Source organism: Mixophyes fleayi, chromosome 4, assembly GCF_038048845.1.
Source record: "Mixophyes fleayi isolate aMixFle1 chromosome 4, aMixFle1.hap1, whole genome shotgun sequence".
Classification (NCBI taxonomy): Eukaryota; Metazoa; Chordata; class Amphibia; order Anura; family Limnodynastidae; genus Mixophyes; species Mixophyes fleayi.
Genome location: NC_134405.1, coordinates 55,115,697 through 55,176,644, shown reverse-complemented (window position 1 = coordinate 55,176,644; position 60,948 = coordinate 55,115,697). Strand labels below are relative to the sequence as shown.

General features: G+C 42.4%; 4 protein-coding genes across 6 annotated transcripts; 2 read left to right on the top strand and 2 right to left on the bottom strand.

Moving 5' to 3' along the window:
* The first annotated feature begins 9,827 nt into the window (after positions 1–9,827).
* VDAC3 (voltage dependent anion channel 3) lies at positions 9,828–23,191 on the top strand. 3 transcript variants are annotated; one of them, XM_075207062.1, is made up of 9 exons: positions 9,828–9,923; positions 14,704–14,774; positions 16,047–16,096; positions 17,214–17,366; positions 17,457–17,509; positions 17,637–17,864; positions 18,846–18,996; positions 19,294–19,351; positions 22,387–23,191. In XM_075207062.1, the coding sequence occupies exons 2-9, from the start codon at positions 14,708–14,710 to the stop codon at positions 22,476–22,478; spliced, it is 852 nt and encodes a 283-aa protein (XP_075063163.1). In that variant the 5' UTR covers positions 9,828–9,923; positions 14,704–14,707; the 3' UTR covers positions 22,479–23,191. The 3 variants fall into 3 exon arrangements, with proteins under 3 accessions (XP_075063163.1, XP_075063162.1, XP_075063164.1); XM_075207061.1 differs by having other exon boundaries at positions 9,830–9,963; XM_075207063.1 differs by having other exon boundaries at positions 9,919–9,941.
* Positions 23,192–24,018: 827 nt separating this feature from the next.
* POLB (DNA polymerase beta) lies at positions 24,019–47,168 on the bottom strand. The gene is made up of 14 exons (XM_075207060.1): positions 46,997–47,168; positions 45,210–45,267; positions 42,454–42,520; positions 40,771–40,845; positions 37,545–37,603; positions 34,470–34,519; positions 33,600–33,651; positions 32,423–32,477; positions 31,025–31,097; positions 30,217–30,287; positions 27,261–27,347; positions 26,858–26,919; positions 25,923–26,062; positions 24,019–25,844 (listed from the first exon to the last, which is right to left on the bottom strand). The coding sequence occupies exons 1-14, from the start codon at positions 47,055–47,057 to the stop codon at positions 25,750–25,752; spliced, it is 1,005 nt and encodes a 334-aa protein (XP_075063161.1). The 5' UTR covers positions 47,058–47,168; the 3' UTR covers positions 24,019–25,749.
* An 11,751-nt stretch (positions 47,169–58,919) lies between these two features.
* Positions 58,920–59,330, top strand: LOC142150682 (histone H3). The gene has a single exon (XM_075205878.1). The coding sequence runs from the start codon at positions 58,920–58,922 to the stop codon at positions 59,328–59,330; it is 411 nt and encodes a 136-aa protein (XP_075061979.1).
* LOC142149857 (histone H2A type 2-B-like) lies at positions 59,329–60,571 on the bottom strand. The gene has a single exon (XM_075205158.1). It carries the CDS (start codon positions 60,569–60,571, stop codon positions 60,206–60,208), a length of 366 nt encoding a protein of 121 aa, XP_075061259.1. The 3' UTR covers positions 59,329–60,205.
* Positions 60,572–60,948: the final 377 nt, after the last annotated feature.

The following is a 60,948-nucleotide window of genomic DNA, read 5'->3' as shown; positions in this document are numbered from 1 at the left end:
TTATATTTTAGAATACGAGTAATCACTACATGCTTCAATAATGATGTAATGATACCAGATTTCAGATTTTAGTTAAGGCTGGGTAACAGGGATCAACTGATTTGTGAGGATATAGGATCAAGAGGACAGGTATCAGAGTAGGAGGATCAGAAGAGTGTAGGTACTTCATCTTCATTCGTGGGATCAAATGAAGAGAAGGTGCCAGAGTGTGCAGAGAAGGAATTGAGCAGGTTGATGTTTGAGGAAGAGGATTCCATTTAATGTCAGATCTTATCAACTTTGTCCTTGAAGTAGGAAGAAAGATTTTGTGAATAGTTGGAGTGTAATGAAGTGGTATAAAATGGATTCCAATAACACAAGATGGATGCTTGAAATGGCTTCAAATAATGTGTTTTAAAAGTTGCTTGTTAGAAGATGAATTTAGCTTAGTAATTCAGTTTTGGACTCACTCCCAGAATGGCAGGGTGTGAGCTTAAGAAGAGCAAGCTTATCTATATGTACCAACATATATAGAAGTAACCCAAGTACTGTATGCTCAGACACGGGTGTAAAGGGGTAGTTTTGATTATAACTTGTAAACCTGTTTAAAGTCTCTAAGTGTAATGTTATATTTTTTTGTGTGGCATCTTTGATTCTTGCATAGGCTCGGAGATTCACGCTGCGTGTCTTAATAAAGATCCATTATTTCATCACCTTAGCGTAGTCTTTATTTTTACCTTATCAGAGTGGTTGGTGTGGGAGGGTAAAGAAGAGATTTAAATGTGTTAACTAGTTTGGGGTCAGTAGCCTGAGTGGAGATAAGAGATTGGAAGTATATTTGTTTGGCAATGTGAGAGGCTAAAGCTGGGTACACACTACTGAAATTTCGACCAACTTTTTATGCCGAGCGATTTTACATGCGATCGATGTTCCGATCGCTCGGTCCATGGACTGCATACACACTAGCCTTGTTTAGGACGATAAAGGGAAGAGCGGACCTCCCTTTAGCGACTTTTTACAACCATGTTGTCGTGAGCAATGACTGTAATTTCGTACTCACTGTTGTGGATCGGTCGGAAGTTTATACACACTTCACAACGGAAACAAGATTGGAACGAAAATATTAAACGGTACGACCAACCAAATGAGGCGATAATCGTCCATTTGGGCAGACTTTCGACCATCGTGTCACTGCACACACTGACCCGAATTTTGAACAAGCGGTCGTATGTCGGCTGTTTGAGCCGTTTTCTGGACGAAAACAGTGTAGTGTGTACCCAGCTTTAGATAGGAGTTTATAGTAGTTTGAAGGCACAATGAAAATGGGGATAGTTAATGGGGATGTTGAAATCACCCAAGCTGATGGTGGGTATGTTAAAATATAAAGGGAGGATCCATGCATGAAAATGTTAAAGAAATAATTGGGGAAGTCCAGGGGACAGTAGATCACAGCAACATGCAGACAGAATGGATTAACAAAAATTGGATAGTGTGTACTTCAAAAGATGGGAGTGCAAGTGATAGGACAACGTAGAGACAGGAATAGTCAAAATCCACCTGCTTGTCTGCTTCCAGGCCTGGGGGTGTAGGCTATGTGGAGACCACCAGTGTGCATTCAATAGGGCCCATTTAAAGATTTTGAGAGTAAGGAAAGACAGGAGATGTGTTTATGTGAGATTTGCTGGATTTCTGTAGTGTACAGAATTAGATTTATGTGTATGGGAGATGTTGGGGGCCTGGATATGGTGATATATCACCAGCCGAAGAGGCAGTAGGAGATAAAAATTAAAAGATGATTGCAAGATGTATGAAATTTTATTTTAGAGGGTAGTGGAGTAGTGATGGGGCAATATGGATAATGGGATGTGATACAAGGAGAGTGAAGGATGTTATAGTTCTAAGAATAATGTCATGGAAGAATAGCAGTGAAAATTATTTGTCAAACATTGTAGGATATAAGAATAAGTGACATGAGACTATGGCAAATAAATAGGAAATCGAGAGAAACTGAAAATAAAATGCCCAAGTTTAGAGATGTGACATCACCGGATGGACCTTGGCTAATTAGACCATGCCGAGTGAAGAGTGTGCCCGGAGACTACCTGGTATGACTCCATATACAACACTTATTGATCTGCACTACTTTCTTATCCCCGTGGGCTCAAGTAATGTTATATGGATAAGTATTCACACCTAGGCAGTGTGTCTGGTACCCACTTCTACATTACAAGAGAGAGACAAAAATGGCAATTATTGTGGTGTTAGTTCTTTCAAGTCTTACTATACTGTGAACATTGCCTTGTGCTGTAGAATGTTAGTGCACTTGTTTTTCTGGTTCTAGTTTTGGATATCAATTGTAAAACTGAAACACTCACTGACACACTATCAATCACCCCATACAGCTTGTCCATAACCTGAACTATCAGTCTCCTGCAGATGGTGGCTGTCACATGAGAATGACATTGTCCTGATTGTATTAAACTCCTGGTAGGTATAGGGAATAACTAAGAGTTGGGGTTCAGTCATTTGTGAACTTTCAAGAAACTCTAATTATGTTCAAATGAGTAAGCCTTTGCCAGTCACTCTGTAAATGGTATTAGCATTGATCTTATTTTTATTTTACCTGTACTCGGGTACTATTATTATTGGGGCATCACGGTGGCTAAGTGGTTAACACTTATCTTACAGCACTGGGGTCATGAGTTCAATTCCCGACCATGGCCTTATCTGTGAGGAGTTTGTATGTTCTCCCCATGTTTGCGTGGGTTTCCTCCCACACTCCAAAAACATACTGGTAGGTTAATTGGCTGCTAACAAATTGACCCTAGTCTGTGTGTCTGTCTATGTATGTGTGTGTGTGTGTTAGGGAATTTAGACTGTAAGCTCCAATGGGGCAGGGACCGATGTGATTGAGTTCTCTGTACAGCGCTGCGGAGTTGGTGGCACTATATAAATAAATGGTGATGATGATGATTATACACCATTATGTTATGTATCATTGTCTTTTTCACTGTCTTGCTCTGCTTGCCTTTTTTGTATCTGCATTTGGAAAAATCAGTCTGTCTGGTTTTGTGGGTTTGCAGACGGACCTGAATATACACACGTGTAAAGAGTGAAACATCACTTCAATGTCCAACCTACTGCAACCCCCTTTACTCATTTCATCCTGTCCATATTTTCAAAGGAATTTTTGTTGCCTTTTTTCAAAGTCTTAATTTAGTCATGTGAGAGGACATTGGAACTGTTTTTATTACGTGTGTCACTTTTATAGGTTGTAAAGTTTTTATTATGTTGCTTGAAGAGTTTTCTGTTAAAGGGAAATGCATCATATAAAACAGACAGGATGAGACCAGAACTTGGCCACCTCAAGGTGTGATGGAAAAAGCACAGAGGAAAACGCTGTTGGTTCTCATGCAAAGCAAGGAGCTCCTCCCCATAAACGTTCTGTCTCCACCCCTTTATCTCATTTCAATAATCTCGTTTGTATGTGGATGCAAAAGTAGACACAATCATCCTCCCAACTTATCTCATGGTCAGTGCAACCACTCCTGCATTTGCAATGTAGGTGCACACTTTTTGCAAACCTCCGAACATTTAGAATCCTGAAAGCGGGACAAAACACTGCAGCCCAAACTTCAACCACAAATGAATAAATTTGGATTAACCCAACCACTTTTATTTTAAGCCCCGAACACTTTTTTGGGTCACGAATCGGAATGTTCCACCAACATTGGGACAGTTGAGAGGTATGCTTTTTATTGTAAATGAGCCTTAGTGAGTTATCTCTCCTGCCGTACATGCAGAGACAGGCTTCAATCCCAGGCGCGCACTTAAGGGGTTTGTCCGGTAACCCCTGTCCGACCAGGACTCGTTGTCAGACTCGTCCCCCTTCCACAGGACCAGACACGGACATTGTGGATTAGAACTCTCTAACTTTCAGTACAGCAGCAGTCTTCAGAGTAGATCTAAAGAGGCCTGTTTGGCTATTACTCAAGTAGGAATGTAAGAGAAACACAATTGGGCTTTCTATTCTCTGCAATCTGTTGCTGATGTCACATATCACATCCTGAATTTCCACCATTTGGCTGGACGATTGTCCTTGCACTAGAATCTCAATACGAATTTAACACCCAACTTGGGGAAAAGAAGAGAAAGAAATGAAAACCAAAAGTTCTTTGTTACAAGACATAAAATGGAATGTTACTAAATTTCCATGGTATCTGGTGTATAGATTTGAGTGTATAGTAAGGCTGGGTACACACTACAGGGCTTTCGGTTGAATTATCGGGCTAATCAGATGATAAACGAACGGTTGGCCTGATACCACAGTAGTGTGTATCCTACAACAATGAACAATTATCATTCCAAAGCCCATTGTATTGTTGAACGAGATTTTTAAACTGAACTAAAAATCTTGTTAAATGATGGAACGGTGTCGTTCCAAGTCTGCAGTTTGTATGCACTCATAACTGTCTAAGTCCTTGCAGCTTTCACAGCTCCATGTCATCTATGTACTCCTTGGGAGGAGACTTGTGCTTCTCAGATAGGGATGTTAGAGGCTTTACTGCATGACGTCTTTCTTCACCTTTCTCTGGACTCCACTTACAGTGTCACCAGGACTGAAGATGTCCCTGATCGGGGCTTTATTTTTTCCCCTGTTGGTAAAATCGCTAAAACTATTGCCAACAGCTAATGTATTTCTCCATTATACTTACCTTTGTAGTACCTTCAGGTCAGCCACCCGGCTGTAGCTCTGTTCCTCAGACTCCTGTGTGTGAACAGCGAACAAGTGTTTAATGCAGCAATGTTTGTACAGTAAAGAAGCGGTGTATAATTACCAGTGTTGAAATGAATATGTTGCAGGTCATCTCATTTTGATTAAATGAGATAGTCTATTTACAATGAATTATTATATCTTACAGCTTTTTCCAGCAAGTCACTTAGTTGGCAGTAGTATCACTTGGCAAAGAACTAACACTCTTGTGTTGCGGTACTGTTACTCTTTCTTCCCTGCCACGACCCAGTTGTGGTTACACAAGCATTCTCACACTCCTCTAGGTTCGGGCTTCACCTCACTCCATCCTTGGCGACATTTGAGGTACTTGATGTGAAGGAGTACTTTTCAGTGCGAACGGTATTTGTATTCACTACAGTGGGTGTACATCAGGACTTTGCTGATCAATGTCCAGCTAGTATAGTGCATCAGATGGCTACCTGCTATTTAAATTATTGTTGCATATGAATACTGCGGATTTGAAAGACAACACTTCTATCCTAAAGGGGCTATGGTCACCCAGTTCTCTAGAGTGCTGTTCCAGATCCTTGGTTCAGCTGTGTCAGCCATCAAGTCATTCTGGTCAATTCTCTGCGACCTGAGCCTGGACCTAAGTCCTCCTGCTTTTCCAGGTACACAAGGTAACGAGGCACGCAGAGGCTTATAGATCTACTTACAGGCATAATCCAAAATTAATCCAACTGGAACTGCATCCCCTAGACAGTCTGTCCCACAGTAGCAACAACAGCAGATGGCTGAGTTTCCTCTTCTTAAACCTCAAATGGTTCCTACAGTGGTGTTCCCTCAGTGGGGCTGGTTTCAGATAAGTTCCCAGCTGGATTCAGTACCTGCTAAACGGAGGACGGCCACTGACCCTCCTCCGCAAATCATTGGATTGCAGCTTGCTTCCTAAGGAAAGTGGCTGGGTTACTTCTATGACCATGGTGTTCTGGCTAGCAAGCAGGAACTCTACGGAAGGAGTGCTATTGCTGAGTATTTGACCTTTACATTATTAAATTTTCACTAAGTGCTATGAGGTGGCAATTTCATTTATTTCTAGTTGGGCTTCTGGAAGTATCAGCTACCACTGATGTTCTAGTGAGTAATACTTGCCTACTTTTTTGCTTGGAGGTGAGGTCCAAAGGGCAAGCGCAGGGGGTGTGGAAACATGATTTGCACTTGGTCTTTGGCCCTCCCCTTAATGATGAAAATTGCATCAATGCCACACCCTCTCAAAAGGGAGAGATGGGATGTGGGAGGGTGTCATATGACTTATACTGTACTGTGCTCTACCATTGGCTATTTTGTACCTATTAGGTGGATCATTTTGTTGTTGTTGGATCCTGGAGGGAGCAGTGTACTTCTCTAAAAGAACAGTTCTTCTATATTATGTTTATGTGGATATTAATGGTGAAACTGATCGGTAGCATTATTATAATTTAGTATTTTTACATAACACTATGGGGATATTATAAATTCGTAATTTTTAATATTATTCACTGAGTAAAACTTAGTAAGCCCTCTTTTCTGATAAGGAATCCTCCATCATGTTGAAGACATTTCTGAAATGATGCTAAATTTGCATCCCACCACCTATGAACTAGGCTCAAAAAAAATTCTAATACAGGGGCAAATGCAGGATTTGAGGAGGGGGGTTTCCACGGCACACTAGAAGTGGGCGTGACCAGCATGCAAGGGGGCGTGGCTATAAATTTAGACAGTGCTACTTAGCTCTCCAACTCTTCCAATCCCCCTTTAAATACACGAGCAGTGCTGCGTGCACTACTATTAGGTGCATGCACCTCCCCTTTCATGAGCAGAGCAGTGTGAAGTGGGGCATACCTCCCAACGATCCCTGTAGTCTGGACAAAGTCCTGACTGAATGGGTCAGTCCACAAACTCAGGACTGCCCCACCAGAATCAGGACAGTTGGCAGACTATCCTTCTCTCTCCTACCTGTTCTTCCCGCTTTCAATACCAGTTGCTGCTGCTCGTGTCCTAAGCTCAGTTGTGCTTGTCTGGATCCTGGAATGTTGGGTCCCTGTTTGGAAATAGAATAGGCAGTGCTTTTTTTTGTAAGGAAAAAGGTGCCGGAACTCACATCACGTAGTCAATCACTGTACATACACCCACACACGTCAGTTGTGTAACGAAACATAACGTTCACCATCCGCAGTAAGCTCTCAGCGCACGACCAATCACAAGCTTAGCAGCGCCACCAGCCAAGCAGTGCCATCACAACCAGCGCAGACTAAATACACATGTATCGGACTCAACACACAAACAGCCCGCATGCACCGTTTTAATGATTTTGTGCCGACATGCTACGCTCGACAGGGTGATTCAAGTCCACGTGACCAAACATCAAATGTTCAAAAGTCAAAAACTTGGAAAATCCATTGAAAAAAGGTGCCAGAACTCAGTTCTGTGAGTTCTATGACAAAAAAAGCACTGAGAATAGGTACGAGATATAGAAATACCAGCAATGAGTGAACACAATAGGCCTCCATGTTTTATTATTAGTGCCCCTTTCTTGTAACCAGCCCGACTGTAAAATAATTTTATTCACCTTTAATAAAAAGACATATTTCCCCCAAACAACCCCAACATTAAATTAATAGTAATAATAATCACATTTATTAAATAAACCTATTTCCTACCATACATTAAATAACTTGCATTCACTTTTACGAAATAGCAATCCTTTTTCCAAAACTCTGCCACACACTTAATAGCGCCCAAACCACCCCAACATTAAATGAATCATCCCACCCTACATTAATAAGTCTGCACCAATCCCACTATTAAATTAAATTGACCCACCATTACCACACAAACAAAATAATTAGCCACTACCTACCTCACACACTATATTTCCACAAGCTCCCTGTCCCATCACACACACTACATTGCCACAAGCCCCTTGTTCCATCACACACTACATTGCCACAGCCCTTTGTGCCATCACACACATTACATTGCCACAAGCCCCCTGTGCCTGTGCCATCACACACTCACTATACTCCCACAAGCCCCCTGTGCATCACACACACACACTACATTGCCACATCCCCCCTGTGACATCACACACATTACAATGCCACAAGCCCCCTTGTCAACACACAGACACACAACATCGACATCAACCACCCCCCCCCCCCTGCTGCCCTCACACACAACACTGACATCAGCACCCCTCACTTATCTTTAGGTGCTCTTCTGCTGCATCGTTCCTCGCTGTTCAGAAAAGAAGTGAAGTGAGCACTTCCTGTCTGAGGCCAATCAGCAACAGGCAGCCTTACGATTGGCTGCCTGTTGCTGCCACTGACCACAGCCTGGATTACATTATACATGCTGTGGGTCCAGCCATTGCCGCTTTAAAACCGCAGTTTGTCTTAAGACCATTAGAAATGACGTCATTTGTTACCATCCATGTTTTGCAAGGTAATTTTTTTATAGCTGTAGGGAATTGAAGGTGCCGCAAATACCACTTGTCACTAACGTGGTTAGTCACAATTTTTCCATTACCAGAGTTGTACTCATCGCTATTTTTTCGTCGGTGTGTAGTGTGTCTGGGTTATTTGTGCCGGGAAAATTACTACCACCATGAGTTCGATTCCCGACCATGGCCTTATCTGTGTTAAGTTTGTATGTTCTCCCTGTGTTTGCGTGGGTTTCCTCTGGGTGCTTTGGTTTCCTCCCACACTCCAAAAACATAATGGTAGGTTAATTGGCTGCTATCAAAAAATTTACCCTATTCTCTCTCTCTGTGTGTGTGTATGTTAGGGAATTTAGATTGTAAGCTCCAATGGGGCAGGGACTGATGTGAATGAGTTCTCTGTACAGTGCTGCAGAATTAGTGGCGCTATATAAATAACTGATGATGATGATAGGATGTCAACATCAGATAACAATATTGCAGCTGGATCAACCAACTGGACTTAAGCTTGTGGGTTCGAAGTTGTATTTAATTTTGGCTTGACATTTAAGCATCAGGTTTCAGCTATTATCAAATTATTGTTCTTTCATCTGACAAATATAGCATTTGAATCCCTCAGAAGATCTTCCTACACTCATACATGTAATTGTGTCCTCACGCATCAACTACTGCAATGAACCCTGCTTGGGTCCCCCAGAAAACGAACTGTACCACTTGCAGCTGATAAAAATGCAGCAGCCAGGCTATCGCCAGCCCCGTTTGTCTCATAACACCTGTTCTCTACATTCCCTTCACTGTAAGATGACAAATCTGTGCCACGATTAGCTTATTGTCATTGAAAGCAATACAAATCCAGGGTCCTGCGTACTGAAACAGCTTCCCATTCCCTACACTCCCATGTGTAGATGAACTACTATCAATTCCTAGAATCTCCCATAATTCATTTGGGGCTCGATCTTTTAGCTTTGCGGCAGTGTGAGGACAGATATGGGCAGGATGTGCCATTTTGGCCCTGCTCCTGTGACGTGAAAACGTCATTTTGCGAGACCTAAATTATGCCATTCACTGCAAATCGCGTCATGGAGGCTTCCATCCTGCCCACTTGCGGGGGAATGACCTGCTCTCTTGGGAGTCCGGGAGACCTCCCCGGAATTCAAGTATTATTAATGAGCCTTAATTTTCTAAAAAAAACAAAAAAAACCCCTCAAATGCTTAAATCTCTCATCTGTTCTATGTTAATCTTTATATATTTATTTTGCATAGTTTTTTTTAATCTGCAAATGTAAAACACTGTGAGAACTATTGGGATAAAACCGTTACATAGGTAAAATGATTATTATATATGGCTGGGTATTGACATGTAATGAGGTAAACCACTTTATCAATACAACATCCTCTCTCAGCCAGGCACCAGCTGCCTGTGCCCCCTTCCCTGGGATAGGACACGTGACTGTAGCCATGTACACTGTCACATAAGGGTGACGGGATGTCACAGACAATCCAACAAAGGCTGTGGTGCCGCTCTACATAACTGGCGACTCTATGGTACTAACTGATCTTACGGTGGGCCGTCGTCCTCCAGTGGGCTTGTCAGCCAATGAGAACAGTGTGTCCATCGCCCCTAGCGCTGGGTGGGCGTGTTTGGGTGTGTCATGTGGTCTAAGAGTAGTGGTTGGCCATTCGCGCATGCGCTTGGAGCTGTGAGACGCAGAGACCTTCATTTGGGGACAGGTGACAGTGGCCGGGGTCGTACGTGTTGGGCTGGTGCTATGTATGTGTGGTGGGGGGTCAGGGGCGCTGGTAGATAGGGAGGGTGTAATGGGGTATGGGTGTGAAGGGACGGTTATTGCGAGTACTGTAAGTTATATACAGGGGGAGCAGTGTCATTAATGTGAGAGAGGAGGTCATCATCACATAGCATAGAGTGACATGTCCAGTGTGTGTAGGGTATATACACAGGGGGTATGTGGGGTGAGGGTTATCATCACATAGCATAGAGTGACATGTCCAGTGTGTGTAGGGTATATACACAGGGGGTATGTGGGGTGAGGGCTATCATCACATAGCATAGAGTGACATGTCCAGTGTGTGTACACAGGGGGTATGTGGGGTGAGGGTTATCATCACATAGCATAGAGTGACATGTCCAGTGTGTGTAGGGTATATACACAGGGGGTATGTGGGGTGAGGGCTGTCATCATATAGCATAGTGTGACATGTCCAGTGTGTGTAGTTTATATACACAGGGGGTATGTGGGGTGGAGGCTATAATCATATAGCATAGAGTAATATGTCCAGTGATAATGTAGGATATATACACATGGGTGTATATAGGGTGGAGGATATAATCTCATAGCATAGAGTGACATGTCCAGTGTGTGTAGGGTATATACACAGGGGGTATGTGGGGTGAGGGCTATCATCACATAGCATAGAGTGACATGTCCAGTGTGTGTACACAGGGGGTATGTGGGGTGAGGGTTATCATCACATAGCATAGAGTGACATGTCCAGTGTGTGTAGGGTATATACACAGGGGGTATGTGGGGTGAGGGCTGTCATCATATAGCATAGTGTGACATGTCCAGTGTGTGTAGTTTATATACACAGGGGGTATGTGGGGTGGAGGCTATAATCATATAGCATAGAGTAATATGTCCAGTGATAATGTAGGATATATACACATGGGTGTATATAGGGTGGAGGATATAATCTCATAGCATAGAGTGACATGTCCAGTGTGTGTAGGGTATATACACAGGGGGTATGTGGGGTGAGGGCTATCATCACATAGCATAGAGTGACATGTCCAGTGTGTGTACACAGGGGGTATGTGGGGTGAGGGTTATCATCACATAGCATAGAGTGACATGTCCAGTGTGTGTAGGGTATATACACAGGGGGTATGTGGGGTGAGGGCTGTCATCATATAGCATAGTGTGACATGTCCAGTGTGTGTAGTTTATATACACAGGGGGTATGTGGGGTGGAGGCTATAATCATATAGCATAGAGTAATATGTCCAGTGATAATGTAGGATATATACACATGGGTGTATATAGGGTGGAGGATATAATCTCATAGCATAGAGTTACATGTCCAGTGATATGTAGGGTATATACACAGAGCGTATGTGGTTTGGGGGCTCTAATCACATACCAGAGTGACATGTCCAGTATATGGGATATGTAGAGAGGGACAGTGTCATTAATGTGAGAGAGGAGGTCATCATCACATAGCATAGAGTAACACCCCCTGTGTATATACCCTACACACACTGGACATGTCACTCTATGCTATGTGATGACAGCCTCCACCCCACTTACCCCCTGTGTATATAAACTACACACACTGGACATGTCACTCTATGCTATGTGATGATAGCCCTCACCCCATATACCCCCTGTGTATATAGCCCTCACCCCACATATGTCCAGTGTGTGTAGGGTATATACACAGGGGGTATGTGGGGTGAGGGCTATCATCACATAGCATAGAGAGACATGTCCAGTGAGTGTACACAGGGGGTATGTGGGGTGAGGGCTGTCATCATATAGCATAGTGTGACATGTCCAGTGTGTGTAGTTTATATACACAGGGGATATGTGTAGTGGAGGCTATAATTATATAGCATAGAGTAATATGTCCAGTGATAATGTAGGATATATACACATGGGTGTATATAGGGTGGAGGATATAATCTCATAGCATAGAGTTACATGTCCAGTGATATGTAGGGTATATACACAGGGCGTATGTGGTTTGGGGGCTCTAATCACATACCAGAGTGACATGTCCAGTATATGGGATATGTAGAGAGGGACAGTGTCATTAATGTCAGAGGAGGTCATCATCATATAGTATAGAGTGACCTGTCCAGTGTATGTAGGGGAAACATAGGTGGAGTCTGTGGGGTGGGGACTATAGTCACATAGAGTGATATGTCCAGTGACATGTATGATATATACACCAGGGGGAAGGGGCATCATGGCAGAGTGACATGTAGGTCTCCTATTTGAGAAGGAGGCTATGTTTTTAATATGAGAGAAGGGCTTCCCTTTGCATAGCAAAATTACATATATATATATATATATATATATATATATTTTTTTTTTTCCCTACTGCCTTCGGTTTTATAGTTTATTTTCATGATGTAAAATGGTTTTCATACGCAGCTGTATATCAAGTGCGTGGACATAATTTGATACAAAATAATGTTTATTTAAGCTAAATAGAAGTGCAATTTATTTGTCAAAGTATTTGAGAATAGCACCAAAAACTATGTACAGCGTGTATCACAATAGCAATCAAGAGTGGAAGATACATTGGAATAGTCATTGGAGCAGAATTATATTTATATACATTATTACGAAGGTTATATATGCATTTGGGGAGGGGTGGTATATATTCTACGAGGGAGAAGTCTTCACAGAGGAATAAGGTATGTCTAGGGATTTGTAGAACATATATAGGTCTCTTGTGTAAGCAGAGGGCAATGTATTTAAAATAGCAGAGAGTCCGATGAGTGTAGGTCGTTCTATAATGTGTAGGGTATATACAGATTTCATATGTGTGGAAAGGACAGTGTGTGTAATATGAGAGGGGGTAATCCTCAGATTGGAATGTGACTTGTCCTATGATGTGTAGGGTATATACAGGTCAGGTATGGGGGGGAAGGGGCTGTATATTTAATATGAGAGCGGTATGTCCATTAAATTATATGGCATATTCCCTAATGGAGTGGTTTTCAACCTGTTTCATGTTATTATACACTTATACATATTTTTGTTACATACGTGTAAGTATGTTGATAGATCTGATTGTAAACAAACGTTAGGAATCATAGGAAATATTGGCCATGTACTGATAACTTTACATTGTTTTTATAATCTGCACAGACAGACATTTTCTTTTTAATACCCTGTAATACACCCTCCATACACCCTGTGTAGGTGCACGGGGTTTACTGCGTGCATATCTGATCGATAATCTGATTGGATTAGGTGAATAATGTTCATCCCAAAAGGTTGGAATAAAGCTGACTGAAGTGCTCTATTGTAAGCTAACAATTAATGTCTGATCCTACAGCTGTCCTATAATAGACATGCACAAAATTGCAATGTGTGTGTAAAGCAATTGCTTCTTTTTACTTACAATTTTATTTTGAAATCATCCTATTTAGAACGTTTGCAGTTGTTCTTTTGATAACAAAAGAAACTGCTGCATGTATGGATAGCTTTAGGAGTCTGTCCCTAGATCAAGGTGTCCATGGCAAACACCATCAACTAAATAGTAGTAATAGCCCAAACTAGTGTTCTGTATCATAGTGAAAGCGACAAGACTACATCTGTGATTGTTGGATACTTGTTACTGCAGCTGTGGACTAACCGTGTATTTCTAACCTGTTCTCATGTTCCGGTAATGGGCTACAAGTACAGGAGATTCTCGTGAAAAAACACTTTGGATTGGTCACCTCTAAAACATGATTTCCAAACAGGGGCTGAGGTCTCTCTTTATAGTCTATAGGCGACGACAAAGCCATGGGACATAAGTGACTTATTTTAAATTCTGTTAATTATCCTGAATCTATGGGCATAAACTAACTGCTGAGAATAGCACAAGGAACTTAGATCCTTATCTATTCAGGGAAATGGCATTATCTGCATATGCGCCAGTCCAAATCATCTGCATTTTGAAATTTCCTGGGGTTTATCAAAACCACTCATGTCTGAAGATGACTGGACATTTAGGGGGTCCACATACAATTCCTTCCCCATGCATAGAGAAGTTCTTGAATCCTAAAATAGTAAGATACCGTTAGATACACTCTATAGCAGTGTATCTAATGGTTCAAGTTTACTTTTTATTTGTATATGCAAAATAGACCCTTTAGGTTTATATATAATAAAAAAAAACGACTACAAAGGTAGTGTTCTTCAATGGTCAAAAAATGATTCATGATAGTCTGTCAATATAGACGCATGCATTATTAGATATTCTTTTAATATTTGGAATGGTAAAATGTGTCTTAGATGAAGAACAGTTGCATGGCACACCTGATCTTTTAAAAGTATTAGGCCATCAAAAAATAAGAAGCTAAAGGAGATTCGAGGAGGGTATAGGACCTTTTGGAGTGGTCATTTCTGTGCAATGTATTATGTATTTTGTCACTTACAGAACGTGATTAGCAAAGTAGTCATGTGATCATTCATAGCTGTCAGTACCTGCAATTTTCATGCACAGCTAAATTAGTCCCATGGGTACAGAACTGGTGAAGTCAGTATTCTACGTTTATGTTCCATCACTAAAAATTCTGTCTCCCTCTCATTTGTGCATTGTATTTTTAAATATAGCAAAAAGCCACCAAAGCTTGCTGTGTCTGCTTTAGTAATTAATTGGAAAACGTTCCTAGTTAACCACTGACATAGAGTGACGTGGCCATTCATCAGGAATATATCTGATACTGATGCTTTCAGATAAGATACTAAACTGATTTTTATTCTCCCTCTAGAAAAATGGCAGTACCACCGAACTACACAGACCTAGGCAAATCTGCCCGTGATGTGTTCAATAAAGGATATGGTAATTCAAATATGTGTATATACAGTATGATCTATAGTGTTATCAGTCTGAAATTATAACTCATCTGTCATTTCTACCATAGCCTAGGCGTAGTAGGGATTTGTTCCAACAATGAAATTGCATAGTAATACAGAAACTAACTTGATTTAATAGACCATTTTAGAGAATAAATTCTCAGTGATTTACATGCTAGAAATGTGTTAAAATGAGACTGGAACGTTTGTACAGAGCTTTTCATAGCTATAGTAACTTCTAGACTGAATGTTTAATTTCTTTGCCATAGAAAGGCACTGGTATTAGATAGGGTCTTTCAGCAAAGCAGTAGGAGATCTTAGACTGATCTTCCTCTCTCACCGCTCCACATCTGCTGCACCACTTTGCAAATCCCTATATTGGCTCCCTGTGTCCTCCAGAATCAAATTCAAATTACTCACCCTTACCTACAAAGCCCTCAACAACACTACCTCTGCGTTCATCTCAAATCTCATATCACAATACTCTCCCTCCCACCCTCTTAGATCTACCTCTGACATGCGCCTTGTCTCGTCTCTGATAACCACCTCTCACTCCCGTCTACAAGACTTCTCCTGTGCTTCTCCCCACTTATTGAATTCCCTACTTGCTCACTCAGACTTTCCCACAGCCTTCAAATCTTTTGATGCTCTTAAAAAAAAAAAATGATGTTTTTTTTTTTTAATTTATTTTTTTAGTGGTAACCTTATCCTCAGTAACAATATTCACACTAATGCACCCTCACAACTGTCCCAATCTCCACTCTGAACCACACTTGCTCCTCTTGTTTCAGCTGTGCCCTCTTCCCCTTAGAATGTAAGCTCTGTAATGAGCAGGGTCCTTCATACCCTTTTTCATGTCTCCATTCATTTTGTCGGCCTTGTCTGTTCTTGTTTCACTTATGTCCTGTTTTATGTATGTCCTTGTCTTCCCTACTGTACGGCGCGCTGCGGAGCACTGTGGCACCTTACAAATCTACGATAATAATAATAGGAGACAAATATAGTTGAGTGTAGCTATTTTCTTCACGCTGTGGAGACAACTATTTTGTTGGCTGAGCCAATATTCAGCCTATTGACGCACCAGAATCTAGTGACATTGCTGAGACAGAAGACACATTTTCGTGAGTTTTGGTTGAGCTCACACAGTGACATGTGTAGATGATATAGACAGCCAGATAAATTCTTCTGTACTATTGAATCTGAAAAACACAGCTTCATGGTGGCAGCTTCCCATAAGTATTTTCTGTTCTGGTTGTAGGTTTTGGACTAGTGAAGTTGGAGCTAAAGACAAAATCCTCCAGTGGGGTGGTAAGTAGCTATAGAGTATGCTGTGAAATATATTACATGGACATAACCCCCTTTGCAGGTTGCCTTAGCGGCCAGATAATATCTCCTTCTGCCTCCTGCCTGTAGAGACAACCCCATGACTATGACTATGTTACAGTACTCTCCATTTCAGGTCTGTTTTTAAAATATCAGGACTTAATTAACAATCATCTATTCCTCACCGAGTGCTAAAATTGGATAAATATAATCTGGCAAACACGATGTAAGACTGGTAAATTCATACAGAAAGCATTTACTTCAAGCTATTCCTGCTAATGGTAGTCTTACAAGCTACTCAGTCATGGGGTGTATAGAATTTTTCACATATGGCATCTTTGAAAACATGACCAGTTGAAATCTGGTAGATTTATCAAAGTTTAGGACTGGTTGAACAAGATTATAGTTAATTATGTCCTTGTATGTAACTACAAAGATTTCAAAGAGGCTGCATTTCTTTCAGATGACTGTATGTATGTATATGAATTTCTGAGTGTATATGTTTTTGGATGTATGTGTCTATACATAGCATATTGCTGCATTTGTTGCATTCATTGTAATATAATTTGGTTGTTTCTCCTCCTTTCTATGCAATTCGGAAAACTTAAGATGGTAAGAAAACACAAATCCTCCATTTACAACGTTGGCAGAATGAATTAGTCATAATTGGGGTCAAACTATATAATATGTGGTCTGTGGCAAAATGATGACTGTTGTCCAACTATAAACTTCATCTTCACCTCCATTCAATAGTGTCAACTCCATTTATTATCCCACCATCTATAATCATTTCTCATCCCCTGCTTATCCACACCTCGCCATTACTGATCCCTTGTAACCCTGAAATGTATAATTTTTAGAGATTTCCTAATTCTATTGCATTGTATTAGCCCTGAACTGAGACTATGATATTTGTGGTACTGTGGGCCCCCTGTCCTTGCATTATCCATTCTCTAGGCCTTAAATCTGAAGAATGATTAAAGTGAGCCGGACTAAGCCAGGGTGTTTGGTCATAGCGAGTAGACATAGCGAGTAGACAAGCTGTAGGAGATAACAGAGAGGGTGTCTAAGTAATATTTGGGCCCTCTGATTGTAATTGTAGGAGTTCACAAGCAGCGGTTCATCAAACACTGATACAGGGAAAGCATCCGGTAACCTAGAGACAAAGTACAAGCTGAAGGAAGCAGGACTGACTTTCACACAGAAGTGGAACACTGACAACACCTTGGGGACTGAGGTGGCCATAGAAGATCAGGTATGTTGGTGTGACCGACTTTATGTACGTCCTAGATGTTACTTGAGGACACTGAGGATTAATATGCCTGCCTTCCTTGTCTTTATACAGTTAGCTAAGGGTTTGAAGCTGTCTCTGGATACCACATTTGTACCCAATACTGGGTGAGTGATGCCCCCCCCCCTCCCTGTGGGTCCCTTACCACACCATACCCTTTGACTTTTCCACAGTTGTTTCCTCCCCGTCACTTAGACTAATCATTGGTTTTTATTTCTTCTGTGTGTCTGACAGTAAGAAGAGTGCCAAGCTGAAGACATCCTATAAGAGAGACTATGCCAACCTAGGCTGTGATATTGACCTCGACCTGGCTGGTCCCACCATATATGGCTGGGGAGTCCTAGGCTACCAAGGCTGGCTGGCAGGCTACCAGATGGCCTTTGACACTGCTAAATCCAGGCTGGCACAGAACAACTTTGCACTAGGTTACACGGCAGGAGACTTCCAGCTGCACACAAACGTGTGAGTGTTTATTTTGTAAATGTTTAAATAAGTATATACAGTTTTACTATATCTAGCACTTGTGTATCTTCCTTTGCACTTTATAAACACTGGTGATGAGCATGCTACTGTGTGTAATGATGCTGAGTATCTGTATATCATCAGAATAGAAACTGACTGTGTATTTATGTATCTTAATACTGATGTGAATGATTAATCTCTACAGAGCTGCGAAATATGGTGACGCTATATAAACCGCAATAAAGATTGATGACTAATGAACATGCTGCAGTGTATTATCTCTTCTCTGCTGATGGATAGAATGCACTATATAATTGAGTATCTGTAATCACTGATTAGAAACACACCTCACTGTTTTATGATTAGTAGTGTTCACATAGATAATAAATGTGCAGCACTGTAAAATGATACTGATTATATCTATACAGTGAATAGTAGAAACAGACATTTTTTTTGTTTGTTATATTTCTGATCTGTTTTACATGTAGCAATATGTTTGTCACATGTATTCTTGAATTCTTTATTATTATTATTTATTTATTTATATAGTGCCACCATATTATACGGCAATTTACAGATAATATTGAATCATTCACATCAGTCTCTGCTCCACTGAAGCTTATAGTCTAAATTCCCTAACACACAGGTCCAATTTGTTAGCAGCCAATTAACCTACCAGTATGATTTTGGGCTGTTGGAGGAAACCCACTATTTAAATCCTCACCACAACTGGAACTAAAACTATTCCTTTCATCATCATCACCATTTATTCATATAGCGCCACTGATTGTTGTATTAACCTTTTCTGTTAAAAAAACAAAACCAAAAATGGAAAAAACAAAAACCACACAAAGCACATTTGTTAAATTTCAGTCTCTTTCCCACAATGCGCTGTCTAATGTTTGAGTATCTCCGTGATAATGATTGTGTTGAACGCATGTTCTCATCAGTATAACAGAGCTTGGCTTCCTCTTTGCTCAGGAATGATGGCACAGAATTTGGAGGGTCTATCTACCAGAAGGTCAATAAGGACGTAGAGACCTCTGTCAGTCTGGCATGGAGTGCAGGCAGTAACAACACACGTTTTGGCATTGGAGCCAAATACCAACTGGATTCAAATACCGCCCTCTCTGTGAGTTTGCTATTTGCCATCTATGTGTTCAATCTCCTCTATCCTGCTGATATTCCTAAACATGTTTTCTCCTGTGTCTCTATTTAGAATCCCCCAGCACTGTGCAATCTGCTAGTCTAATGTCCATGTTTATGCACCGTTTAGGCCTTCATTTCAATTATTAATCCAGAGTGAAGACAATAAGTCAGCGGTTTAAGAACATCACCCAATATCCACCTCCTCCTTTATTTACTTTTTCTTGTCTTTATGCCATCTGTATAAAATGTCGTTTGGTAAAGTTATTGTTCTTATTCCTAGGCCAAAGTCAACAATGCCAGCCTCATTGGAGTGGGCTACACACAGACTCTGCGGCCTGGTATGTGCTTGTTATATAGAATGACTATCGCCAATATATGTTTGCTGTTCTAGCATATCAGCACTAAGTTATTAGTTAAACTAGTGGTTCCCAAACTGTGCGCCTAGGCTCCCTGGGGTGCCTTGGAGATGTCACAGGGTTGCCTCGGCCAGGGCCAGTGGTAAGCAAGGTGGGGGACTACTTGGTAATTATTTTGGCTTCGGGGTGCCTTGAAAATTTTTGGGAGACCCTAAAGGTGCCTTGAACTGAAAAAGTTTGGAATCCACTGAGTTAAACCATTGTGTGGCTGCTTGTGTTGTTATATACATTTGTTATATGATTAATTCACAGCACCACCTACAGGCAGTTATGAGATTACAGGTTGATACTGGTCAATGGCTGTAGTAAATTGTGATCACTCAGCATGTATACTAAAGTGTATAGACTTGAATTTCTTCCAGTCTGTCCAGCTGTTTTATTAGGTAAAGTGCTTTTTTTGTGTTAGATGGTTAAAGTTATTAACTCTAGCAAGTGAAAAAACAAAATTTTGTTTTGCAGAGAAATGGGGGCAATGTCTGTTACTGTGGGGGGAAGTGCATCGCTATTTCCACTCGGAGGAAGGATTTGAATTTTTGGGAGTTTTTGGGTCGCATACTATACTTAATGGGCCCTGTTTTGCCTATCCACATTGCACTTTGGTGAAGAAACCTATTTCTAGGCCAATGCAGTGTCCTAAAATGCTTCATAATCACAATTGTCATATAATAAAAGCAGCCCTGATGTCTGCGAACACTGATTAATGGGAGCCATAAATGAGGCGTATTTTAGGAGAAAAATAACAAATAGGATTTTTATATTTCCGTTAAATCATTTTCTCTTGGTCCATTGGGCAGCACCGGATATCTTGGGTTATAGTGTAGATGCAGACGTGTGGGTAAGTTAAACTTATTAAAAGTTGTCTGTCGCTCCTTCCACTTGCTTCTGCAAGGACCTCCGTTAGGTTTAACTAAGCTGTACAGAAAAGGTGAGAACAATATCGTGAACAAAACCAAACCATAAACCGGCCACACACAAGGAGAACTTGCGACATAAGTATAAAAATCCTATTTTCTTCGTTATCTATTGGGTGACACTGGTAAGCTACCTTTATGGGTGAAAATGCTCAGAAGAAACAGCACAACGCTAATTTGGAGATACCAGAATGACCTGAACGCACTTCTTCCTCAAGACCCTCAAAAGCATTGCTAGTGGTGGGAACAGGTAAAGCAGGTGAAACTGCTAGGAACTGACATGGTGTCTACCACGACTGTCCTTTGATCTCTTGCCCTGGAACATAATGGCTGCAATGCGTAGTTCAACCGAGACGCCATCATTTTGACCCCACTTGTTCACAATCTGGTGAAATATCTCTAGATGAAGAAACTATTCACCTGGGTGAAGAGTTAGCCTGCTCAGAAAGTCTCCTGCCTCTCAGTTCTCCTCCCCTTGGATGAAGACTGTCATGATGGCCTGAAAGTTTTGTTTGGCTCACCGAAACATCCTGCAAGTCTCTTGCAAGGCAAGAGGAATTCTGGTGCTTACTTGGTGATGCCATTGACGTGGCATTGTTTGACTATCTTCACTGCCCTTCCTCGCAGTAGTTGCTTTGCATTGACAGGAGGGAGGAACACCGCTCACAGTTCCAACATATTGATCGAAAGTTTGGATTCCTCCATGATCCAAAGAATCTGAAAGCAGGTGTGAAGAGATACAGATCCCATAATTAAGGATGGTGTCCGTTGCCAAAGTCCAATTCCAAATTGAGAATGGACGACCCCTGCAAATATTCTCACTCTGCAGCCACCAAAGGAGCAATTGATGCACCTTTGGGGAGAGACTTCTCACCCGACTGGAAAGATACAGGTGAGATCTGTTCCACTTTGAGCGGAGCTCTATCTGAATCACCCGTGCATTAAACAGAGCTCCTTGTAGGAGTGGGATATAGAAGGGGAGGAGATAAAGAAAACTGTTAAGTGTAAAGTGCCCACACATCTGGAGCTACACTATATCCCAAGATATCCGGAGTTCCCCCAGTGGATGCCTCAGAAAAATGTATTACCACCCCTTTCATTAAAACAAAAAAATGGTAGCCGGTTTGACTCTCATGACTTCTCCACTTTTGTTTTACTATTGGAGACCTTTTCACCTCAATGCTGACTAAGGCACATTTTTAGTTTTGTGGAGGGGTCTCTTGAGAGCAGATAGTAAAGTACATGTTGCCCTGTACGGGGTAGATTATCTAGGCACATAGGTGGAAACAGAAGGCGTTTTGCTGAGCACATTGGTTGTGCTGCGTAAATAACCTCCATAGCATCTACAGCACTCTGCTGAGGTTGCTGCTCTGCCTGTTCGAGTCTGCTTGGTCAGAAGTTTTGGTGTATACTGAGCAAAAATGCCTGATTATTTATAAATATATATATATATATATATATGACTTTGTCCATATGGGCTTCCTCTGCCACCCTGTTGGGTTACCAGTTTCTGGGTTTTAACAGACAATCTCTACTGTTGCCACCTGTAAAACAAACCACTCATCAATTTGGAGCACCGCCATCACCAGGCACTTGGAACAACATACGCTACTGGGTGGGGTGTTGAGGTGCTGCAGCATCTCTTTGCTAGTACTGACTCTATCTTCTCTACCAAATCTGAGCTGGGAGATTGTCTTGTGGTCTATCACCACCAACAGCCCAAATGCTGCTTAGCCCTTCCTACAGTTGTTGCTCCTGCTTCATGAGAACCCTGCTCGCAGCTACTGTGCAGGTCTTGGTGCTGCCTCCTTCTGTTAAATAGAAATTGCACATATAGTACTCTGTCTCTACAACTGCATTTGACTTTAATTTACACAGTGAAATAGAGGGGTTAAAATGGGGACTGGTGATGACTAAAATTCAGAAATGTTATCATGTACAATTAAGGTAATGTTCTGCTTTCCTCCAGGAAAAGTGCCTTATTTCAGAAGTGTCTCATGTACATATGAATATATAATAACTTCATCCTACATATGTTTCTTGCAGGTGTGAAGCTGACCCTCTCTGCTCTGATCAATGGGAAAAGCTTTAATTCTGGCAACCACAAGGTGGGGCTGGGCTTTGAGCTGGAAGCATAATGTAGTTACAGGTCATATATGAAGATCTACTGGCCCCGACCCTTCCTCCCTCCAGAGACGCCCACAGACCGATGTGAATTCACAAGGCATAAAGCATGAGATGTACGAGCAATGCGTGGAACTTCAGGAGCAGCGTTAACATTCACGTGGCTGCAGGAAAGGACAACACTGCTCCTTGGTGGCCACCTCCACATTCTTCGCAATAATGATCTGCAGAAATGTTGAAATGGCCATAAATCACCAGAGTTCCACTAAGATCCATAGAAGTTTCCTGATAAATTGTCTGCACCAATCAGTTTCCCCCATTCCTGGATTTCTAATCTATAATCCAGCACTGTTAGGTCTTTCTAAAGGTATCATTTATTTGCTTTATACACTAAAAACTACTGGTAATAGGTTTATAAGACTAGTTCCATTTTAGCTCTTTGATGTGTTTGAGTTGTCTACTTGTGATAACAGGTTGCTTAATTTGCAGCTGTGGAATCCCAGTTTTCTCATATCTTGCCCCCTAAGTTTCTTTACAGTGGAAGTTGTATCATCCCATTTGGAGGAGGTTTTCTTGTAAGATTGGTCTTTGCCATGATGAAAATAAAGCTCACAAGATCCAAGTGAATAACACTAATGCACGCCCATTGTCCAGAGTGTTTTCATGAAGTAATTGAATATTTGAGATATTGTAATAAAGATGGCCACCTGCACATTGGAAAGTGTAACCCTTGTGTTTTCAATGACTGATACGTGTCCTGAACTTACTGACTTGATGTGTATATATTGTGGCTTCCTCTCCTAGGCCTCATGTAGAGACAGGTGCAAGTCCAACAACAGGGTGCAGATTTATACCTGGGCATACCATGTTGCAATGCAAGGGGTGTGAATACGGCTTCCTTGCTTTGGCATGTAACACAGATATGGGGCAGCTATATTTTATCACTAATTTAGTGTTGAGCTAGGAGACACCCCTTCCAAATTTCCATTTGTCTGCTTATCCCAATTGCATGTTTTTTTGCAAAGGTTGCAAAACTGCACCTTGTTGGATTTACTGGTAACTCCCTAGTGTATCCAAATTTTACATGTGCAATAACTCCAGCCATCTACTGTATATCATTATAAAGGTGGGAGCTATGTTGGCTGCAGAATAATGTAAATATGTCTCAGACAGAAAAGTACTGGTAGCAGCATTTAATATTAAAACCAATGCAGATTTTTTGTAAATTCCTTTTTCTAAGCTTTTTTTCTTGCTTTGTGATCCTTGCACTGCAGCGATCCAATGATTTAAGAATTGAGTGTGCTGTAAACAGTATTTTCTTTACAACGGAACAATGGGGTTTGTGCTGGGGCAGAAACTTTGTGAGAAATGACCACTTGCTTCCCGGGTAGTATAGGAGCTGCAGTGCGCTAGAGAGGTTTGCAGAGTGTGATTGGACAAATTAGCATAGCATTGTGAAAGTGAAAAGCAATGCAATATGTTATACAAATGTAAGGGGAAAATATACAACAATTTTTCAAATATTATGAAATGTAAGTAATTGCAACAACTATGCTGGTTTCAGCAATGGTGCTTGATCTCTTTTATTCTTCATAAAACATTGCACAATTCCATTGTTAATTGTGAGTGACAAAAGAAAATACTGGCTTTTTGCAAATTACTACCAGGCTAGAGTGGCAGTTTTGTCACTTTGTAGTTTGGAAAAAAACAAAACAATTCATATAACAAGTCATAACAACTGCAAATAAAGTCACTTGATATTAATATGCACCAAATCCTGATTATGAGAACAAATGTAAGCCTAAACACTTCATTTATTTCAGTTATCAAATTTGTCTAGTGCAGTATTCGTTCCCTTTTTCTGACATTAAATAATAAACTATAAACTCCCCACTGGCATGGGGGAGAAGAAGAGGGAGCAGTGCACTGAAGACAATCTTCGGCAATCACAGTAACAGGCTCACAGTAGGTAAGGTAAGAAATATTCTGTTCAAGCTTGAGGATTGAAACCTGGAATTACGACACTGCATTCTGCTACAGGTGTTGGAGGGAATGCCAGACTTTACCTTCATCACAAACAATGAAGGACAGAAAGCACAGCGATTTGTTTCTGTAATACAAATACCCAATAGTGACAGATGGAGTATAGATGACTTGTATTTTCTTGTGATGAATGAAGAGGTTAATACACAGTAATATTGCCAGGTGTGTTAAGCACACACTGCTTTTACCATCATTTTGTGTCACTACAAGAGAACTGGGCCTTGCTGATATACATGAATTCCCTCACAAATAACACACATTACACTCCTGCAGCTTGGTAAAATAAACTAAAACACTGAATAAAAGAAAAGTCTTAGGAGTGGGTTTATACATGTTTTACCCATTTACATCACATTATAATTTAGCTACAATGAGGCTTTATGTTTTTAAAAACCAACACTACAGATGGGAAACCGTTCAGCAGGTAGGATAAGCTTTACTGATGCTAGTGGGCACTTACACTACAATCAGGTTCCAAGCTATACATGTGCCACTAGTCTAAGAAGTGTTACCTCCTATTAGAAATAAAAGTAATAAAAACGGGAAATTGAGTCTACAACACCCCCACCCCTAAAACAGAAAAAAACCCCAAAACATTTCAAAACATGCCTGGGTGAAAACTAAAAAATAATAAAGCTGCATATTTTGCATACAACACAATTACAAATTTTGGATTATATATTGGGTCTCTTCACACCTCTTAATGGCAGTAGTAGTGGTAGAATGTGCCCAGGATTTAATAGGACAGGTCCAATGTTACATCAATAATTAATTCAGAAAGTATATTTTCCCCATAGATCAGTCTTTGTGCCTCTGGATTACCGTGGATGTGGCAAAAGGAATCTAGGACGCCAGCAAACTTGTGGATGGATCTGGGGCTCTTGAATCTCTAAATATGCGACCCCCACATTCTACAAGGGCATCTGGTAGTGTGATAATTATTCCTGAAATGTTTTATAAGATGGCACTATATACAATGCACTAATCTATCCACAGTACTGAAGTCTAAGAAAAAAATTACATAAAAACATGATTCTGTAACAGATTTGTGACAACTACATTAAGGGTCTATCTGCTATACACCGATTTATCTCTGAAATGGTGGATCATGATTGTTCTTTTCATAATACTTCAGAGCGCATCATCCCTTGGTAGTAATAATCTATATATGATCGTATCAGAGAGACATATGCTCTTGAAGTCACCCCGTGATGAGCAGATAACTCCAGTATGAGATGGTTCTCACTCGCTACGTTCCTTTGGCTCGCGGTATTTCCACTGGATGTAGTCAAAGATGTCTTTCTCACTGTCTATGGGAAGGGGTTCTCCAGCTATTCCTGTAAAGAAGAAGAAATGAGCATGGAGGGTTGTACAGACGTACATGTAGCTACAGAGAGAGCAAGACACACACCGACCTGTGACTCCCAGTGGGCGCAGTGTGTACTCATTCAGGGTAAAGCCTTTCTCCAGAGCATGGGTGCGCATGTTCTTGTTGAAAATATCGCTGCCAGTGAAATAGAGAACTCCACAATAATACTGGTCCTTGGGGATCAGCCTGATGTGACAAAGAGCAACTTATAAATATAAAATATTAGGCTCAATTGCTGTGTTTCATACAGTCACCAAACCCAAAACATTCTGTAGAGGACTGTCTGGGCCACCATTACTATACAGTGGCACAGCCTTCGGACCAAAGTGGCAGGCACCTCTAAGCACTGAGCGCCACTTGTATGACAGCCGGCAGGGCCTGAGATGGAACCAAGAAGCACAAATTGGTTCACACACACACTGTGTCATAATGATCAGTATGAGTAGAGGATACATGCTTTGGGGAGGTTTTTTGTGTGTACACGAATTGTATAAAACAATTAAGATTTTTTTTTAAAAAAATATCTATAACATAAAACCATATTTAAAAATAACTCAGATAAATGATTTTGTGAGGACAATGTTTTTCTAGAAAGGAGAAATACAGTACATATGAAGCTGGGGTAAGACACTGTGCAGTCAGTAGGGTCATCTATGTGTATTAATTAGTAGACATAAGTACTGGGAATTGTTGTTTCCTGACACACAGAGCAGGAAGGTTAGGATCATTGTGTGTGGGCCTTAGAGCTATGACACCTAAAGATAGGTGCAGGCTATATCGTTTCTTACAATTTGACTTTTGGTAAGAAAGGATCAAGGTGCTCGCTTGGAGATGGTGATGTAGACTTTATAATGTTATTTTTTATTCAGCACTTTTTATTTGTATGTCATGATCTGTGCACAATTTAAAAAATAACAGCTTCCCTGCACTTTTTTACAGCGAATGCCCCAGACCTGACGGGCAAGTTATTTGACCCATTACCTGATATCAAGTCTACGGAAGGGGTACTGTTTGCCTCCTTCAGATGGTAGCTGGCACACACCCTGTGGAAAGGACAGAACAGCATGAGGTACTGTGGAGTGGAGGTGATTATGTGCAGACAATGAGCTGCCTATGGGACACCAAAGATAAATATCGAAGACCAGCAGGGGCAGTGGATGGAATAAGACCACGACAATACATAAATGGAGACATAAATCAGCATCTAATAGTAACAAACAATCATTCAGTGCCAGATGAATCAATTACAAGTTACTTTGGATGCAGAACTACAGTCTGGTAGTTTTTATTTTGTTTGAGAACTGCAGAACCTTATTTTATTTCACACTCTGTAAGGCAACTTGGCATCAAACTAGTCTAGAAAATATTAGGACTGCCTTCTTACCATGAACTTGGTGTCTCCTTTCACCAGTGTGTCCGTTATGAAGTTACACTCTTCCAGACACTGGACTACTTGGTGTAAAAGGTGTGGCTGGGGAAAAACAAAAAACAAAGACTCCCAAATAACATTTCAGAAACTGAACGATTTGATAAAAAGAACATTATGTGCAGAGCTGGATCGAGTCGATAGACTTCTGTACTGCACCTGGCATCTATTGCATATAATTCCTAGAGACTTCATAGACATGTCTGAATATGGGGACAATGTATGTTCTACTGTAAGTTATTAGAACTTTAGTGATGATAGAAGAGTTTCATTACCATATAAAAAGTATAATACAACTGTAAGATGCCAGAGACCTCCCCAGTCAAAAGAAAAAATCCCCAGCAGCTTCACACAACTCTCCTGCAACTCATCCTCCACTGACCTATCAGCAACAGGCCACCTGAAGTCCATCTAGATTCTCCCAGAGGGAACCTCAGATTTGCAGCCATAGTAGTGGTTCAGAAGGTGACAAGGTAAGATGGAACAGTCTTTTTGGGGAAAAACAGTTTGGAGCAAGGCTTCTCAGGAGCAGAGGCCCTCAGTGTCTAAAGCTACGTGAGGGGCCTATCTGTGTGACCTTAGTACCTCTTGCAGATAGCTATGGATACATAGAAGCTGTCAAAGTTGCGAGACCCAAACCCTCTTTTTTTGGCTTTGTGAGCAACTGCTCTATCCATAGCAAGTATAGACATGGGACCCCCACATTCTTGGCAGAGGCATCACTTTCTTTCATAGGCACTTCTGTACTGTTGCACACCTTCACCCTAACCAACCACTGAGACAGCTAATCCACTCTCCTAGCACTTCCATCCTGCCTCTCCTCTAACAATTTTCCCACCATGCCCCCTATTTTCTGCAGCAGCTTTAACTTCCTCCCACGCTGCTGGAGGTCCATCAGGGAAGACCTTCCCTCTCTAGTGCCCTCAGTTGAAAAGCCAGTCGCTAAAGCGGACTCTTCGAAGAAAAAGGAGGCTAATCGTCATCCGCTTCCTCCTCTTAAGTATTTATTCAATAAATGTTCCTCTTACCCTATCATAATACCTGAAATGTGATGAATATATTGTTATTCTCAGTAATCCTGTATAATTGGTATGTTTTAATGCCAGAAAGGGCCGATTATACAAATTATATTTATAGGCCATCAAGGAAAAAATCTGTAGACTGGAAGCTCTCTAAGGCAGGTTCCTCTCTCCAGGTCTCATGTCTGAATCCCCCGTTACCTTATGCTATTAATGCTAGCTCGATCCCAACCATAGAGACGTTATGTCTAATTGTATTCATATCACCGTTCTTATCTGTAGTAATACTTATTGTACCCATGTATGTTATATATGTAAGAGGACTGTCAGGCGCTATGGAATCTGTGGAGCCTTATAAGTAAACAATGATGAGGACTATGTGCATTCTAATCAATAAATTGACACCACAAATTAAACACAATAAAAGCCTTTCAAAAAGCAGAGGGATGAAATAAGAATGTGATTTATTATTATTACCATTTATTTATATATTAAAAGGACACTGCGGACTATATACTAACACATATGTAACAACTAATCAGCAATAAGCTGTTTTTCGAATACAAGTGAGACAACTAATACATACATCTGATTGGTCGCTATGGTGTGGGTAGAGATTTGCATTTTTTGAGCAGTGTTACTAACTAACCCTCATTGACCTTAAAGTTCACTTAATTTAAGATCTTGTTATATTTTGCAGGGCTTTTTTTTTTACAAGTTATTGTAGATATTTAATTGAAAGTAAAGCAATTCATAAAGAATCTATATTTTGCCTAAAGTAAATTGCATAATGGAACCTAATGAGGTTAAGCCTGCCTTAGACCTCCCTCTCACTGGGAAGACTTCCAGCAACACTTTGTATCTTAAATCTTGCTCTTCAGTCCACCAAACTCTATGGGGCTGACGCTGAAAGTGAGGGGACACTAGGCTGGACCACTGCTTTGTTGGCAGCTAAGGATAAGTAACCCATTACCCAGGGATTGGCTAAGGGTGTTATGTATCTGTATGGTTGTTTTGGTTACAGTGTGATGGTGTAATTATACTTAAATAGTTATAGTTCTGCTGGTGAACTTTGTTAATCAACCTTATATTCTTTATTAGGATATTTGCCCGAGTATAAAAATCACTCATGTTAACAGCACTGGGAAACCGTATAACTTCAGGTGCTCTTAGCCTGATGGCAAGGCTAAATAGCCAGTAGATAATTCCGGTATTGTGACAGGAACCATTAGATGGCTCCTGAAATAAACACACTACATTGATAGCATATGACAAACGGAAGAGAGATCAGCAACCACTGGACCACCAAACACAGGCAGAGTACACTGGGACTTGTAGTTCAATGACTACTGGATTAAGCCTGAGCTAAATGGTGATATTAGCGCTCCATTCTGTTCCTGTAAGTAATGTACGTTTCCCATCAATGTAAAAGATCACGTACACAATTACCCTGAGGACAATACCTCTGCTAAGTGACTTCTGCTCTAGAATGTAGGAGGTAGTCAGTGTGACACCTTACAAAAGAAGGGCAGGGACTTTTGATGCAGAAAAGTTGATTATAATGTCTGCCTCACATTCAAAATAAGCAAACTCATCAAGAAAGGTTACCCATCTATCATGTACACAATTTCCCTGATGAAAATACTTAGGCCAAGTCACCTCTACCCTAGAAAGTAACTAGGTATACAGCATGGGTCAACTGAAGAGAAAGTGAAGCAAACCTAAAATGTTTAATGTAGAAGAGATACCATGAACAAATATGAACTTGCAGCAACTATCGGCATCAGGTATTGGGAGGTAAGGCTGTCATATCTATGGATACCAGGCTTCTAGATCTTACACAAGTTGAATTATTTCTGAATGAAAAAAGCTTGCAGTGTCCATGTATCGCTGACCTGTTTTGTAGACTCGGAGGTGAAGTCTGGGTGAGTTAGGAGAATATCCATATCCCCACTGGACTCTGCTCCTGAAGACAACATGGAGAGAGGATTTTTAAAGGTAAACATATTTATAATATGACTTATTTACTGTCCATTTCCAATAGTCAGGAGCCTGTAGGAATGAGGCTGAGAAATTTACTCTTACAATAGCACAATTGTAAACAATGCTGCTACTATAAATGCACATTCTTGATCACTGCAGAACTCTACTGAAGGAACTGCCTCTATCATAGTCACTCGGAACATTGAAGGAGGACACAAGGAGCACAGCTTCTTGGCAAATTAGCCTTTTGGGCTTTGCACTTTGTCCTAAACTCCAGCAATTGCATCCAGCAAGCATGTAACAACAGGTGTGTACTGGGCACCATGAATAAAGTTTAAGCCCTTCCGGGACCCCATTTTGTGCAGTACAGATAATGCCACCACTGTTTTTAATTCATATTTGGTGAAGAATTATATGTAACTGCGGTAAATAAAGGGACGTTTTAATTGCACTCACTGGATGCTTCTGTTCCTTCTGTATGTGGCCCCAACTATAGAGCAATAAATATATATATATATATATATATATATATATATATATATATATATTCATTCAACAGCCACATTTCAGAGACTTTGCAGTTAAAAATAAAGAAATAAATAAAAAGGCTTCAAAATAATGTCACCAAGCTTATTTATACAGGCTTCAACTACATGGCAGAAAGCTTTTCCTCTCTCATCAAACAATACTATTAATATAGAAAAACGGGGAGATGGATACCTCGCCTGTAGCTACCACATACAGTGGCGATGTACTCTGGATCCAGAGTCTTCACTTGTTCAAAAACAATTTCCTGAAAAAAAAAATTAGGATGGTAAATCCTATGTTGGGGTGAAAATGGGTTAATTTAGTAAGGGGAGAGGTTTTGGCACAAGTCATTTGCATAGAAGTGTACAGTCAAGTCCATCAATATTGTGACATTGACACAATTCTCATATTTTGGGCTCTATACACCACCACAATGAATTTTAAATGAAACTAACAAGATAGGCTTTAACTGCAGACTTTCAGCTTTAACTTGAGGGTATTTACATCAAAATCAGGTGAACAGTGTCGTAATTACAACAGTTTCTATATCACACTTTTTAAGGTACCAAAAGTAATGGGACAATCGACTCAAAACCTATTTCATGGACATGTGTGGGCTATTCCCTCGTTATTTCATCATCAATTAAGCAGGTAAAAGGTCTGGAGTTTTCTATGATTCTAGGTGTGACATTTGCATTTGGAATCTGTTGCTGTCGACTCTCAATATGAGATCTAAAGAGCTGTCACTATCAGTGAAGCAAGCCATCATTAGGCTGAAAATTGGTGGTGTATAGAGCCCAAAATATGAGAATTGTGTCGATGTCCCAATATTTATGGACTTGACTGTATGTAAATGGCTACAGCTTGTCTACCACTTGCCTAGAAATACCTGGCTCCATCTGTAGGTAGGACTGATATTAGGACATGGATACTTTTTTGTAAAAATGATTGTTCCCAATCCTAGTACGGAATACTGACCTAAATGTCAATAGGAAAGTTTAATTAAAAGTGGTGGAGGTAAATAGAAATGGGTTCCCACCATCTTCATACTTCTCCTTCTGTTTCCTGCTCCCTGACTAGTGAATCAGAGCCACAAATACCAAGAAGATTCTACCATCATACATGACTAAGCAAGAAAAGAACGAATTGAGAGATAACAGCAATAGAATGTTTGCGGGTCAAAGCATGACCAACTCACACCTAGAAGGACCAGAGGAGTGTGTGTGTGTGTGTGTGTGTGTGTGTGTGTGTGTGTGTGTGTGTGTGTGTGTGTGTGTGTGTGTGTATGTATGTATGTATATATGTATATATATATATATATATATATATATATATATATATATATATATATATATATATATATATATATATATATATATATATATATATATATATTAGGAAAGAATAGGGCTGGACGATGCATTAAAAGGAGAGTACAGATATGTTACCAAATTAATTCTGTCATTTACAAGATTGTAGCACAATTAAACAACAAAAAAATAAAAAATAAAATGTTTACTTTTCTATTAAGCGAGGTATGGTCATGAAAACCTCTCCCATCCTTAATCAAATGATGTAACACAGCTTTACCTGCATCTTAACCATCTCATCCCGAGGGATTCGCATCTCAAAATCTTCAAAGTATCTAAAGAAATAAAAGAAAAGGTAAATCTCTTTTTGTATTGTGAGCTCCGTTCTCCATACTGTCTGTTTAACAGCGTCGGCTCCTCTCCCCGTACTGTGCACTACAGCATCGGCTCCTCTCCCCGTACTGTGCACTACAGCGTCGGCTCCTCTCCCCGTACTGTGCACTACAGCGTCGGCTCCTCTCCCCGTACTGTGCACTACAGCGTCGGCTCCTCTCCCCGTACTGTGCGCTACTGCGTCGGCTCCTATCCCTGTACTGCGCAATACAGTGTCGGCTCCTCTCCCCGTACTTTATATTACAATGTGAGCTACAAGCCCTGTACTGTGTATTAAAGTGCTGCTCCTGTCCCTGTACTGTGTAAGCTCTTCTGTATTAATTACAGCATAAAGGATTTTGTATATATAAAACTGTAATTTGAAAACACATTTGAGTTCAGTTTCTAATATGTAAGTCATTTTGTGGACCCACTGCAAGGAAGTGAAGAGAGAAGGTGGCACTTTCTTCCTATAAAATGACTTGCAGTAGATCAGGGTGCTCTGGTCAGGCTGTGAAACACACACAGTGGGGCTTATTTAATAATACCATGTAATGTGCACAAATCTGCTGTAACCTATAACAACCAGACGTAAACATTTATTATTTTATAACAGATTTAGAAAATAAAGACAGATAAAATCTGACAAGTTACGTAATAACATGGAGCACAATGCACCATGTTATTAAATAATGTATTTAGTGTAAGACACACATACGCTACTATTTCAGTGTAGTAGTATATGCTTAGACCAGGGAAGCACAGTGTGCACATATACTATAACAGTAAGGTCATGCTTCAGAGTAGTCTGGGCCTGGAGGAGAGAGAGAAAACAAAGTATGTTCCTAGAAATCAGTAGGAAAAAAAAAAGCACATGAGCAGAAACATTTTGGGGTAGAGGAGAAAGAGGGTGCAGGAGGTCAACAAGTGACAGTGCCAGAGGAGGATATGAGGTGTGAAAGTAGAAGAGGAGATACCCAGAAGCCCTTAGGGAAACCACTGACTAAGACATATGTAGAGCCTTGTGCCCCAGTCATAGCACCGGTTTATATCTAGATAAAGTATACTGGAACAGGATTACTCACTTTAATCCAATCTTTTGATGATGATTCAGTTTGTGTTCATTATTTTTTAGATCTAGGAAGAAAGAGAGAATGATACAATATCTGGGTAGCTGAAGTATAAAACACTGTATGGATGAACCTCTCCTGTGTTTATTAACTTCCTGCAACTGTTGTCCATGTTTGAACAGAGTAAAGACAAACTGGATCCACTACTTAGAAGTCACTACACATTAAGCAGCTCCAGCCACATACAGGAACTCATAAGACATAAAGGTCTCCAAGCAGCACCGCATACAGAATATATGGCTCAGGGGATTTTCTCTTTGGCTCCAAAGATTATAGATGCTTCTGTTTCTCAAATCCCTATGGTTTAGCAAGAATCTATGCTGACTTACTGAATGAGTAATTCTCAAGGGTTGTCCCTTTTAGTGGTCAGATCTCTGGAGCAATACAGGGTTTCTAGTAATTTACAGAGGTAATGAGGATGCCTAATACAGTACACAATAGAACAGGAAACCCAAACTGAGCAGGAGAGACCAGGAGCACTGGGATCTGCCAATTGCAAACAAAGTGATACAGTATATGATTAAAGACTCAATCTGGGGACCCTGCATACATATGAAGCTTTGCACGCATCATTGTTCGGTCAAATTGACCAACCATATCACTGTGTGTGGGCTCATCATACCGGATCACATTGGATCGGGTAAGGCTGAAAACTTTGATGAAGATCCCTTCAAGTGTGGGGTTAGCATTTACCCTAGAATCACAGGCAGGGTCAGGTAGATGTTTGGCTGCTGTGACAAACAGCAAGATTGATGCATGTGCTCGGTTATGCTCCATGTATGTAATAACTGGTGCTGAAGATACATGTTACTTGGTGAGACTTACCATCTAAAGTCTTGATTCCTTCTTCCACAAGTTTGCGAGCAGCTGCTGGCCTGTAACACAAGGTACAATGACAATCAGAGACCATGTCTTACTGCTCACTTCCCACTCTGCAGAAACCAAGCTGTGCTGGCAATTTAAAATATAAACATCATTAATGTCCCAGGTTCCAAGTGATTTGATCTCTTAATTGTCATTAAAGAAGGTGGCTGCGCTTGGGCTGACTGTCTTAGGGCCAGGCACTGCATTGTCCAGTCCCTGTCCCCGCAATTGTTAAACACACATTGAAACTGAACACTGTATATTTGTAATGAGACAAGGAAATCCTGTGATGCCATCAAGACATCCCGTTAGGTTACTGGCGAGCTGGAAACAGTAGTCACCCAAAATCACGGTTCCTCTGCCAGCCTGCACTTATAGATCCAAACACAGTGGTTCTGATAGCAGCTGGTAAATACAGTTTAAATTTGACCTATAATTGTTATTCCTGAAGGTCACCCCGGTAAAATAATAATAAAAAAGGAAGATACAATAATCCTATCCTCTTTCTTCTTCTATAATTAACTATTTTTAACATTTTACACAGAAGTACACATATTTTTTATCTCTACTTGGCAAGACTACCAAACTAACATTTATGAGGTTGAAGTAAATGTAGTTTTTGTGGAATATTGACTACATTCAGAAGAACTTTAAAATGAAATGAAATAGATGGATAGTTATTCCAATATGCTACTAAAAGATAGCCCTGTATGTGCCTCTCACACGCCCGAAAAAAACCAATATAACAAGTCACATAGTATCTAAAATTGCAGGAATGTGTTATATTTTTAAAATTAGATGTCAAAGATACTCCCTGCACACACTGCTCCTCTGCCAATGCTTGTCCAACCTTGCTTGTCCTGTGCCAGCCTTAGCTACTACCTAACACCTGCATGTCACTTCTGTGCTTGCTGCCATTTGTTTTGCTGGAGGTCCATGCAGAACCATTTGAGCAGACACTGGATGTGTTACGCTCATCTACTGGCACATATTTAGTGACTATGCCGTCATTTGTCTCAGTGCCACTGGTCTCAGAATACTCATAGAGGATGGTAAAGAAAGGAGACTTGTCCAAAGAATGGATGAAACAGAATTATAATTGATCAGATATACTGGGAGACCAGGGTCAATAATGACAACCTTTGTAGGATCATCTGTATCAAAATAGATAGAAACCACAGCGCTGATAAGGATATATGGCAGCCCGTATGTGGCTACTCCTATCCACAAAGAAGTAAAAAAGGATACAATATATATAATATAGTGTCACAACTAACGGCGCCTAATATCGTAGTATACAAACTGTTCACAGTAATCACAGCTAATATAATAGTCTTGAATAATATCGGCTCTAAAAGCCGTTTACTCCCAAATGTCTGACTCTTTTTTTATAATACATTTCATCCGGATCCAAACGGAAAAAATCCCCCTCAGGGAGATGTACGCACCAAAAGTAGGTAGTACATCAGCGTGTATCACTCTCCTATGGACACTCCGTTTATGCCGTGAACTCCTCCAAAAGCTGTAATCAGGATGATGTCCTGAGAGTTCTACTCTGGGTACCACAACAGCTGGGACGGAAGATGCACCAACAGGATACTGAAGTAGCAGGTATGAATGCTCTAAAAGAAAAGAGTCAGTACCCAGTCCTGCTTTGTCAAATTTTATCAGTACCAGTGCTCCCCACTGCAGCATCAGCCAAACACTGGAATTACAACTTGCACATTTCTTTGTGGCTCACTATGCTGCTCAGTACTTTACTGGTAAAATTCGCACTGGTTAAACTTGGGTACTGACTCTTTTCTTTTAGAGCATTCATACCTGCTACTTCAGTATCCTGTTGGTGCATCTTCCGTCCCAGCTGTTGTGGTACCCAGAGTAGAACTCTCAGGACATCATCCTGATTACAGCTTTTGGAGGAGTTCACGGCATAAACGGAGTGTCCATAGGAGAGTGATACACGCTGATGTACTACCTACTTTTGGTGAGTACATCTCCCTGAGGGGGATTTTTTCCGTTTGGATCCGGATGAAATGTATTATAAAAAAAGAGTCAGACATTTGGGAGTAAACGGCTTTTAGAGCCGATATTATTCAAGACTATTATATTAGCTGTGATTACTGTGAACAGTTTGTATACTACGATATTAGGCGCCGTTAGTTGTGACACTATATTATATACCGGTACTTTGTAGGATCATCGTTCAACCTGAAAAAGCAGGTCCCCATACTTATAGTGCAAAGTAGCAATTAGGGACAAAACACTTAGGTTAGTGCACCCATGTGAGATAAAACCGTTCACATATCTGGTCATTCGACAGTGATGCGGAAAGGTCAGATCACCGGTTATGTCGGCACGGTCAGACTTTCCTTAGAAGGCTCTATGTCCTCTCCACATTCCCTGTTATTTGGGTACACCACATTTCAGTGCTCTTCTCCTTTCTGTTTTTCTTTATACTTTATATGCAGTCCACAGGTTATTGCAACTATCTCTATACCTCTCCTGTCAACAATCTTTCCAACACCGACTCTCTCACCTTGATGCAACCCCACAATCGGAAAATTGACTTGTACTCTGAAACCTTGAGGTCTCTTTTTCTCTTAAACATCCTGCCCCTCTCCCAGATAAATATCAATTATATCACTATACCCTCAATGTATTATTATGAGGGTTAGTGGTGCTCCCAAGATCAATAAATGATCTGGGGTTACATGCCATACAGAAGGCCATAGCTGAAGTTCTATGTGCTCATTCAAGCCACTTTATTTCAATACCAACAGGTACACAGTATAACACAATGCTTCATGGAAGCCCCTCCATCATCTTCAGGTTTAACTCACCTTCCCCAGACAAAACATATCTGATATTTATTGTAAATTTAATCTGTATCATGGCTTACAGAGCACTGCAGAATACGTAGACAGTCTAAAACAGAGAGTGGGCTGTAAGTAGACCAGGAAGCATTCTACTGCACCTCTTGTCTCTATCTGCTCTGTTTTCACAATTCACAGCAGTGTTGGGAAGAATGTAACTCACCCTATTCCACTGACCCGCGTTAAGAAATTGATAGAAGAACTTGTGTCATCTTGGCGAATCTACATACCAGAAAAGAGAGGTGGTGATTACATAGTTCAATTCTAATTGTGTCACTTCAGCCTTTGTTGTCATTCAGTTATCCCAAAAGGACAGATATCAGTAATGGTAGCGTTAAAAAGGGTCTATTTAAAATCCAAATTATCTTCCAAACTGCGACTTTGTCATGCCTAGATATAGTCATGTTAGTCTTTATATTGCCTAATAGTAATATCGATCAGATCACACTGCAGATGAAACAGCTCTGTAACATACAAATGACATGAATACGAGTAAACTATACCTTTATTTTGGCGAGTAGTTATGTTATCACTAATATTTGGAGCATATTACTATCACTCCTGTAAAATATAATCTTCTATTGCTGAGTAGTGATTTGTCAGATGACTCAAACACTCTGTGATAGAATACATGACTGTCACTGTACAGAACCTGAATATATTTTATATCAGCATCTTGCTTTATTTCAAAGTGAAATGTGTACTCCCTACTGTAGATACTGTGTTAGGTAGGATAAGGATCTACAGAATTACAGGTGTCCCATGTATTAAAGCCTCATAATTCTATGCTCTAGGTTCTACACATGTGGTATGTCTACCTGCCTCCAAAGGCTACCTCAGACAGATTTAATGGATACTTATTAACCCTATATAATAGAATTGAAGAATGGATTACCATTAAATCCCTTTCTCACAGGCTGTAGGAGGTTGGTTATGTTTCACCTCTAGGCAGCCGGGCACTGGAGAAGAACGTTGCATCCCTTTATGCACTCCCCACCTCTCTACTTCCCTTCCTATCTGTAGATTGGAATTCACTTTCACCTCTTTGCCCTATGAACTTCTCTCTGCTAAATTGGTACTTGTTTATACATATTGCTCTTCGTCTATATTTATTATTCTTTGCTTTTACTGCACTTTGTTTTGGGATACCTTGTATGTCATGTATTGTTACCCCAAGCTGTATGTACAATGCTGCGGACCCTTTGTGGCGCCTTATAAATAAAAGATAATAATAATAGCCCATGATGCACTACTCAAGATGGTCCGACCACCCTCCCAGTGAAAAAACAGAGTAACCAAACAAATGGTCTCAAAAGCACTGTAGGGAATACAGAACCAGGTTCTGCTTGCAAGAAGAAATAGGATCTGAGCAGGTACTGCAGAGTGCACTTCCTGAGCCTCAGGTAATTTAGTCTGGCATGAGGAACAGACATAATTAAGAACCATTACAGATGGGTGCGTAGTAACTGTAATCTTGAACATGGATTCCGGTACCTCCGCCAAAACACAGTTGCTTGTCCCTGGATGCTGGCATTATGGTATACAGAACAAGACTGCCTTTCTCCCAGTGTTTAGAAATGCACCAAAGTGTGTTCCAGTAATGGAAACCCCCGTCCTAGAGAGAGTCCAGGTTTCTGAAGGCCCACCAGGTGCCACAGGAGAATAGTAAAAGCCACCATACAGCCCTCTTTGACTTGGACATTGATGCGACCATGTCAGGAGGACAAGTAATGCTTCAACAACGATGAAATAACCCCTTTTATTATTATTATTGTTTATTTGTTAGGCGCCACAAGGTTTCCGCAGCGCCGTACACGGTACAAACAGTAGACTATACAGGGTAAAACAATACAGAACAATAAACACAAAGTACCAGAACTTCAGAAACTCCAGGCAGGCAAATACTGTAAAGACGGAGCGGAAGAACAGGTTTGGAGACAGGAGGGGAGAGGGGCCCTACTCATACGAGCTTACATCCTAAGGGAGGGTAAACAAAATCAGGCACAAAAGGGAGCCAGTGAAGCAAAGGGGAGAGAAGAGGAGCCAGGGATATGGGAGAAACAGAAGAGGTGAGAGGTTAAGTGGATGGTTGGTAGGCCTTAAGGAACAGGTGAGTTTTAAGTGCCCGCTTGAAGGAGCACAGATTGGGTGAGAGACGGATGGAGCGAGGGAGGTCGTTCCAGTGAAGGGGGGCAGCTCGGGAGAAGTCTTGTATTCTAGAGTGGGAAGAGGTGATCAGAGTGGAGGAGAGGCGGCGATCATTGTCCGAGCGGAGGGAGCGGGCGGGAGTGTGAATGGAGAGGAGGTTAGAGATATAAGGGGCAGTAGACTGGGAGAGAGCCTTGTAAGTGGTGGTGAGGAGTTTGAAAAGGATTCTGTAGGGGAAGGGGAGCCAGTGTAAGGCAAGACAGAGAGGGGAGGCAGAGGAGGAGCGGCGTGAGAGGAAGATGAGTCTCGCACCCGCATTAAGTATAGAGCGGAGGGGGGCGAGGTGGGAGCAGGGGAGGCCAGTAAGGAGGACGTTGCAGTAGTCGAGGCAGGAAATGATGAGAGCATGGATGACAGTTTTGGTGGCATCTTGAGAGAGGAAGGGACGGATGCGGGCAATGTTACGGAGTTGGAAGCGTCAGGCTTGGGCAAGGGATTGAATGTGGGGGGCAAAAGAGAGAGAGGAGTCAAGAGTGACTCCTAGGCAGCGGAGTTGGGTGACAGAGGAGATAGTGGAGTTGTTAACGATTATAGAGAGGTCATGATGGGAAGGGAGTCTTCCTAGACAGCCATGACTCCACTTGACCAGGAGCCAAGACCAGGAACACAAGTAGGTAGACTCACTCTAGGGGCTACTAAAGCTGTCCTTCTAGTAACTATAAAATATCATGAAGCAAAATAACATAAAAGAAAATGCAATACAAAACAAGGGCAAAAAGCCTCGCTTCCTCCACACTGGTAAAAGCTGAGGATGAGGGGAAGTGTGCAGTGGGATTATAGGGGCAGGAGGAATCCATTATTTTCCACAGCCCTGCATCCCAGAAACACAACCCACTATGTATCTCCCACTACTGGAGACTGAGAAACAACATGTACTGTTAAATAATAAAACATATAAAAAGCAAAATAAAAAGGGGTATTTTTAAAACATTTAAATGTATAATAAAAGGTTTAGCACACATTTCTTCAGATTAGGTAGTACTTTGAATAAATGTAAACATTTCAGGAGACTTCATATAATACACACTTTACGGTTAAATGTTGAAAAAAAGAATGGATGAGATTTGGTTTATGGGAAATCTGGAAATGCTACAGTGAGCTGCACAGGCTGAGATGACTGACCAGAAGTGTCACGGTACCAGTTGGCCTGAATTGGCGATACAACGGGGGCATTCTGTTACCTTTTCTAGTTTGCGCAATTTTCCAGTGGCCAAAAATTCATCAATCTTCTCTGCTATTTTGGCTCCTACACCATCCTGAAAATGAGGGGGACAAACTTGTTAAAATAAAGGACTCTGAAATCAAGCACACTGAGCACGCTCCTGACTGTACTGGTCTGTTTACTCCCTTATTAATACTGATGAATATTCAATAAAAAATTTAAATAATATAGATGAAACTATACAAACAATATATGTAAACATATGTAAAGCTATGTATTATTTGACCAACTATATAGTCTAACACAGAGCCGTGGCTCGTTAAAGTCAGGCAGTGTAAGATGAGACAGCAGAGTTCAAAAGGAGTCTAACTGCTCATTGTCACCAAATTAATTAGATTCTAAACACATTAAAATAAACATATAACTTCTAAGAGGAAATATAACCTAAATGTGTTATTTTCCATATATCCCCTCCCCACCGAGCAGAATGAGGAGACTCCCGAACACACTTTAGGAGTTAAAGGCCCCAATTTTGAAGTCAAGAAATGATAGTGCTGTTAGAATTCTACATTAAGTGGACACTGTCTGATTAGTTGGCTTCACTTTAAAGGAAGTAGAACATGAAGTCATCATCAAATGGCAGTCCTGTGGGGGTCATCAAACTACATAGCTTTCACAGGATTTTAAATCGTATAGCTCACAGACAGCTGTGTCTTCTAGTATGGGGGTGTGACGATTATGTATTATTGTTATTTTCCCTTAATATTCAGGTATGGCAATGTATATTGTATGTAACCTTGTAATGTAATCTCAACATGTGCTTTGCTAAATGACAAGAGTCTGAACCTATGCAAGTGTCAATAGTCTTCTGAAATTAGCCAGGCCCAGGGATAGATAAGCTTCTCTGAGGAGTTTTTTGGTATGCAGAGGATGTGGACCTGACCGGCCAAACAGAACGAGCAGAGGTGAGAACTCAGACCCTGTGAATGTCCCAGATCTCAGGACATCCCTAACTCACTTCGAAGCCCTGTGTCATTTTGGGAATCAATCTGACCTGGTTTTATTTCCTATTTTTTTTCTGAAACTTATCTGTGCAACTTATCCTGTATGTCTTATTAACAGTTTTGTATTTAAGCCTTGGAAACATTTTTCGTATTAAATAAATTTAATCTAACATATTCTCAGTGATTCTTTGTCAATTTACGAAGCCAAGTAAGGCTCATGCTACATGTGTATGTGATTAAAGTGTGAAACATTAATAAGTGGTTTTGGTGAACGTAAGGACGCCATAGTAAATCCTTTGTGGTGACAGAAAAGACGTATTTATTCGTAACGCCAGTCATGGCCAGCTGTTCAGATTGCTGTATCTGAGAGAGGCTGGGTGTTCGTGACAGCGGGGGGAGTTAAAAGTTTGATGCAAAAAAAACAACTTTAGTGGATACAAAAAAATTGAAAAATCGGTTATTTCTACATTTCCAATTAATTGAATAAGTAACATCATTACTACCAAGGTCTAAAGTTTTGTATGTCACATTTCAATATTCCTACTGTTCTACTACTTTACTCAAATTATCCTGTTATGTGCCCTTTTCCTTCTGAGAAACTATTTTTTCCAAGAATATATGTGGAAGGCCCAATCATATTGCTTATCTACTTGAAATACAGATTTCCGGGATGTGTTTTAAATCTGAGGAGTGCTCACCAGCTTCTTGGCTTCTGTTCCACTCTTGATTTTTGTGGGGTACTTTGCAATCACAGAGGCTGCTTTCCTGCATGACAGGAGGAGAAATGAAACACTTTTGAAATAAAATAAAATATATTGAAACCAGGCACAGCTCTGTTCCAACCCTATAGATTTTTTACACCGTATAAAATGAAATAATTTCTGCATCTGTCTCAATAAATAATACCCTACTGTAAGCTTCAAGGGTACTACACATTCCATATGTAGATATGAATTGGGGGCCGAGAATAATCTTTTTTTACCTATTCACAACAACAGAACTTGGCAGGCAGCTAAGACTATTTGTTTTGCAGAGTGTAGCAACATTGTTTCAATAAAGTAATAAACAGTCAATCCTTCAAGCAGCTGGGGAGCCAAAATATTTAAATGTTGTCAACCATAATATAGGAGAAATCTGGCTCATCCCAATTCTCTACTTATGAATAAACAAACAATGAGTGGAATGGTTCTCAGACTCTGGATATTTAGCCTATAAGGGATTCTGAACCTCTGCCCAAACGAACACTTCACTGTTTCTTTCCATACTGCCGCCCCGGGAATATCCCGGGTTTTTGCAGGGGCTCGGAGCATCCCAAGCTCAGAAACACCATTCATACTGCACCTTGGACCCGGGAATTTCCCGGGTTGACCCCATTCATACTGCACAAGTCTGTGCCCTGGCAATTTGTGGGAGTCATCACCAGAGCACTTTTCATTGGCTGAAAGCTGGAATATGGAAAAAAAAATTCGGGTTGCACCATTCATAGTGCAGGCAACCCGGGTATTACCCCTCGATAAATCCCGGGTTGAAGACCCGGGATTTTTCACTTGTACCATTCATACTGCACCAAGACCCGGGTCGTTTGACCTTGCCCCGGGAAAAACCCGGGATTTTGGTGCAGTATGAATGGGGTATTAGATTCTACTGAGAAATGTGATTTTGCTAAGCTGACGCCATCTTGTTGCCTTATAGCCATTTTGTTCTGTTATAGCTTAAATACAATTAGATGCACCTGTTTTGTAAGAGTAATTCATTATTTGCAAGGCTATGCTTATAACCTTGAACATACCATCATCATCATCATCATCATTTATTTATATAGCGCCAACATATTCCGTAGCGCTTTACAATTGGGGACAAACGTAATAAACTAATAAACAAACTGGGTAAAACAGACAAAGAGGTGAGAAGGCCCTGCTCGCAAGCTTACAATCTATGGGACAATGGGAGATTGACACATGAGGTTAAGTATACATTTTGCATCTTGGCCCAGCCAGACTGCAAAGGTAGGGTGACTCATAAGCTAAATGATCCTGTCACACAACAATGTTGGTCCGGGGGTAGTTGTCTTGTGTGAAATTGTGTAACAGGCTAAAGGTAGTGAGGTTAAGATGGTGGTTGAGGAATATTATAAGCTTGTCTGAATAGGTAGGTTTTCAGAGAACGCTTGAAAGTTTGTAGAACAGAGGAGAGTCTTATTGTGCGAGGGAGAGAGTTCCATAGAGTGGGTGCAGCCCGAAAAAAGTCCTGTAACCGGGAATGGGAGGATGTAATGAGGGTGGATGAGAGACGCAGATCTTTTGCAGAACGGAGTTGCCGAGTTGGGAGATATTTTGAGACAAGAGAGGAGATGTATGTTGGTGCAGCTTTGTTGATGGCCTTGTAGGTTAGTAAAAGTATTTTATATTGGATTCGGTAGAAGACAGGCAGCCAGTGTAGAGACATACAGAGTGATTCAACAGAGGAATAGCTATTTGCAAGGAAAATCAGTCTTGCCGAAGCATGCAAAATAGATTTTAGGGGTTTGAGTCTGTTTTTGGGAAGACCAGTAAGGAGGGAATTGCAATAGTCAATGCGGGAGATGATTAGTGCATGAATTAAGGTTTTAGCAGTGTCTTGTGTGAGATATGTGCGGACTCTGGAAATGTTCTTTAGATGTATGTAACATGATTTAGATATAGAGTCAATGTGGGGAACAAAGGATAGGCGTGAATCAAGGATTACACCTAGGCAGCGAGCTTGTGGGGTGGGATTTATGGTCATGTTATCAACAGAGATAGAAATGCCAGACAGGAGATAAGCCAGCCCCCCTCCTGGGGAGTTCTAGTGTGGATAATGAGAGAATATACTAACATCTGTGTGAAGGGAACATGAGTGGTTAAAACCTTTTGGGGCGTAGTTTTCTGCTATACGTGATTTTTGCTTAATTCTCTCCAGCTGATGAGCTCATAACTGATAATCTGACACTTACAGGTGAACAATCTGATATAGATTCGACACTACATACGGAAGATCGAAATGAAAACAGCAGACTGACAACATTCAGTCCTTTTCTACTGCTCATATTAGTTACAGATTTGTCTCATAATGCACATTCATTATCTTTACAGATTTTACTGTTAACGTTAAAATACACAAAAGAACAATGCTTTTCAAATATTATGTACTAAAGAGTGCAAGTTACTATATAAAGAGGCCATATGCACACAAGTCTTATTTCATTCCATCCCTTTCATGTTACATTTTTGACCGGTTGACTGAGGAGAGACAAACGCTCACTCAGATATTAAAGATTAGAAAGCGATGCAAACTTTAGTAGGTTTACAGAGAATCTGGTATAGGCTTCTGCCACAACTTTGTTCTAAGAAACAGAAGAGTGTACACACAGAATACTGCATACGTGATTATGTTTGCATCAATTTAAAAGATCAACAGATGAGAGCCTTGCACAGACCTGTAGGCATTGTACTTATGGATTGCTCTATTCACATTCCGCTCGTAATTGGCCAGCTCTGAAAATAGAAATGCAAAAAGATTACATAAATATCAAATCAGTATTCAATACTATATAATATACAGGTGGTATACAAAACTAAGAACTGGTTAAAGTATGTTTACATTAACACATATTAATACTAAAACTTTTATTTATTTTTTTAAATATTTTTCTATGACTACAGCATAGGGTTGCCGCATATTACTCATTCCCTAAGGTCAGGCTTTAAATGTTTGTCTCTGGAGCACTATGGCTCTGGCAACATCTATTTTTTCCCAATCTCAACCAAATGCATAGCACCACTGTTTGTTCTGCATGCAATGCTCAGCATATAATCTTATTTTGTATGATGCATAAAATATACTTCTCAAAGAAGAATATACAATATTATTACATTATAGCCATACTCAAAGATCACATCATGTTTGGTCTAGCTTCCCAGCACTGCCCTTAAAAATTGCTTTCAACTGTTTGGGTGTGGGTAAAAGCTGGATTTTGCCAGATCCATACTAAATTCACATAGAAAGCAGGAGCCACACAAAAAGACGGCTTCATAACTCATTCATGCAGACACCCAGATGAAAAACAAATTCACTATAGGGTATTCAATTATGCGCAATGTGCTGCCGAACATTTGCAGGTACTACGGTATCTCAACATCGCATATTTCTCTGTGCACCTTTATGGCGTGCAAGGAGAAATCTGCAATATTACGTCACCTTCTCGACTGTTCAGGAAGCACTCCGCAGCTAACTAAATTCCCCCCAAAGACTCCTAGATCCATAGATAACACACCAGGATATATGCCTTATTCATGTTAATGCACTCAGTTCAATGCTAATAGAAACACACAGATTCTGCTAGATCCATGAATAATTTGCAAGCACAAATTTATCCAGCAGGATCCTTTTTATTTTGGGTAAATTTAGGGTGGATCCAGGTGTGTTTGGGTGAATTTATTATGGATACGGGTGTGGTCATGAAAATTCAGTGTGAATTTAGTGTGCTTCTGGCTTTTTGTGTATCTGTAGTATGGATCCAGCTTTTTATGTACAATTAGTACTTATCCGGCTTTTTTATTATATTTAGTATAGATTCGGCTCTTATACTTTCCTCAACCGTCGACAACTTTGCTATAGTATAGAAGTATTATGTCATATTTTTTTTTATATCAGAAAAGGATTACAACACATAATAAAATAACAGATTTTGGGGGAAGTAGTAACAGACTTTTTTTTCCTTTTTAATACTGCAGATGACAACTTCCTAAGGGGTGCATAGTGTGGAACAAGCTCCACAACCAAACACAAATATACACAATAAAGATTGGTTGCAATGTAAATGCTTTCAAATATCTTACAATTAATTATGGGAGATGCCTTTATGAAATAAAATATTTACATTTTTTATTACGAATATTAGATTATATTGCTAAACTATACATTATATTTCTCATTGATGTTTGTTGTGTATAACCAGATATCACATACGGATTAGTGAAACATATCGGTCATGGACTTCTTTAGTTATAAGCTTATATACATGAATGTTAAAAAAGAATGAATCAATTTGAATGACTAGCCTTGGCTATGTCTGACACAGCTCGCTCCTATGCGTTCATGGATATCGTATATGGGTCATAATTCCCATTGCGAAGTGCATACATTATACACATCACGTTAGTCTGCCATTGTGACCCCTCTGTGTACAGGGACCACACCTCCGCCTTCCCTTCTCTCTCTCACCTACGAGGAAGTCCGTTATCCCCTCATTCATACTCTCCTGCGGTGCTTTTCTCTTGCTCATTTTTAGGACGGGAAAGTCGACTTTCCCACCGGTAACGATTTTCACTCGAGGCCGCGGCTCCAAATCCCCAAGTAGGCCGCAACGCGCGGCGTATGACGGATACCGGCTTATCTACGTGATGACGTAAGAGTCGGCGAACGTAAGACTCTTGCCATATTTCTTGAGGGCAAAGGTATGGGCATTCTATGATTTCTATGGTGACGTCCTCACCACGTGCTTGTAGCTTGGTACACTAACCATGAAAAGATCTGGCAAACGCTCATGATAACATAAAGCACTAAAGCAGTGCTCCACCACTTGTGGGTGGAGTCCGACGATTAAAAATTTGGGCGGACCCGCTAGTTAATGTGTATTGCATTGTTTATGCATCCCACGGAAAACTGAACTTTTAATTAATGAGATCTTGCCGAAACTTAAGTATGTTTTCACAATTTTTTTATTTGTATTTTTAAACTGATCCCTGAGAGAGAAGGGATACCCAGGGTGTGTGAAACTCTCTCATAAACCCAAATATTGAAGGGACATTCAAGGAAGAAATGGTCCAGAGCCGTAACTAGGCAGGTGCGGGTGGTGCCGTCGCCCGGGGTGCAAGCCCGAGGGGGCACAGCCACCCGATACCTGCCTCTGTGCCCAGGCTTGATCACTTCTTAGCTATACCGCCAGCTTCTCCCACACAAGCAATGATTCATTCCCATCATCAGAAGCAGTGGAACGTTCCATCGAAAGCAGGAAGTTCGGCATTTGGAACGCATGTTTGCGTTCCAAATGCCGAACTTCCTGCTTTCGGTGGAACGCACATGCATTCCGCTGCCAGGAATGAATTGTAACCTCTCGGATACAACTTACCAATTTACGCCTACCAAAATGTCTCCTCTATATCCCGCAGGATTGTTGTCATGTCAGGGATAATATTGCACTATTGTGTCCACACATTTATATGTGATCATCTAAATGACCACAGCAGTTATACGAGTAGAAAGAACAGTCATAATAAATTTCACATGATGATGAATACCCCTATATTAGGAAATAGCTGCATAAATCTGATCTAACAAATATTCTATTCAGATGTTAATCCAATATTTGTTTCTTATATTGTAACGCCCCCTGCGGGGAGACAGGGACAGACGCAACACAAACAAACTTGCCTTATGAACGATGGTCACCTCCAGTCCGCCTCCGATATCCCACCTGCGATCCGATCCCAGCAGATCCGCAGCCGCAACCCTTGTCACCTCCAACCACGTCCCTCTAAGAAAGAGACAAAGATTAGGGCCTAACCGAAAGGGGGAATCGAGCGTGATACTCACCGGGACACTCCCACTTCCGATCTGGTTCTCCTGCACCTTCCCGACTCCTGCGGATGACAAGAACACACAGCCTCCCTCTACGCTCTCAGTGAGATTAGGATGGCACCCACAAACTTAAACTGACTACAACAGCGACCTCTCAGGTACCACCGGGCAGACATCTTCACATGTCTCCGGACACAACGGCTCCCCGTGGAGGGTCTGCTCTGTTCTCCCTTCGTCTTCAGGGACCAACTCTTCCACAGCCACGGAAAAGTCGTCCAAAGTATCCGACGTCTCCAATACCCCGGCTCCAGCATCCGGCTGCCGCGGGTATTCTGGTCGCGAATCTTACTTGGACGGGACGATCACCTGCGATCCAACAGTCAGCAGGCTCTGCCGATCCTTCCCTCCAGACTCCGACTTTTTTTGAGACCATTGATTGTGATTGAAGGCTTCCTCGTCCTCCCACTCCCAGACTTCTTCGTCTCCCCACTCAGGGTACTCCTGTCGCGAATCTTGCTTGGACGGGACGATCACCTGCGATCCAACAGTCAGCAGGCTCTGCCGATCCTTCCCTCCAGACTCCGACTTCTTTTGAGACCATTGATGGAAGGCTTCCTCGTCCTTCCACTCGAAGACTTCTTCGTCTTCCCATTCATTGGAGACTTCGTCGTCCTCCCACTCACCAAAGACCTTCTCGTCTTCTGGGCAGTTGTATGCGAAGTGTCCAGACAACCCACACTTCCAGCACCGCATTTCTTCCACCTGTTGCAGTTTAGTACCTCCGTTCTTCTTCTTCCTTGTCTCACACCGTTCTAGGACTTGCTTCATGAACGCTGCCACTTCGTCACAAGAGAGGACACAGCTGGGTCCCTCGTACCGCGGAATAATCCCCCGATGAGCCATCGTTGATCCTGCCGACTACGCCAAAATGCGGGGAAACAGGACAGACGCAACACAAAAGAACTTGCCTTTTAAACGATGGTCACCTCCAGTCCGCCTCCGATACCCCAGCTGCGATTTGATCCCAGAAGATCCGCAGCCGCAACCCTTGTCACCTCCAACCACGTCCCTCTAAGAAAGAGACAAAGATTACGGCCGTGCCTACCAGGTAAGGGCTGTCCGAGAATACGGCAAAGAACGAGGACACGGTCAGTCCAAGCTCACTTGCCGCCTCCTCACTTTGCTCTTGCCAAGACGCGGGGGACTACAGGCACTTAAGACCAGGACTGGTCCCAGGACTAATCCTGCCTCAAGTACCTCACACACCTGCCGGTGAGGGCCTAACCGAAAGGGGGAATCGAGCGTGATACTCACCGGGACACTCCCACTTCCGATCCGGTTCTCCTGCACCTTCCCGACTCCTGCGGATGACAAGAACACACAGCCTCCCTCTACGCTCTCAGTGAGACTAAGATTGAACCCACAAACTTAAACTGACTACAACAGCGACCCGACCCTAACAACGCTCTAATGGTCGGCAACACAACTACGTCAAACAACTATGACTATCTAGGTGTGGTGCACTAACGGACTGCTCACTACACACTATGGGGAACACCAGCCGGTGTTCACGGACTATACCAGAGGGCGGTTCCTAACCCCCTCACCCAGGTCTAACCAAGGAGACTGTCTCCTTACGATGGGGTCACCCACGGACCCTAAGGACCGGCTGCTTCAAGCCCGGCTGAGGCTTGGTGGAACAGCACACTAACCCGCGGGCCGACTGCCGCATGGAACAGCCCATCGAACTGAACCGCCCGACTGCCTGTACTCGGGTATCTCACACGTGTCCTTACGTCCGGAACCACAGGTCCACCTGCACGGAACCGGCCTTGGGGACCCTCAATCAGAACCACGGCCGCCCCTGGAACTGCCTAAAGGTGTGCTGCACTGCCACCAACTCACTCAGCCACCCCCTCTGGGAACCAGTGTGACAGGAAAACTACGTGTGTTCTCCCCTGACTATGTGTATGCTGGTAACTACACTTGTCCCCACAGCACGGGTTAGCACAGAACAACACAGGAACAAGAGCCTACCTTTAATGGGGGCCTGACGTCTTGCCCTTGGACACAATTACGTAGCACACCCAAAATACCGTAATTCAACAATACCCGCCGCACAGACAGAATACAATATACAGTACTTTGTAAGCTACTTACCAGAGCACACCGCTGCTAGCCAACCAGCCGGTTGCTACAGCACCACAGGAGCCTCGCTCTACTGTACCTTCTAACTCCGTGTGCTCACCTCATACAGGACCGCGCCTACACTCACGAGGCTCTCACGCCTCTATCACACCACCACCAGGGCCTTCTGCCCTTCACACCATGGGCCTCTTTCCCAGTTGCACACAGAGCCTTGTGCTCAGCTTAATGGGCCTCAGCCCCCTCTCTAACTCAGGGCTCTGAGCCCACTAACTAGGGCCTTGTGCCCTGGTACCCAGGGGTACTAGCCCCTGCCTACTCAGGCCTTGTGGCCTCCCTAACTAGCTGAGGGCCTTGTGCCCTTTAAAGCCTACGGGCTATCAGCCCCTACTTAGGCCCTCTGGCCTTCCTATGGCCTCTAGGCCGCTAACTACCTAAGGGCCTTGTGCCCTTTTATACCTGGGGGGGCTCTGAGCCTCCTCTAACTAACAGGGCCTTGTGCCCTTTATAGACAATATGGCCTACTGGCCCACTATTTTTATCGGGGCCTAGTGCCCAGGTCCCTGGGCCTTGTGCCCCTAATTCTCCGTGCCACGGGCCTTGTGCCCGAACGTGGCCACGGGCCTAGTGCCCGAACGTGGCCACGGGCCTAGTGCCCGAATTTAACGTTGAGACTACTTACCTGCTCTGCGCAGGAATCTCAACTTGCCACGCCGTCTTCTTCCTTCTCCGGGTCTTCCAGACCCTCAAGGCGGCGGCGCCTCTTCTCCTCTTCGGCGCTGGGTCTGCTGTTGCTGCTGGGGCAGGGGCGCTCTCAGCCCTTACAAGGGCTCCCCGCCGACGATCTCCGCTCCGCCGGCTTCTGTTCTTGACTCGCCGCTTTGGACGTCCCACAACTTCCTTCTCTCTCTGCCGCCGACTCTCTTCTGGCAAAATGGCGCCACCCGGCGACTTATATAGTCGCCGGCGTGACGTCATTAGCCGGCGCGAGCACTGATTGGCTCGCGTCGGCGCCAATCTTTTGAATGGCCGGGAGCGAGCCGCGATTGGCTCGCCTATCCGGCCGCTGATTGGCCAGCGGGGAAAGATGAGCCCTGATTGGCTCATCCTTTCTCCGCGGACGGGACCTGCAGGAAAGAAGCCACGATACTCACCGCTGGATCGCTGGATGGGTGAGTACTTCTCTTCTTCCCTCTTCACCCGCTTGTAGGGCACCGCCATCTGGGGAGTCTTCAGCCCCTCCAGGGGCACAGCGACAGTCGGAATCTTCGCCCTCTTCACGGGCACCGGCTCCGGAGGCATCTTCTGTCCCTCCAGGGACACAGCGCTGGCGGGGGTCTTCTCCGGGGACATCTCCACAATATCACATATGCTACCTTCTGCTCCAATCAGCAGTAATTTAAATTCCCTGATTGGATATCAATTTTCCTTAGAGTAGATTCGTGTGATAGAATGTCTCTATATCCAAAAATGGTTATTACATCCGCTAAAAATGGTGGAATAAATCAATATGTGCACATATGTAAAGGAAAAAACACATGTATAATTCGGTTGAAATGGAATCTCAATTTCAACGATCACTTTTTGCGGGCTATACGCCAAAAACACAGTCAATTAGAGCAGACGGAGGTCTGTTACTCACAGGGGGACATACAAACTACAGTCTAAGTTTCAATGGCTCATTTACTAACTTTGCATTTAAGCACAAAAGTTGGCCTAAAACACAGCAACCAACCACATACACAAGACAGCTATAAGCTGGTTCAGGGCAAATTGTGCACCTAAATGGAATGTTAGTAAATGAGCCCTTCACACTTAAAATAACTTGAATGCAACAGTGTCTTTGACTGATCTTACACTGGATAAATTTACATAATTACATCCCTTGAAGTAGAAAAGGGTTTACAAATCATATAATTTTAATAAAACAACATTTCAATAGATGATCAAAAACGTAATGCAAACGGAGCAAACAAGAGGTGCATAGCTCTGGTAATTGACCCACTGGTGTCAAAATACAGGCTCCTACTAGTATTTCTTAATATCATCATCATCATCACCATTTATTTATATAGCGCCACTAATTCCGCAGCGCTGTACAGAGAACTCATTCACATCAGTTCCTGCCCCATTGGACCTTACAGTCTAAATTCCCTAACACACACAGACTAGGGTCAATTTGTAAGCAGCTAATTGACCTACCAGTATGTTTTTTGGAGTGTGGGAGGAAACCTGAGCACCCGGAGGAAACCCATACAAACAAGGGGAGAACATACAAACTCCACACAAATAAGGCCATGGTCAGGAATTGAACTCATGACCTCAGCACTGTGAGGCAGAAGTGCTAACCACTAGGCCACCATGCTGAGTATGAGTATGAGGATGGAACCCAATGACCCCATACTCACTAGTATTTGAATTTACTGTCATGAGCATTTGTGTTTCGGGATGATTTTTCCAATGCTGCCTGCTTCATTTCTTGCATGCAGTGAATGAACTGGGGTAAATGCATGGTCCTCTATTGTACCCACAGACCACAAGTGCAAATACTAGTTAACCACTGTGTTTGACATGTGGTCAGTGGTGGATCCAGGGAGGGGTCGATCAGAGCGACAGGACTGTTTCAAACTTCAGTGCCTGTGCACCACCTAAATAACAATTTTGTGTTAATGCATCATGCCAATCTTTGCCCCAACCCACAAACATACTCTGGCTGCAACATGATACAACAGTCCTAAAATAGGCCTACGCCTCATCCTCTGGAAGAGATCCACCTGTATTGTTTGCCTGTACCCACAAGCTAGCCGAGGCAACAAGGACCCCTTGAACTTGCAACCTAGGCCACCAGGGGGACCCTTCACAGCCAAACCACCTGACTTATTAGGAGAAACTAAGTGAAACCTAGGGGTAGATGTGGTCAGATTGGTGGCACAGCTGACCGATTGCCACACCAGACAGATAAGGGATGTATTGAAGGAGAAGCATCCTCAATTCACATGCCAACCAGGGTGCACTCACCATATTGACACTGGCTCGGCTCGGATTAATAGACAACCCACAAGTGTTTGTCATGGTACATCACCACATCCACGGTACTGGAGAGGCTTAACAAGAAGAACGGTAACTGAATGAATGCTGACTTGGTGCCGGAGTTACTGCTGGTTAATTCCTGTAGATGCTGGCAAATAGCCTGTGGGAGACATTGTGACACTCAATGCTCCATGTGTTCCAGCATAAGCACATTAGGAGGTCCCTGATCAAGAAAAGTTAATGTAATATATTTCTACATATCATATATTATTATTCATGAGAGAGAGAGAATCTATTTCACAGATTAACCAGATTTATAATTTAAAACCACAAACTATGTCATTGTCAATAATGGATGCTATAGAAAAATAAAGGAAAAAATGTATATTAAACAAATTGAATCTTCATGTACATAAATAATAAACAGGACTGCTTTTAAGTAAGCTACTGTAAATTACAATGCTTAAAACACATATCATCATCATCAACATATATTTATATAGCGCCAGCAAATTCTGTAGCTCTTTACAATTGGGAAAAAACATTGATAAGACATTACTGGGTAATACATACAGACAGATGTAAGAGAACCCTGCTCGCAAGCTTACAATCTGTAGGACAATGGGAGTTAGAAACACAAGGGCACGTGCTACATCATATTGTACAATGGACCAGCTAGAATGCAAAGGTAAAAGTATTGAGTGGGGGGTGTGTGTTGCAATGTTGGTCAGAGGGTTGTTGTCTTGCGTTAGCTGTGTAGAGGATGGTAATAGGGTAATCTAGGGAAATTAGGATGGTGGTTGAGGAATATCATAACCTTGTCTGAAGAGGTGGGTTTTCAGTGAACGCTTGAAGGTTTGCAGACTAGAGGAAAGTCTTATTGTGCATGGGAGGGAATTCCACAAATTGGGTGCAGCCCGGAAATAATCCTGTAACCGAGAATGGGAGGATGTGATGAGAGTGGAGGAGAGACGCAGATCTTGTGCAGAACGGAGGTGTCGAGTAGGGAGATATTTTGTGATAAGTGAGGAGATGTATGTCAGTGCAATTTTGTTGACGGCCTTATATGTTAGTAGAAGACTTTTATATTGGATTCGTTGATATACAGGCAGCCAATGTAGAGACTGACAGGCTCAGGAGAGGAATAATGGTTAAGCTGGGTACACACTACAAAAATTTTAGACCAATCTGTTATCACTAACGATTGTATAAACGACTATAGTCCCGATCAGCCTGCCGATTCAGGTGTACACACTATACCCAATTACCTTCAGATCTCTGCTCTTCTTCTGTCATAACCATCAGCTACAAGTGACAGCTGTCCTGGGTGTCAGTGGCAGGGGCGGACCCAGACATTTGTCCTACCCCGGGCGATTTTAGGGGGGGCGATTTAGGCCCTGCCCCCTTTCTGTGTTCTAAGGCTGCCGGCGGCTGCACAGTATGTGCAGGTCCGTTCAGCAGTGAAAGTGTGCTGTCCCGCTGCTCTGATTGTGTGCTCTGATTGTGTTTAAAACACAATCAGAGCAGCCGGGCAACATACTGTCCCTGCTGAACGGACCTGCACAGTGTGCAGCTGTCGGCAGCAAGCCCCTGCTGGATCCGCCACTGGTCAGTGGGTAAATGCTCAAAGAACTTTGTAAGATTCAGAAGCCAAGATGTTAATTTCCACACTGCTACATAAGATAACAGTGTTTCAGCAAAGGTTGACTGCAGGTCAGACACCAGCTCCATATTTGTTTTAACCGTACTCATATTTGTTTTAACCGCTGATACTGATAATCATGCCGGCACCAGTGACCTATCACCAGACTCTGTGTCAAGAGTATAATTTATGCGCTGCAGTAACTTCTCCTAATGCGCTCTACACTTCGTTGGTGCTCAGATCTCCTGCTCTGAATACGCTGCTGCCCTAGCTGGTAATTTAGTCATTCCTGACAGTTCTCGCTACCTCCCGGAGCCCGGTTAACCCATTCATTGCTGGTAGGGCCGCCGAGAGGGGGGGGGGAGCGGGTACATTTTACCCAGGCCCGGCCATGCCAGGGGGCCCGGGCCGGGTCCTCGCTGCTAACTTAATTTTTTAATTTTTTTTTTTCATTTTTTATTTTTCATACTTTTCTTTATTTTTATTTTTTTCGCGGAGGGGGGGGGGGGTTGGGGGTTGGGGGTTGCGGGCTTTGTTGGTGGGGGGAGCTGGATGAGAAAAAAAAAATCCCATACTCACGTGACCCGCGGCGCCGCGTCCCTCCTCTCCTGTCTTCTCCATTCACACTGACTGCCGGGCGTGACGTCATCAAGTCACGCCCGGCAGTCAGTCAGTAAGGAGCGCCACAGCCAGACAAACAAGACCAAGGCAGAAGAAAGAAGAGAGAAGAAGAGACAGAAGAGAAGAGAAGAAAAGAAAGAAGCTGACAAAGGGTAAGGAGAGAAACTGAGAGGCAAGGAGAGGAAACAGAGGGACGGTACTATAAAGAAGGGGCAGAGAGGCACAGAGGAGGAAAACTGGGGCAGAGAGGCACAGAGGAGGAAAACTGGGGCAGAGAGGCACAGAGGAGGAAAACTGGGGCAGAGAGGCACAGAGGAGGAAAACAGGGGCAGAGAGGCACAGAGGAGGAAAACTGGGGCAGAGAGGCACAGAGGAGGAAAACTGGGGCAGAGAGGCACAGAGGAGGAAAACAGGGGCAGAGAGGCACAGAGGAGGAAAACAGGGGCAGAGAGGCACAGGGGAGGAAAACAGGGACAGAGAGGCACAGAGGAGGAAAACAGGGGCAGAGAGGCACAGGGGAGGAAAACGGGCAGAGAGGCACAGAGGAGGAAAATAGGGACAGAGAGGCACAGAGGAGGAAAACTGGGGCAGAGAGGCACAGAGGAGGAAAACTGGGGCAGAGAGGCACATAGGAGGAAAACAGGGGCAGAGAGGCACAGAGGAGGAAAACTGGGGCAGAGAGGCACAGAGGAGGAAAACAGGGGCAGAGAGGCACAGAGGAGGAAAACAGGGGCAGAGAGGCACAGAGGAGGAAAACGGGCAGAGAGGCACAGAGGAGGAAAACTGGGGCAGAGAGGCACAGAGGAGGAAAACAGGGGCAGAGAGGCACAGAGGAGGAAAACTGGGGCAGAGAGGCACAGAGGAGGAAAACTGGGGCAGAGAGGCACAGAGGAGGAAAACAGGGGCAGAGAGGCACAGAGTGAATAAAAAGAGGGAAAGCAGCATGGAGGGTGCAGTGTAGTTGTGATGGGGCTTGTTGCAATGTAGTGTGTGTGCAGTAGGTGGTGGCTAATTAATGGGCGCTATTTTGTTTGTAGGGTGATGGTCTATTTATTAAATGTGACTATGAATTATTTAATGGCAGTGATGGTTGTGGGAAATAGGTATTGCTGGGGCTGTTTGCATGACGGGAAATAGGTTTATTTATTAAATGTGAATACTATTATTTTAATGTTGGGGCTGGAGGAAGGCCTAATTATTAATCGTGGGTGCTATTGATTTAACGCTGCGTCTGACTGTAATTTTCTAAATGTAGCCATTTTTTCCCCCAAATAGGTCCTTCTACATTCCAAGATCCAGACAAGCCACAACTAAAGAAAGCAGCAGCCACAGGTGGAGAAAGTGTAAAGAACAGGTAGGAGAGAGCAGCACAGTGTGTGAAATGTTGTGATTCTAGTAGGGACAATACCAGTGTTTGGTGAGTGTTTGGTGAGCCCAGTGGGCGCAGGCCAAGACTGAACTCATTGTGTACACACTGCATTCTTTCTATACTACACTGTGGCGCTAGATGTCTTACAAGTCAGGAGTGCTGGGACATATGTCACGCTCTGGTGAATTCAGGACCTAGTGATTTTGATGTGCTAGCCACGCCCCAATGGCGCATTGCCACGCCCCCAAATTTATGACCACATCCCCGAAAATTTTTGCACCGCCGTTAGGCTAGCCACACCCCAACGGCGCATTGATACGCCCCTGAATGTATGACCACACCAGCGACTCCTTTTTTAGGGCTTACTCGACTATGAGGGGGGGACCCATGAATTTGTTGTACCCGGGCCCTGAATTCCTCTTGGCAGCCCTGATTGCTGGCCTAAGTTACCTAAAGTTACCTTTGAGGGAGTGAAGATCTTCCAGCAGGAAGTGTTGTTCAGCTGAACAGAACGGCGTGTGATGGACACAGTGACAGGCTGCATACATGTTAGGATAGATAAGCCGTGGAAAGGCTGCACACCAAACAGGCTGCTATCTCTCTCTCTGGGCAGACAGTGATTGGAACGACAAAAATCAAACAGTACGACCAACCAGATGAAGCGATGATCGGCAGTTTGGGACGACTTTGGATCATCGGGTAAGTATACACACTCACAGATATCTGACCAATCAGTCATATATCGTTTGATTGGCCCGATAATCTGCTGAAAATAGTGTAGTGTGTACCCAGCTTTAGTAAAGAAAATCAATCTAGCCGCTGCGTGCAAAATAGATTGTAGGGTTTCAAGTCTGACTTTGGGAAGACCAGTAAGGAGGGAATTGCAATAGTCGATGCGGGAGATGATGAGTGCATGAATTAATGTTTTTGCGGTGTCTTGTGTCAGATATGTGCGTATTCTGGAAATGTTCTTTAGGTGTATGTAACATGATTTAGATATAGAGTTGATGTGGGGAATAAATGACAGTTGTGAATCAAGGATTACACCTAGGCAACATATGAAACTTTGTTTTTGGAATAAAATGTATAAATACTGGAGAAAGGGGACATCAAGTGGACTGAACATTTACTTTTCAACGAGCATTGCACCCTGCTCTCTCCATATCATATATTATTATTATTTTTATAGTACATTAAATATACAGACAACCTATTTGAGACAGTGAAAGGAGACTGATCATTTAAAACCAATTATATCATTATCAATAAGGGATGCAATATGTAAAAAAAAATATGTATGGAGATATATAGACACGGGAAGTGTATATTTCCTGTGTATTTGAAGACGTTGTTTCAGAAACTCTCTTTCTAATATGTTTGGATCCTAATACTACATTGTAATATGTGATACAATATCACCACCGTGTGGTAAGTATGTGTATCTACTTGTTATTTTTTCCCGCTGAAATACCAGGAAATACTTCCCAAGTCAATTACATCGTAATAATCATAACTGAAACATGAATATTTCGCTTACGCTCATTATACACATTTTATTCCTCACCCTGCCAGATGGTTTATATTAATAACAACAAAGCACTAAACAGAAATTATTGGCGGGCTTTTTGAAACTTGCAACGACAAATCATAAACCAATCAGGATGATTCTTCAGTTATCCAATCATAGCGCAGGACTGAGCATAAATAGATGTGTTTAACGGTTGTTTCTTCAGTTACTAGTACATACGTGTAGTAGAACAATGGCCAGGACCAAGCAGACCGCCCGTAAATCTACCGGAGGGAAAGCTCCCCGCAAGCAGCTGGCAACTAAAGCCGCCCGGAAGAGCGCCCCAGCTACCGGCGGCGTGAAGAAGCCGCATCGTTACCGTCCCGGGACTGTTGCTCTCCGAGAGATCCGCCGCTACCAGAAATCCACTGAGCTGCTGATCCGCAAACTGCCCTTCCAGCGTCTGGTGCGGGAGATCGCCCAGGACTTCAAGACCGACCTGCGCTTCCAGAGCTCGGCAGTCATGGCCCTGCAAGAGGCCAGCGAGGCTTACCTGGTGGGGCTCTTCGAGGACACCAACCTCTGCGCCATCCACGCCAAGAGGGTGACCATCATGCCCAAAGACATCCAGCTGGCCCGCAGAATCCGCGGGGAGAGGGCATAAGATAATAGTACATCTATATACATAACACAAAGGCTCTTTTCAGAGCCACCAAATCCTTCTAAACGAGCTCTAGCATTGATCTGTGTATGTTTTCAATTATTTATCTAAAGTAATAACTGTCTGGTATAAGACACGGGTCGGTATTCGATCATTTATGGGGATCCAAAGCAGCAGCTCAGCCTGTATTATCAGCACAACGTGCATTTCGTCAGTTGCTGTTTGCACACACTGATTCTCCTACCTACTTAACATTATTTCTAAATTATTTTCGAGAATACGAAGGTTGCACGTGCTCAACTAATGTATATAGATACTGACGGCTTTTCCCAGCCACGTTATCCTTATGAACGAGCGATAGCAAAATTAATATATAAACTATTCATCAGTTTGTTAAATGTTTGTTACTCTCGCAGCTCCGCTCTCTACCAGCTTATGTGGTATCTAAAGGACAGGTTTTATTTATCATCTGCCGCACGTATACTGTACCCCGAGCATCCATTACACATTCCAAGGTGTTGCTACCTGGATCACTCTCTACAAGCTGCTAATAAGCACAATTACATATGGAGCCCTACAGTACGTGGGAAGGGAAGAGTGGATCAATATAACTAAGACAGTTAAAACTTATACTTAGAGGAAACAGTTGTTCCCCACAAAGTTCTCTCCTGTACAAAACGTCACTTATCTACCCAAAGTGGTGATAAAAGTTCTGGCCGGGTTTACTAGTGAAATAAACTGCTGTGAACCTACACAGAGCTGCAATGAAAGAAACAACCGCGCTGTAATCAGCTCCTATAAGAAAACGTGGGTGGCTCTGAGAAGAGCCTTTGTGTTATAGGGACGTCGGTTCTTTACGGGAAATATCCAGCGGCAAATCACTTGCTCTTGGCCGGCTTGTGGCTCTCGGTCTTCTTGGGCAGCAGCACGGCCTGGATGTTGGGCAGGACACCTCCCTGGGCGATGGTCACCCCACCGAGCAGCTTATTGAGCTCCTCATCGTTGCGCACGGCGAGCTGCAGGTGGCGGGGGATGATACGGGTCTTCTTGTTATCACGGGCGGCGTTCCCGGCCAGCTCCAGAATCTCAGCCGTCAGGTACTCGAGTACTGCGGCCATATACACCGGGGCTCCGGCTCCCACACGCTGCGCATAGTTTCCCTTCCTCAGTAGACGGTGAACGCGACCGACAGGAAACTGTAGACCGGCCCGGGTCTTACCGCCTTGTTTCCCTCTTCCAGACATGTTCTTTCAGCCTAATATACTCACGCTGTATAATATAAAAAATATTTCCGTCCTCCATTTATATACTGGGAAGGGACAAACAGCTTCCCCCGTGATTCCTCAGCTTTCAAACTAACTAAATCTGCTCAGGTTCATGCACAGACCAGTTAGCAAGTGAAGGGTGGAATTATGAATATACAACCCGTCACATGATATATATGTCCAATAGATCGTGGTTTGCATGCACTGCACAGAAATGAAGCAGATTTAAGCGCTACTGAAAAAAGTTTTGCATCAACGTGTGTAAAGAGAAAAGAATGGTCAGAATGAGTGCTGGAAGTTTCCTCGATCCAGAACATGTTCTAATCTATCTTTACAGTATATTTTAAATGTAGTGG

Coding starts and splice junctions, on each gene's coding strand:
- VDAC3 (XM_075207061.1), top strand. CDS start 9,845: ATGTGGTCTAAGAGTAGTGGTTGGCCATTCGCGCATGCGCTTGGAGCT. Junction 9,964..14,703: donor ACGTGTTGGGCTGGTGCTAT/GTATGTGTGGTG, acceptor TTCTCCCTCTAG/AAAAATGGCAGTACCACCGA. Junction 17,510..17,636: donor ACATTTGTACCCAATACTGG/GTGAGTGATGCC, acceptor TGTGTCTGACAG/TAAGAAGAGTGCCAAGCTGA.
- POLB (XM_075207060.1), bottom strand. CDS start 47,057: ATGAGCAAGAGAAAAGCACCGCAGGAGAGTATGAATGAGGGGATAACG. Junction 33,652..34,469: donor AGGAATCAAGACTTTAGATG/GTAAGTCTCACC, acceptor CTTTCTTCCTAG/ATCTAAAAAATAATGAACAC. Junction 26,920..27,260: donor AAGGAGACACCAAGTTCATG/GTAAGAAGGCAG, acceptor TCCTTTCCACAG/GGTGTGTGCCAGCTACCATC.
- LOC142150682 (XM_075205878.1), top strand. CDS start 58,920: ATGGCCAGGACCAAGCAGACCGCCCGTAAATCTACCGGAGGGAAAGCT.
- LOC142149857 (XM_075205158.1), bottom strand. CDS start 60,571: ATGTCTGGAAGAGGGAAACAAGGCGGTAAGACCCGGGCCGGTCTACAG.